General features: G+C 43.9%; 2 protein-coding genes across 2 annotated transcripts; one reads left to right on the top strand and one right to left on the bottom strand.

Moving 5' to 3' along the window:
• Window positions 1–13,731: 13,731 nt before the first annotated feature.
• Window positions 13,732–18,099, top strand: LOC136545667 (uncharacterized). Its single transcript, XM_066537663.1, has 3 exons — window positions 13,732–14,038; window positions 14,148–14,375; window positions 17,606–18,099. The coding sequence occupies exons 2-3, from the start codon at window positions 14,214–14,216 to the stop codon at window positions 17,795–17,797; spliced, it is 354 nt and encodes a 117-aa protein (XP_066393760.1). The 5' UTR covers window positions 13,732–14,038; window positions 14,148–14,213; the 3' UTR covers window positions 17,798–18,099.
• A 1,990-nt stretch (window positions 18,100–20,089) lies between these two features.
• Window positions 20,090–21,072, bottom strand: LOC136545668 (NDR1/HIN1-like protein 10). The gene has a single exon (XM_066537664.1). The coding sequence runs from the start codon at window positions 20,890–20,892 to the stop codon at window positions 20,254–20,256; it is 639 nt and encodes a 212-aa protein (XP_066393761.1). The 5' UTR covers window positions 20,893–21,072; the 3' UTR covers window positions 20,090–20,253.
• Between the last annotated feature and the right edge of the window lie 51,017 nt (window positions 21,073–72,089).

A 72,089-nucleotide genomic window follows, 5' to 3' on the forward strand; every position in this document is an offset into this window, starting at 1 on the left:
TATGGAGATGCTCGTCTTCCACCAGACACTAAGCACCCCAAAAGCAAGCTACAGCGGGCGGTATCCGTCAGGCACACCCCAAGGGAGAACCCGAAAGATCCACATTTTTCCCAAGGATCCAATAATGAGAACGAGTTACAATACTGGTCCATTTAATACATCAGAGTTTCTTAAAAATTACATTATTACATTACCAAATGTCAGAGTGCGGAATAATAAACAGCGGAATTTAAAATAAACATCTAGCGATAAGAACGAGGATCCGTCTATGCCCACCAGAAGAATCCTCCACACAAATGGTACTTCTCATGTATTACCTGCAACAGGGGTAAATAAACCCTTAGTACACAATATACTCGCAAGACTTATCCAACTAGTGGGAATAATTTCCTGAGTCCAAGGAATATGATAAGCTTTATGGTTTGCTGGTTTCTTTTGGCAGAAAGTAATACTAATAGTGAGTCCTTATTTATGTTATTATTATCAGCCGTATTAAGTTATTATCTATCCAGTCTATGTAAGCACATGTTCTACTTTCAAGCAAGAGTTGAGCAATCAGTTCCATTTCATCACCTTCCATCTTTAGTTCTTACTACAATGCTAGAGTTAAGACAAGCCGTACCGACTCGACGGTGATTCACGAATCAATGTCCCTAGCTGGGTGCCCCAAAAACACACGCCCCGCTTGCACCCCAGGCACAAGCAGGACTAACCCATCACCCTCATGTCCTGGGTGTCCAGGTCCTCGTCCAAACTTGGACACCAAGCCCCCACTCCTGAGTCCCGGACCCAGTGCGGTGCAAGGACCTCCACCACCCCCACCTCCAATCAGTCAGTCCGAAAAGAGCTAGATCCACGACAAGAGAGCAACAAGTCTTCTCTGCGCCCATACCCAAGTATGTGCTCAGGACAATATATCTATGACTTGCCTAGCATCCGTTACAATGATCGGTCCTTAATTAACACAGACAGGGAAAAAGTATAACCGAGCAATGCCCTGTTGGCCACAGGACACAACCCTTTACACCCACCAGTACCCAAACCATATCCCTGCCCGGTCACCATTTTCTTTTCCACCCTTTTTTTATCATGAGTGCTCATATTTATGACCTACTTGCGAGTAACGGCAGGTTACTCATGCTACCGATATCCTGAGCATAGCAACTACTCAACCTATACAAGTAGGACTCATGGATAGATATATTTATGCATGTAGTTTCCATAAAATGCCTGTAACTTAAATGCACATCATATATATATATATATATATTCAGTGATCATAAAATAGGGGTTATGCACCGGGGCTTGCCTTGGGCAGACGATGGGTCAGTAAGGTCAGCACCAAAAGGCTTTGGGGCTCCCTCCTGCACGAGGATCTCCTCCTCGTACTCCTTAATGACTTCCTCATACTCCTGTTTGTCGACGAGCACGAACTCTACCAACTCGTGATCTACATGCATGAAATGATGATGCAATACTTAGTAATATAGCAACAACAACTCTTAAAATAAAAGTACATCCGTCTAACTACTAAGCTAGTGCTACTGACCAAGGTACTAAGTTATCTATTGTTACCAATAACAAGTATGAAGTATGGCATACATTATTATAGCAACTACAGGTATTCTTACTCCTAATGCTGATTTCTGTTATATATGATAAAGCATGGATAATAGCTACTCTATTTACCAACCTACTCTATGGCTACAAAATTTACAGCAAGTACATAATAATCTAGTGAGCCTACTGTAAAATTTTCATAGCTATAGTTATCACCAATTTACAACAAAAATTCCTACAATTATTAATCTACATAATACTAAGCTCTCTAGTTTGAATTTATGAACCTACCATTGTCATAACTAACTGTAATCTAACTATACCAACAGGTGGATGGTATTTTTTGTGAACCTAACAAAATTGGTTTTACTATTTTTGGACAACTACACAATTTACTATAATTTATCAAAGTTCAGCTAGAAATTATATTGAATAAACGTTTGTAACTCACTTGAGAATTGAAAAATGAATTCTACCGCGTGGCCCAGCTCGCGACGGGGCTCGGCCCACCACAGCGATTCGCGTGCACGCCCAGTGTGGCCGACGTGGCGTCCCGTGCCCGCGATAGTGGCCCAGTGTGGGAAGACCCACGCGCGGCTGGCATTTTTGCAAATGAGTCCCCATTCTTTCTCCTATTCATGAAGTTAACCCGAGCATTATTTGAATGAGTCACTGGCTTCGCATCTAGGACCCTACTTCTATTCGAATTCACGCTTTACAAAGTCCCTGGCCAGACGAACAGGGGCCGTGGCCTCGCCGGCCAAATGCTGGCGAGCACAGACCTCTCCGGCACCCACTAGCACCCCCATGAGCCTCTACGTGCCACGCGCAACAAATTGAGGTAACAAACGCCAAGAATGGCGCATCACGCAGGCATGGCCACGCACCGTGGTGGGGTCTAGCAGCGGCAACCCGACGTCGGTGAACTCACCTAACAACCACGCCTCTACTGCTACCCGGTAACCATCTATAGGCCAAGAACCACCTTAAAGCCCTAATTGAATCACTACCGCGCCCAACCGAGCTGGCCACAGGAACGACATCTAAGCCAGCTCGCTGGCAGCTGCCAACGCGTTCCGGGCGACCTAGCCACTAATTGGCTCAACCACCTATCCTAGGAGCAAGAGGGCCTCACCAGAGATGTGACGGATGGGCCGGGCAAAGTCGCGAGGAATGGCAACGGGCTGGCCATGTGTGCGAGGTTGCTCTGGTTCACACTAGCCACGATGAAGGCATTCCCGGTGCCCTGCTGCTCCGTCGGTGGAGCCACTAAATGGGCGAGGCAAACGTGTCAAGGAGAGGCAACAGCCCTGCTCAAATGAGACACAAGAGCAAGGAGCATCGCCCTAGCCGAGCGCTCGCCTTACCGGGCATGGTGGACCGCCGAGGGGAAAATTTCTCCCCATTACCTCACCGTAGGACAGAAGCCTGTCAAGATGACTCCAATCAGAAGCTAACTACTCTAGCTATTTGGGAGCATGGTGAATTGGAAAAGGATGGAATTCACACGGCCAATTTGAGGGGCGACGACGTTTGGCTTAATGGTGTCGACGGCGACGGCGAAAGCTTAAATTGGCGCCCGACATCATACTACCACCCAGGGCAAGTTAGGCACGACGCTATACCCCCACTCATCCTCCAAACGTGGGCAAATGCAAGAGGGAACCAGCTCAGTGAGTTAGGCCTTAGCATGGAGCGGCTGGCCGGAGACCCTCCAGACGATGCGACGGGAAAACGTGGTGTGTCCACGCGCACAACCATGAAGACGAGGGCCGACGGGGCCAACCCATGCGTGTGCAGCCGCAACGTCAACGGGAGCAGTAGCTGTGTAAGCGGTGCACGTGAGCGCGCTTGGGCGAGTGGCAACACTGGTTCGGATGAGCCAAACATGTAGGCAGACGCGACAATGGGCAATGACGCAGGCGGACATGATGGAGGAGGCAGAGCATCCAGGCCCGCTGGACCCCAGTGCGCGCGTGTGTACATGAGTCACGAGCTAGGCGCGCAATAGCGGTGTGGACCAGGTGGCCGTGATGGCCGAACGGCCAGTGCACGGCGACGATGGGCGGGCAGCGTGACTGGGCGCGTGCAGCGTGCGCGAGCTGCGCCAGAGCGTGGCAACAGGAAGCCATGGCCAGCAACGCAGGGGCCATGCGCGTGGGCGTGCTTGCACAGGCGTGGTAGTGGTGACATGGCTGGCGTGGCAGTGCACTAGGTAGGCTAGCGCTGCAGTGCTAGGCCGAACAGAGGTGGTGACCGCGCCCGGAGGTGGAAAACGTGCCATGCACGCTTTTTAAAGCTGCTACAACAACCAATTCGATGATCCAAAAGCCAAACCAGTCATTCCGTCCTCAAGCGGGTACATGGGGCTATCGAACTAAGCCAAGACACCTCACCACTTCTTGACCCGATCGTTCTACAAAAATTGTCGAACATGGCATCATCGACCCATTTTCAAACTTACGCGAAACGACTAAGCTTCAAATGGTTTCGCGTCGAATTCCTTTTCCAAGCTACTTGATACACTAGCTAACGAACCCTGTCCTCGACTGCACGTATTTTATCGTCACCTACGAAGTTCGTACTATGAACTTTATCAAAGTTTCGCATAAGCGTTCTATAGCATTTTTGTTCGATAAAAATTCACTTAGAATACTAAACAATATAAAGCGACATGAAATGTAACATTTGTTTCTTGTTTTAGATGAACGTTTCAAGTGTCGTACATTGATTTATACTCTATATTACACACATTTACACACAAGTATGATGCTCATGCAGTGTTTTAGCAAAAACTGTACAATGTAACACCGAGGGTGTTACATTTTTGTAAGCGAATTGGGTTAAGTAAGGGTAGGGTTTCATGGCGGGTTTTGGTAGCCTAACATGCCTTCTTGAGTATGGAATTGGTGGTTTAGCAATTGAAGCACCGAGGTGAATTTTTAGAGCGCTTTAAAAATCATGCATAGCACGATCCCAGATGGCTTCAGTGTTTGGATGCTGTCACCGTTGCCTCAGCTCGGCGCGCTGCGCTGGTTTGTCGATGCGCACGTGCACGCACACCCGCACGTGTGCCACTACATTGGCGATGCTGCTGGCCACTACCACCTGCTGCCGCGCCCAAGCATGCACTCACGTGTGCCAACACACTAGTGCCGGCGGACCCAGCCACTCTGCTCCACCACGGTCGTCTGCCTCGCTGGGCCACTCGTGTGCGCTCTCACCATCGCCACCACGTCCGCCTGAGCCACCCTTCCACCTCATGCTCGCCTACATGGGACCGTGCACACATGGCCAGTTCGGGCTACTATCGCGCGGTGCCGCTGACGCTCACCGTCACATCGTGTTGCGCCCCCGGTCATGCCGTGCTCCGACCGCCACTGTCACATGACCACTGCTACCGTTGACCCTTCACGGTTGCACGCACGTGGGCTTGCCCCATCTGCCTTGCCATCATGTCCGCGATCATTGTGACGCTGTGCTGCTGCCTCCCCTGACCGACTCCATGCCACTACGGCATGCAGAGCCGAGCCATCGTCGTCGATTTGCAATTTATGGTCGTGCGGCCCACTATCCTGAGTGCGTTGGTCGTTTCCTCATCGCCCTGCAGCCCATACATGATTGTGCTTCGAGTTGATAGCCACATCTTGCCACAGCAACACCGAGCCAAGCCTTGCCTGCCTTCCCCTATTCCTCTATCACCATGGTCGTCGGACCCGCACCTTCAATTCACCATAGTGGAGCCACCTCAGTCCAATTAACCCCGTCCATGGCTCTGTCGTATAATCAGCCAACCAGCTAACCCTAGCTTGCAGTGAGCCTCACCGTGCCATGCTCCAATTTGGAGTTTCCTTCCCGCCGGATCAATAAGACCGTGTTGGTATGCGTCGACGGCAAGCACCCAATTCAGTGCTGCTCATGTCAATTCGTTGCACCGCCAGCTTTACGTCCACCTACTCATCACCCTGCACACCTTTGCCTAATCGCTACCACCTCCTAGCCACCCTTGACGCAGCCTTGCCACTTTTGTGCACCGTCGCACCGTTGACACACACGCGGCTAGCTCGGCTTGGGCTGCCTCCGATCGAACCACTGCTTCGTCTGTGTCTGTGGTGAGTTACTTGAGCTCACTAGCTACCCCAATTTCTTCGGCGTTGTTGTAACTCACCAGAATGCCATCGCCATGGACCAGCCTTGCTATGGCGTCCCGACGCGCGCTTTCTTCACCCAGTACTTTGAGTTCACGCATAGGGAGGTATCGGCTCAGTAGATAGGGCGGGGAAGGGCTGGTCTGGTCGGCGTAACCGCCTTATGCCGGCACTGCCACGCCGGTGCACGCGCCGGTGCCCGAGGGTATCGTCGTTGCGAAGACAGGTTGTTCTCAGGGCTTATCTGCAAAGTAGATGACTGTAGGAATAGTGCCGTGGATCTCAGAGTGATTCGCCGTTAGGTCAGGGCCATTTTCGCAAAATAGCCGAAGCACACGGGCCTCCCCTTCGTGGGCCATCGTCGCCCGGCTGGGCTACGCCCCCCATGGGCCACGCCGTGCGTCGAGTGGGCACACGCGTTGCGCCGAGCTGGGCCAGACCGCTCGCGTTTTGGGCCGCACGGTAGAATTAGGTTTTCCAATTTCCAGTAAGGTAATAAGTGTTTATTCAATTTGGTTTTGAGCTGAACTTTGATAATTTGTAGTAAATCTTATAGATGTTCAAAAATAGTGAAACAAAATTTGTTAGGTTCACAAAAATGCTATCTATCTGTTGGTGTAGTTAGTTTATAGTTAGCTGTGATCATGATAGGTTCATAAATTCAATTTAGAGATGCTTAGTATTATTTAGCTTAATAATTGTAGGATTTTTTGTGTCAAATGGATGATAGATTTAGTCATGAAATTTTTACAGTAGGCTCCTTAGATTATTATGCACTCACTGTAATTTTTGTAGCCCTATAGTAGGTTGATAAATAGAGTAGCTAGTACTCCTCATTTTATCATATATAGAGTAAATTGGTATTAAGAGTAAGAATACCTTTAGTACTAAAATAATATATGTCATGCTTCATACTGGTTAGTGGTAACAGTAGGTAACTTAGCACCTTAGTCGGTAGAACTAGCTTAGTAGCTTGATAGATGTATTTTATTTTAAGAGTTGCTGCTGCTGTATTACTAAGTGTTGCATCATCATTTCATGCATGTAGATCACGAGTTGGTAGAGTTCGTGCCTGTGGATGAACAGGATTACAAGGAGGTTATTGAGGAGTACAAGGAGGAGATCCTCGTGCAGGAGGGAGCCCTAGAGCCGTTCGGTCCTCACTTTGTTGACCCCACCGTCTGCCTAAGGCAAACCTCGGTGCATAACCCCTATTTTGAATGCTCACTGAATATATATATGATGTGCATTTATGTTACAGGCATTTTATGAAAACTACATGCATAAATATATCTACCTATGAGTCCTACTAGTATAGGTCGAGTAGCTGCTATGCTCAAGATTTCAGTAGCGTGAGTAACCTGCCGTTACTCACAATAGGTGATAATTATGATCACTCATGATAAAATGGTGGAAAGGAAAAATGGTGACCAGGTGAAAGCTCTAGTTTGGTTTTGGTGAATTGATGAAACCCTTAGTGCTAACCTAGTTTATCAAAGTGATCATGAGATAGGTAGCACATTCCAAGTGGTGAAACAAATGAAGATCATGACATGATGATGATGGTGATGATCAAGTGCTTGGAATTGAAAATAAGAAAGAGAAAAACAAAAGGCTCAAGGCAAAGGTATAAGTGGTAGGAGCCATTTTGTTTCGGTGATCAAGACACAGCGAGTGTGATCACATTTATGTTCGATAGCCGTACTATTAAGAGAAGTGAAACTCATATCGAAATGCGGTTATCAAAGTGCCACTAGATGCTCTAACTCATTACATATGCATTTAGGATCTAGTGGAGTGCTAACACCCTTGAAAATGTTTGTGAAAATATGCTAACGCATGTGCACAAGGTGATACACTTGGTGGTTGGCACATTTGACCAAGGGTTAGGAACTTCATCGGCGCCCTATACAAAAAAGATGGAGGTCATTGTAAGTGACCGGACGCTGGTCTTGGTTGGACTGGCGCGTCCGGTCAGTAGCAGCAGAGGGCACGCTATTTTAGTCTCATGACCGGACGCTGGCGTGAAAACTGACCAGACGCTCAGGGGCTAAGTCCGGTCAGTCTGACGTATAATGATGTTGTGTTGACGTTGGGTGTGTCCGGTCATGATTTCTTGCTTCTGGATGCTTACTGGAAACGATCAGACGCTGAGGTCCAGCGTCCGATCACTTCACAACAATGTGTCCAGTCATCACTTATCCATTGGAATCGGGCGCTCAGTATTTGAAGAGAGGGGACACATGGCGTGCATCGCGCGATCAGACGTTGAGGTCTAGCGTCCGATCAATCTGACCGGAGCGTCTGGTCAGTCCGTGTTCGGTGCAGTGAGGAGCCCAACGGCTCTATTTCATGGGGGCTTCTATTTAAGCCCCATGGTCGGCTCAAGCTCACTCTCTTGACCATTTGCATTGACATAGCAACCTTGTGAGCTTAGCCAAAGCCCTCCCACTCATCTCCATTATTGATTCATCATCTTTGTGAGATTGGGAGAGAATCCAAGTGCATTGCTTGAGTGATTGCATCTAGAGGCACTTGGTGTGTGTGTTTTGTCGTGTGATTCGCTTGTTGCTCTTGGTGGTTGCTACCACCTAGATGGCTTGGAGCAGCGAAGGAGGATTGGCACGAGTTGGTGATTGTTCATGGCCATCTCCGGTGATTGTGAGGGGATTTGTACCTTCCCTGGTGGACCGCCGAAAGGTAACTCTAGTGGATTGCTCATGTCATTGAGTTACCTCACTTGTGGGTAGGTTCTTGCGGTGTCCAATTGTATGGATGAGGTTTGTGCAACACCTCTTAGCCGCCGAACCACCAAGTGTTGGTCGACACAATGGGAACATAGCGTGTTGGCAAGCACGTGAACCTCGGGAGAAAATTGGTTGTCTCTTGTCCTTTGGTATTCTCCCAGTGATTGATAAAGTATTCATCTTGTGATTGGTTCACTCTACACGGCGATATAATCACCTCACTTACTCATTTACATTTCCACAAACTAGCTATAACAAGCTCTTTAGTGTAGTTAGAATTGAGAGCTTGCTTTGTGGATTAAGTTCATCTAGTGGAGCTCTTTAGCGTAGCAATTGTGAGAGCTCTTAGTGAGTAGTGACATAGTAAATTATGTGCCTAGTGATCATAACAACTAGAATTGTTGGATAGGTGGCTTGCAACCCTTGTAGAGCTAGAGCTAGTTTGCATTTCACTATTTGTTATACTAATTAAATTGCTTTAGTCGGTTTGTAGATTTTTAAATAGGCTATTCAGCCCCCCTCTAGCCATATTAGGACCTTTCACCGGGCAAGGATATGGTTTGGGTACTGGTGGGTGTAAGAGGTTGTGTCCTGCGGCCAACGGGGCATAGCTTAGTTACACTTTTTCTCTGTCTGTGTCGGTTAAGGACCGATTGTTGCAATGGATGCTAGGCAAGTCATAGATTTATTATCCCGAGCACATACTTGGGTATGGGCGCAGGGAAGACTTGTTGCTCTCTTGTCATGGGTTCTGGCTCTTTCTGGACCAACTGATTAGAGGTGGGGATGATGGAGGTCCTTGCACCGCACTAAGTCTGGGACTTAGGAGCGAGGGTTTGGAGTCCAAGTTTGGACGGGGACCTGGACCCTAGGACAGGAGGGTGATGGGTTGGTCCTGCTTGTGCCTGGGGTACAAGCGGGTCATGTGTTTTTAGGGTACCCAGCTAGGCACATTGATACGTGAATCGCCGCCATGTCGGTACGACTTGTCTTAACTCTTGCATCGTAGTAAGAACTGAAAGATGAAATGTGATGAAATAGAACTGATTGCTCAACTCTTGCTTGAAAGTAGAACATGTGCTTACATAGAATGGCTAGATAATAAATTAATCTTGGCTGCTAATAATAACGTAAATAAGGACTCACTATTAGTATTACTTTCTGCAAAAAGAAACCCAGCAAACTAATAAGCTTATCATATTCCTTGGAGTCGAAAAATTATTCCCACTAGTCAGATAAGTCTTGCGAGTACATTGTGTACTCAAGGTTTATTTACCCCTGTTGCAGGTAATGCTTGAGGAGTACCATTGTGTGGAGGATTCTTCTGGTAAGCACAGACGGATCCTTGTTCTTTATCGCTAGATGTTTATTTTTATTCCGCTGTTTAATATTCCGCACTCTAACTTTGGAAATATAATAATGTAATTTTTAAGAACTCTGGATGTATGAAATGGATTAAGTATTGTAACTCATTCTCATTATTAGGTCCTTGGGGAAAAATGTGGATCTTTCGGGCTCTCCCTTGGGGTGTGCCCAATGGATACCGTTCGCTGTAGTTTGCTTTCGGGGTGCTTAGTGTCTGGTGGAAGACGAGCGCCTCCGTAAGTGTGTTATTTCGGATGGTTCCGCCACATATATATTTAATAGGTATAGCCTTCCTAAATCTATCTTTAAGTGCATGTATCGGGACTTGAAGTTCTAGCCGCGTCCTCTCCGACCGAGTTAACTTTCTCTACATTGCACGAATTGCAAGCAAGCTTATAGTTTTGCATTTTGTTGTTATCTATTATGTTGGATTGAATACCAACATTTCACATTACACATGAATGTGTATCACTATGTTGTGCTCTCGTTGAGCTGCAACTTCTCCACTCCTGCATGAGAATTAGCATAGAAGCTATATTCGTAGCTTGTAGCTACTACCTTTTCCCCTCATAATTAAATTGGCTAGCTAGCATGCTAGTTCTCGTTGAACTAAGAAATATTTTGCTTTCAATGTGTAGCATGCATAAGCAATACATTGGTCTATGGCCAAGTAGCCTAAGATTACGGGGAGTCGGTTAATCTGAAATTAGCTAAATGGAGAAGTACCCCAAGTGATGGGATGAATAATTGTGGAATTAAGATGGTGGATAACACACTTAGACAATTTGGGATTTTTGAAGAAAAGACATTTCAGGAATTTTGCATTAATGGCAATTAGAAATTTCTAGTAGAAATTCCATGTGATTTTGAATGTTGCGTATTTTATACATTGGAAGTATATGGTCCATTTTCTATGTATGAGTAATTAGATCATTTTTTGCTAAACAATAAAGAAGTTAGACAATGAAATAGTTTTCTAAACCATGATATGTGCAAATCAGGGGGAGAACATCCCTGAGTTTACAGGAATACTGAATATTCTTAAGTGCACTTTATGTATTCTAGCTCGCTGCATTTAGGGAATAATAAACCCGTGTTAGAATATGTGCGTGAATATTTTCCATAAAACTACATCATAGCATACATGAATAGCCCTCCACTTGTAGCTGGAGATACATGGATTTGAATTATTTTAAGCCCATGATAGGGGATATCTTTTGAAGTATGCTATTAAAGATCTAATATTGGCATTAGGGGGAGAGAAAGCCTATGTTGAATGCTAAATATTATTTCCATAGAAGGAAAATTGTCTGAAGAGAAAATTATTCTTTGAAGCTTGAAGCAGGAATAGTATCACGCACTAAATCAAACAATAGTTTGACTAATGCTCTTGTGAAGCATGAAGCGGAGCATATGCTAGATATTTTTTAAAATGAGAGGAGTAACTTAAAGTTATAAACCAGAAGTTGTGTTTACTAGTAGTAAACTAAATGTTGTATACTATCAAGCTAAAATCTACAGGACGCCTATGAATTCTAGTTTAGTGTATACTTGTTAAATAGAAATAAAATAAAAATCCTCCATTCTCATGAAGAGAACACCTCATGAAGAAGGTTAAGCACCTCATGAAGAGGATCATCATGAAGATGAAATCCAACACATTAAGCGCGTGTATCATAGTGTTGGGTACGTAGAACAATAAATTATCTCTTGTTTGGAAAATGATAATGAGATAGAATAATCTCACATTATGAGAGTGTTAGAAGAAAATAATAGTTGTCGATAACGCTACCTCTACAATTGCAAATGTTTCTCTTATGAGAACCCGGATCCGGAAAATAAAGTCCATGGCAAAATCTCCTGTAGCGATTATATCGGGCCAATGAAGAAAGCAATTGAGGTTGAATCTCCTACTAAGAAGAAATAAATGTTCTGCTATATCTCTGGCAAATGAAATGAATGAATATGAAATATGCAGTTAATAAGTGGATTATGAAGATCCATATAGTTTCTAAAGAATATAAATCACAACATATGGAAATTAAATGTAATACCAAGTATTAAGAAGTCTAAGGTAGAATATATATTCCTATATGAATATTGAAGTCTCAAGAAAAGTATGTCCTACAAGGAAAAGAGTCATTGAACGACTTTATAGTGAATAACACTATTTTATTATATATATCACATAAATATCTCTCATGCAGTAGAGAATATATCTCATAGAAGAGAAATGTTATTCGCTAAGAATGAGAACATCCTTTATGAAATTAATCCATGAAGGATTTACTAGTCAATTCTTAAATAAACACCATCAATCCCTGAAGTGAATATAGATCCGAGAAAAAGAAAATGAGGAATCCTAAATACCATAGAAGGTATAAGAATAATGGTGATTTTGGCAATTGAATTATACCCTAAATACCAAATGCAAGACTGAATTTATTATTTAGTGGTACAATCAAAGTCCTAAAAATTTATAGAACATATAATTTGAAAATCCACTAAGAAAGAATTACAAGTATTCAAACTCTAGTATAAGTTTGTTGCACTATCTAGAAGATATTGAATATTGTAAACTATTTAACCCTATAATCATCTGAAAGGATTTATTATCTTGAAGAATAAATTTTATTTGCTTTACACACCTAATAAGTGGTCATTTATGCATGAAGCATATGGCTCTTGTTTACTCATATTATAATTCATAGAAGAATTGTGAGCCAATATTTTAAAAGATATAGTATTGTAGTACTGCATACTATTATTAAGCACACATTTATAAAAAAGTGTGATTTGAACAACGATGTTCATAGGATGGCTTTACGAGGGGGAGCAATTTGATTGAATCTACCATGAAGGTAATTAAAACCACTAGAATTACACAGATCAAGTAGATTATATTTGCTAAAACATTGAAGTTTATGCATTTATCATGAAGATAAATTTCTATTAATGAAGAATAGAATATTCTGAAGAATATATGACCAAAAAGATTAAATGTTGTACTCTTTTTCCCTATATGAGTTTTTACTTGAAGGTTTCTCACACAAGGTTTTTAATGAGACAAAATGTGCAATGCAATTAACGAATGCGATGTACTTTTTTATTCAAGAACCGTTTTTCCCCGCTAAATTTTTGGATAGAGTTTTTAATGAGGTATGTACATATCGTGGTAATAGCCCAAGATGAAGTGTTGTAAAATATACTGATTGTTTCTAGAAGGAGAGGAGAATGAGAAATCTTATTTCTAAACCGTTTGTATATGAACTCTTACCAAACTCTTAGACGTTGGCAAGACTATATATATATATACACGTGGGAGCTCTATGTTGTAATTATCAATAATTAAAGAAATAAAGAATAATTCATCTATTTTGTGTTTATTTATTCTTTTACTTTCATCCATGACATGTTTTATAATACTCTCGACACTCAGCCTATTCGTTTGGTTATGACTTATTGTAAACGATCATAAATTTTCAACCAAAACAGTATTTTTCTTTCGTACGAATCAACCCGCAGACTAAATGAACCATCCAACCGAATATCTATGGAACGAGCGACTAAACCAACCATCCAACCGAGCCCTTGTTTAGTTCGTGAAATTTGGAATTTGGAGTACTGTAGCATCTTCGTTTTTATTTGGTAAATAGTATCCAAACATTAACTAATTAGGCTTAAAACGTTCGTTTCGTAATTTCCCACCAAACTGTGCAATTAGTTTTTCTTTTCATCTACATTTAATGCTCCATGCACGGACCACAAATATTCGATGTGACAGATACTGTAGCAACTTTTTAGACTTTGGGTCCAACTAAACAAGGGCCGAATATCTATGGTTCATGTCATCGTAGGCTCGTTGCAGGCTCGGGAGTGTACTTTTGTGCTGAGTGCTGACTGACTGCCGTGAAGGTGAGCTGCTCTCAGCTGACTTTCTTCCACCCGCTGCCAGCTCGTCCGTTCCGTTCACCAGCATCCCTTCCTCACCAAGAACTCGTCTCGGTCTCCTCTCCTGTACTGCGATTCCACGCGCTTCCTCCCCTCCCCTCCGTCTCCCTTCTCCCTCCACGGTGCTCCTCCACCGGAGCCCCAGCCGCCGTCTCCCACCACCCCTGGGCAGCTCTGCCAGCAGCACCTGCAGCCGTCCGTCGCCTCTCCTCGCGCGGTCCGCCCCAGAGCCCTGACCTGACCGCCGGAGATCCGGGGGTTCTCTTGGTAATTAACCCTTCCTGGTTCTCCCCGACAAGTCTAGCTCGTCTCCCCGACCCCGTCCGCCTCCCTCCAGTTGTTGACTCCTTGCCGCGCTCTTTCTGTGGGTGGCTAGGTTCTTCACGCGGAGGTGAGGCGGAGGTTGGTTTTTCTGATTTGGGGATCGGTTGGTGGTGCGGGGATGAATACGAGGCCCGTGGTGCTCGTCCTCCTCCTGCTCGTGCTCGTCATCACGTCGCAGTTCGAGTGGAAGCAGCAGATCGGGGAGGCCGCGGAGGCCGACCCGGCCACCGCCCGCCGCCGGCAGCAGCTGCTCGCCAGGGAGGACGCCGTCAAGGAAAAGGTTCTTGCCAAATCTGCTTCACTTTCTTTTTAGTTGTTCCGTGCATTCGTGATTTAAATGAAAGCTGCTGTTATGCTTGTTGTGATGTTGTCCCTTTTCCTCTACCGAAGAAATCTTGTGGCAGTGACATCTGAACTAAATTTAGGTACATGTTGAAATTGGAATCACCATTAATTGGGAACTAGATAAATTGTGCTGTTTCTTTAATTGATTTTGGTCTTTCAAGGTGGTTGTTAAGGATATTGAAAACCTGTCTATAGATAGTTATGTTTAATTAACAATAAGTTGATTTCTGTTTTCAGTAAGCTAGAAGGTGGATATTAGTTAAGAAGCTTTTTTTTTGACTGGGGAGTGCATTGCTGAGCCTGTATATCTATTTACATGCATAAATGAATACATAGAATGTGCAAATCTTCACCAAACCTCTTTCTTGCTAGCAACTGTCAAAATTATTGCTTAAAGGAAATCCGGGATGCTTGCTTACATCATATATCATGAGTCTTGTATGTAATGCACACATTTGCATACCTATTTCTAGAACAGTTATGTATGGCAAGCATTTGCACACCTATTTCTGGAATGGTTTGGGAGCATAGTTTCTAGTTGCTAGCAGACCTTGTGGTTACAGCCACTGACAACATGAGTGACAATTCGGTATTTTAATTGGCAACTGCATTGATTAATTATCTAAATTAGCAATAGCTGACCAAGTATGGAACTTTGGCCAGTTTTCAGATTCAGCTATCTGGTAAAGAACCCTAGGAGTTAGTAAGGCAAGACTTAAGCATGTTGGTGAGTTCATAAAAGATAACAGAGATAAAGGAATAAACATGCACTTTTTATCACCAAAATGGAATTGTTGGTGTGTTCAAAGCATCACAAGGACTAAGCTTGTAATGTAATGCATTTTCATTAATAACGGTGGAGCTAAACGAAGATAACGGTTGTATAGCAATCAATTATTGCATCTTTTGACTTCAATTTTAGGCCAAAGATAACCTTTTGAACAAATGGGAATATTTTTGGAAAATCAAGTAGGTTTAGTTGTTTCCAGTTACTGGTTTAATTAGGCAGTTCCACCTCTATTACACACCATCTACTATGTAATACTGATTTCCTTCAGCATATAATGTCCACTTGTCACAGTTTGTGCATGGCCACATGGGCATCCTTCCAAACATATGAATTGGTAAAAATTATTGATGCAGAACATATTCGTGCATGTGCCATGTGGCATTGACAAAATAATTTGCATAAACATGTCAATATGTACTCTATGGAAAAGACAAGTGCATATTTATATTGCAAAAGTATGTGTGCGAACTTATCTTGTGTTATGTAATGGGTAATGGACATGTTTTTTTTGTTTGCTTTTCTGCCCCTTTTATTTTCAATTTTTGCAAAAGTGCATTTGCTCTAACATGGCTTCGATAAATGAACTTTGAGTACTTTTCCAAAGTTCACAACTGTGCATTTGAGAAAATAGATGTAGTGGTAATTTGTGCAGATCTGTTTTTTATTCTGTGGGTAATGCACATTATGTAATACCTAGATGATTGTCAATATACTTTTGCAAACTGCAGATGCCAGTGCCACTATGGAGTTTGTCCTGTATACTATATGTCTAGAGGGGAATAAGTTGTTTTAACTTGTAATCATGCCATAGAGTATAATAGTTTTAGAAATCCAAATATTAGGTTCAGATAAATAAAATGCCTTATATCCTGATTTTTGCCAAAAAAAAAAGTTTGACAGTTGTGAGGTTTTTGAGTTGATTGCCTTTGGCTTTCTTGCTAGGCATATTAAATTCATTTAGGTCCCAGGTGGTGAGATTTAAGGGTGCACTGTAATTAAACATGATTCTTGTGTTACGTTGGAGCATCACCTTGCCAAATATAGTGTTTGTGTACTCCATATTTCTTTGCAAGCAACAAATGAAATCCATGCATGTTAATGGTCCTAATTGTGGAAGGCATGTTACAGGAACTCATGCCTAGTAATCATATACATATAATTAGTTGGTCACTTAATTGCTGCTAACAGATGATCCTTCTTGGGAACAATGAACTGTTTATGTTGAATATGTTTCATTAAGATCCACAAGAGCTGTTCTTCAATCTGATTTATAACTTTGGAGTTGTAGTGCTTCAAACAATTTCCATGAAAAGTCATGTATATAATGTACATAAAGCTAAGTAATCTGTCAAAAAATTGATTTCACTCATCTTTGATATTATGATTGGAAAAACACAAATGGTCATTTAGAACATCATGTAAAAACCAGATTGAAAGCTTGTCAGTTTTGTTTCTTAACATCTAGGATGATTTTTGCATTTTTTATTAATGCAGCATCATGGAAAGGAGGTGTGCTGGTGTGTTGTATGTTTCTCTTATCCTATTAATACAATGATACACAGTTCTCCTACCTGTTCAAGAGAAAAAAATACATTGGCCTTTATGCAGGTTTACTGAACTTTGTATGTACAACATACATGATTTTGTTTTGTCGAACTTTGTATGTACAACATAAATCGGTATTAATGCAAATGATACTCAGCATTTTGAAATGTTCCATCACAGTATGAGGTACTGATGGTCAAAGATTAGACACTTTGATTGCACACAGCAAATTGTCACTTATTTGTGACTTGGGAGTATCATCTATTTCATCGATAATGTATTTATTAGAAAAATAAATAAAAAAATGCTTCTTCAACTTCTGTTTTCTTCAAAAAATATATTTTAAAGTAAATATGATTGGATGGAACATGAACAAATGAAAAGTCAAGTATCACATTAGTTTGACATATGCAAGTTACTTTTCATAAAAAATCACCAGATCTGTTAAGAATTGGATAGCATCATATGAAAAATTTGTTCCTGCTCCTACCAAATATTTGGATTCTACCAAACTGAGACCCTACCTTCGAGTCAGATCAGTGCAATCAATCTTCGGCTTTAAAGTCATAAAATCATATGACAGAATTTGTGCTTGACAACTTGATTCTTGTAGTAGAATAACTGATTACTGATGAAGCACTTCCATTTTGTTTGCAAAAATATGATATGCAACACTTAAACCATGTGAAGCCCTGTAATTGGGAAACCAGTCCTTTATCTGCCTTTTGGTCCACGTTTATTTATTTGTTTCTGGAGGGCATGACTTTGCTAAGCTATTCATGCCTAGATATCCAGTTCTTTTCCTCAGAAAATTTGCTTGCCATGTGCAGATTATATTATCTCAGGAGAAAAATATTCAACAGCTTAACCAGCTTATCGAGAGCCTTCAGCGCCAGCTACTGCACTGCCGTGGTAGCAATAACACTGTTCATGCTGCTACTGCTGCTGCTGCTGCTGCTGCTGCCACAGAAGTAAGTGAAGTCGAGGGGCATGAGATCATTGAAGATGAGAATAGACGATGATCCTTGGCATACATGGTTCTACGATGCTAGTACAGCTGCCAATGAGCAAAACAGTCCTCTGAATACTTGAATTCACTGTATTGTACATCTGATACTCGCCGACTAGTGGATTTCCCCCCGGGTAAGCCTGTAGAGAATTGTAATTTGTAATGTGCTTTTAGGTCGCGGCTACTAATTCACCTGGAAAGTTACCTTACCATTCTTTCGTCCCTCAATGGCTAAATTATATGCAGTTTCTGATTTTTGTATTTGACCTGTGAATGCATTCATCAGATTAAAAGTTGACTGATGAACTGTTCAGTTTAGGCATGTCGCCTCATTGTGCTCCTTCTCAACTTGTGTCCCCGAGAATATTTATAGTTAAATATTATATAGTACTCAATCCATTTTAAACTATTTTGCACAAATTTTTGAATAAGACGAGTGGTCAAACTTGGTGTTAAAAAAGTTAAACGTCTTATAATTTGAGATGGAGGGAGTAATAAGTATGGACCTTCAGAAGAGAGTCTCTGACCATACATGACCACAGTGACAAGACAGAACAACAAATTAAGATATAAGAAACGGAGGGAGTATGTAGCATATGTTATTGCTTGACACAAGTCACACAGATTGGGAAGAGGTAGATATATATTTTCTGAAGAAAAGATGGTTCTCATGGAGCTTTGGGTGGACTGGCCTGCAATAAACATAACAACACGTGTTGTCAAAAAAAAACATAACAACACGGGCTTGAGAATGTTGTTCTGTCTGACGGCCTTTCTTCCTTGCTAGTATCATTTAGGCCAGCTTTGATGGATGGGGATATGGACCAGCAGCCCATTGGACATATCATCCCTCGGTTTTTTTTTTTGGGGGAGTGGAACATCATCCCTCGGTTGATGTACCTCGAGAAAGTTCCCATGGAATGATGGATATGGGCCAGTAACTGGTTGGACATCATGGGCTGACCAGTACACATGTCAACAAACCTCCATGCAGTGAGCAGTGAGGGAACTACGAACAGTGTTTGAAAAGTATATTGACTAGTCATTGTTAACTAATTTTTGTTACAACCAAACAAAAAAAAATCTACACAAGTACCGTGCCAAAATATAAACAATTGAGAGAGAGAGAGAGAGAGAGAGAGAGAGAGAGAGTAAATCCATGCAATTTGGATTAGCTAAGCCCTAATAACCCGTAAGTTCACCCATGAATTTGTAACACTTCCATTTAAATTACTAAACCATGCTCCATGCATGAACATGAGTTGATGGACTAGTGCAACCAAATATCCTTTGTAACATCTCCAAGAGTTTTCTTAAACTTCTTACTCTTTAAATCATCATTTGTAGAGCCATTTGAATAAAAGCCGCTCTCTATATCTCTCCACCCTTCGACAGATCTTCTATATTTTGTGCGCACTCTAGAGAGTCAATTCCACTCTCCATCTTTGGCTAGCGAAAATCTGAAATAAAGAATGCCAATATTTGAAGATCTAATTAAGCAACTACCAGCGTAAAATATTTCACTAAGATTTTAATCCGTATCGATAAAGAATGATATATAGAGGCTCTTGGAGTTGCTCTAGAGATAAATAAGAGGAGTATATTTCAACTTTTTTTGTGTGTTTTGTCTTTATTGCCTTTCCAAAGAGGCGGTCATTATTACCATCCTAGCAAGAATGTGCAAGTGGGTTGTCTCGTGTTTTACCAACCATTTTTTTTAGGACGAGATGAATGAACACAAATTTAAAGGTTGAGACATGAGGACAAGCAAACCTCTAATTGCTGATGGCCGGATTCTATTCCAAACTAGAGGTAATTTTCTTCTTCAAATCGTCACTCGGATTGGCCAATCGAAAGGGCTAGCTGACAAAGCATCCTCCTCTGAAACATAAAGCGCGTCATGTGCCTACTAGCCGTTGTTTTCTCGGACAAGCGTGTCGTGTCGCGTGCCTTCCTCCTACCTGCCTGATGCAACTGGCTTGTGTCCTTTCCGATGCTTTTATTCGCAGTTTCTCTCGTCTTTTTTATTTATTCTTCGTATTCTGATTCTGAAAGAGTGTTTTGCGATCCCTGTCCCCGCTTGAAAGCAAACAGACCTTACGTGACACGAACAAGGCGCCCTTGTGCGCAAGAAAAGAACTTTCAGCCGGTCATGGACTCCCGGCTCGCCGGCGCGGCGCCGCCGACGAGCACGTACTGCGACGACTCTGGCTCTGTTCTCCAATTTCCAGTGCAAGATCAATGTGCCTCCGTTCTCCAATTCTACGTGCAAGAACAAACATAAAAAGAAGACGAAGAAATGAACAATAGGTTTATAGAAATTTTATAGAAGAAAAACTGGGCCAAAACAAATCAGATTCAGCGTAAGTTGCAACACACACACACACAATCAAAAGAAATCCTGACTAACGCAGCAATCAGAACAAATCTAGTCCAATCATCGCCACCATCATACTGTACGTGCTAGCACTAGCAGTTCTTCTCCGGCTTGGTGAGCTTGCACTTGACCTTCTGGAACACGACGGCGGCGGTGCCCGGCGGCGCGAGCTGCAGCTTGAGCGGGCACGATGCCTCGACCTTGCACTTGGTGTAGCGCGCCGTGTACCGGACCTCCCCGGCGACCGCCACCTCCACCTCGAACACCCCCGTGGCGTTCTCCTTCCGGAACTCGGCCTCGCCGGCGTTGCCCAGCATGACGGCCCTCGTGGTGCCCGCGGGGGACAGGTGGTAAACGCGGGTCTTCCCCGCGGGGTGCTTGCCGCCCTTGTCGGCGAGCTGGAACCGGTCGAACGCCTGGTCGTCGAACTTGTACTGCGCCTCCAGCGGCTTGGTGTTCTTGAGACTCATCGCCCAGTTCGGGTTGCGGATCACCAGGGTGAGGGACAGGTTGTACGACAGCGACGTCAGCGCCGGCGGCGAGGTCGACAGCTCGAACCGCGTCAGCGAGGCGTCGTCGACGGAGACGTCGAGGTGGCGGACGAAGCCGTAGGCGGCGAGGAGCACGGCGAAGAGCACGACGGCGACCACGATGCCGGCGCAGAGCAGGCAGTACTTCCACTCGTTCCACTTGTCGCAGCAGTCGTCCCAGCACTCGCCCAGCTTCCCCATGTTTCGCCGGCGTCGGCTTTCGGTGCTGAATTGCTGATGAGTGACGAGCGAGGGAGACGGGGCAGGGCCAGGGGCGCAGGGTAGCTCCCGGGTTGCTCTCCTCGCCTATTGTTGGGTCTTCGATGCAGGACAAGAAAGGTTGACTTGACTAAGGAGAAGAAGCCGTGGGCTGGGCAGGGGACGGACGGAGCACACGTAGAGTAGTGACTGATTACTGAATGCCAATGCCATTTTTAACAAACACACAGTATCTCAGGGTACCAAACCAGCCATGTTTTCTCAAGGACAGGGCAAAGCGTAAGCCGTAAGAGGTCCCATTAACCAATGACAACGAGGGCAAGGGCAAGGGCAACGCAGGCTGACAGTTCTGTGTGGCCTCACCTTAAATGCACTTCCACGTACATGAAGCACTACTCTATTCTAGCATTTAAAGTCACAACGCGAGTACTGCCAGGCTGATGGCTTTGCTCTACTGCCCCGCCTGCTTCCTTGTCAGTTTTGCTCAGATGAAAACGCTTGCTTTTCTGCCCCAACTCGCGTTTGAGCAGTGGCTTGGGTTTGTTGCTCCTGCAGGATTCTATGACAGGATGCGAGGCTAACGTTTCGGTTGATGTAGACTATTTGTGCTAACGAGGCAGCTGGGGTTGTACGCCTGGGTGTTTGTAACGCCCTAAAATTTGACCTAGTTTAAAAAACACTAAAAATTAAAACTTTTAAAACATTGCATAGGAGCTAGCATATATAACCAACATAGGTAATTTTTACAAATAAATTAACATAGGGAAGTAAAACTTGATGTGAGAATGTTGCTTGGTTTGTGAACTTATGGTGGTACACTTTTGCATACTCATGCATTCAAATTTGAATTTAAAATCATTTAAACATATGCATACTTAAGTTGGGAAAAAGAAAAAGAAATGGATAAAGCCCCAAGGGCTCATTTCCTCCCCCTCTCCCCTTTCGGCCCGCAGCAGCCCACTCCACTCCTCCCCTTCTCCTTCTCTCCCCGCTTGGGCCGGCCCAACAGGCGCAGCAGTAGCCGCAGCCCAGCGCTCGGCCCAGCTCGCCCGCGCCCTTCCCTTCTCCCCCCTCTCACACCGACGCCCAAGCCCCGCTCGTCAGCTCCTTCGTCCTCCTCGCGGCTGACAGCCGTACGCGCGCGCAGCCGCGTGTCAACACCCGCCCCATTCCTCCTTGGTGCCAACGAGGGTCAGCGGCGACACGACGAGACCTTAGGACCCCACTGCGCCCTCCTTTCTTCTCCTCTCCCCTCTCCTCCCTCACTGTGAGCTTGTCAACACCGACGCCATGGTCGCCTCAGCGCTGAGCCGCCGGAGTAGCCGCCAAGGCACTTCGACATGAGCGTGGGCAAGCTCCAGCTATGGCGACATGACCCGACGAGGTCAACCACGAGCGCATGTGGTTGATAAGCACGATAGGGACAATATCTCACCTCTAGGACACCGACCTAGCCGGCCTATAAATAGGCCTGGCCGACGACGCTCTTGCCCCGCCCTCTCCACCATCCGCTCCGTCGAGGGCAGGAACACACCATCTCCCCCTCCGTTTCCCCTTTCCCCTCCTGCTTTCCACTTTCTTCCATTTTCCCCCAAATCGGGAGTTTGCCGGCGCCATAGGTGCCTCCTCCTCTCTTCTCCTCCCCAGCTGCAACATTGGCCGATTGGAGTGACCGGTGAGTTCCAGAGCCCTTCCTCTATCTCCTTTGCTAGTTAGTTGGTCGTTTCTCTCTCTGTGTTGCACTGCCACCGTGTGCCCGGCACCACCGAGCCGCCATGGCCGTCGGCCATCACCGGCAAGGCCACCCCGGGACACACCACCACCACCACCACTACACCCCTCACTCACTCGCACACACATACAAATAGTTAGTTGTTTAGGGTAGGGCCTCTAGGGCCGAGTTCACAGCACGGCGCCGCCGTGACCTCTCCTCGAGCCGCCACCACCGCCACGGGCACCCATTGCCGACGACAACCCCGCCATCGGTCGCAGTGTGACCCCACGAGCATCGTGCACCTATTACACGCCACCACCGAGGACCGTCATCGCCTGCGTGGCAAACTCCAGCGAGCTAGGCCTCTCCTTCCCCAGTTCCGACGACGCGACGGTCACCCCCACCCGCTACCATTCCCTCTCTCCCCTTCCCGGTCTCTGATGTGTGGGCCGGGCACGGAACGACGTTGCCGTTGCCGTCAGCCCCGTCCGTCTCTCTCTCTCCCTCTTTCACTAACACGTGGGCCCATGGCCATAACACCGATGCCACCGTTGTAGCTGACGTAGGCATGGTAGCCCACCTGTCATCCACATGCACACACACCACACACATAGCGTGGGGTACGCTTTACAAAATGCTGGGTACACCCGGCTAATGTACATAGAGAGTTAAAAATACATCTTCCTAGTTTAGAAAAATTCCTAGAAAATTTATAAATAAACTAGATGCATCAGGGAATTTAATCATGTAGTTTGCACATATTTTCATGCACCAGAAAATGCATATAAAATTCCACCTAGTTAAATAACTATAGGATAACCTTCTAAAATATGTAACTTTTAAACCCTAACTCCTTTTTACATAAAACCACCTCTAAAATTCATCTAAAATCCAACCCTATCATTTGCACCTAGTGCCACCATATAGTTCTATGTTTGATTTTTCCCTTTCTTTTGTGGTTAGCGGTAGTCTTATTTCGATCGATATGCCCGACAGATGACGGTAATCATTAGGAGGACGAGGACCCAAATTCCGTGGACGTGCCGGAAGGTGACAACGACAAAGGCAAGTCCTAGCTCCCTCCCTACCATCTTGCTTTAAACCAGTGAAATGCTAAAACATGACTATAAGATTATTACCCTAGAATATGAGCTCGGTCATTATGATTATTGTTAAATTAAGATAAAGGATTATCTTGCTACTTCATGAGCTCCACACTATGACTAGATTTAGGGATAATAATGGAACTTAGAATTGTTAAACCTAAAACTAAACCCCAACATGGGACGAGTAGTGGTAAACTATGGAGGTAGTTTTTCATGGCAGTGATGCCTAGAGAGGATTCCTGCGGGAGATACTCGCCTCGGTCACTTAAGGACCGGTTCGTAGTCCCTCTCGCCTAGTGAGTTATTAGGTACATCTACATGTCTATATGGGTAGTCTTGATCTCACACCCCATTAGATAGAAGTATAATTTCTACTAGGAGGCTGGTGTAGGCAACGGAATATCAGGAGCCGACACGGGGGATAGGTTTTCTTTCGTGGTCCGGTTGGCGTGGATGCTATGTGATCTTCCACGTTAAGCTTTTGGTTTTTGGCTACATTCGAGCCCTTGATTTTCTTGGCCGTGTTCGAGCCATGTTTTTTTTCTTTTGTGATGATTTAGTATCATCATGTTGGGGGGATTTGGTTTCTTCCCGGTTTTTGTGTTCCAATCCCTGAGAAGCCATAGTAGAGTTATATGGGCATCTAAGGTCGCGTACATTCAAGTACGAGGTCTCATTAGGTCTATTTCGTCCACTAATCATGGATGAGGTTGCACCTATCGTGTGGGAAAATTTATACACCTCTGCAGAGTTACTTAAACATATTCAAATAGCCACGTCCTTAGAATGGGCAAATGCTAGGATTGGATACTATGATTAGATTTACTTTTATGTGTTATGAAACTGGTAATGGAATTAATGCTAATCCGGGTACTAGTGGAAATGGCAATACTCTGCTAGGACCCAACCTCTAATTATAATCACCACTACACTTCTATTTCCACCCTATGGTTAGGGCTTGCTGAGTACGTATGTACTCACCCGTTGTTGACACACAGACCTTGGCATGGAAGAAGACTATGACTTTGACGAGGAAGGGTACCACGAGGACTAGGATTCCTGTAAGGAGATACGTTCGTAGGAGTATAACATTGAGGCTAGGGTTTCGGCCACGCTCAAGTTGCCTATGGAATAGGACACCGCTTCGCTGTATATTAATCCTGCTCTAGAGACCATCAATAATGCCGTTTTAAGACCATAGTCTTCCGCTAGATATGTAGCCTATGACCATGCCCCTTGGGCCACTGTTGTAAGACCTTATTTCTAGATATCAATAAAAGCTCAGAACCTTTTATTATATATCTGCGTACCATTCTTATAATTTTGTGCGTATTTGTGTGTGATCCTGGTGCAAATACGGATGCACTTAGGACACTCAAATTGAGGGGCCAATAGAGTGGTATCAGAGCCGAGCTTGACTGTAGGACGAAGCCCTAGGAATGGAACACGTTAGAAAGGTTTATAGCAATAGCAATAACTGAAAACCTAATAATAGTAAAAGTCAACGAACTTTCCCCAGTGTCGTTTCTCATTTGCAAAAATATTTCTAACCCTTGTGGTGAATTTTAGCAGCAATGGATGACATATGGGAGCGTTTGGACTATTTGAACGTTGGAGGATTCCCACCGCTCCTTTGGGAGACACTTCAGCGCTTGGGTTACACTGAGCCTCCCATGCACAACTATTGCGAGTTTGATGTGGAGGGTGTACTCAAGTGCGAGATGCACCTGCATATTACCGAGCATCCAACAAACACTGAGTTTAGGGTCAGATGCATCCTAGCAATCGGAAGAGAACTAAACAACACCTGTTAGATTGCAGCACGCCTGGCTCTCATGAACATTTGTCAGGAATATGAAGCAAAGGTCAACAACACCCATGCAAAGTTCTTCCCAGTGATGGATCAGACTTCTCTTGTTTGGCGTAAGAAGATTAAGGCAACGGAAAAGGCAAAACCACAAGCGCTAGAGTACACTCTCATGACTACAGCCAAGTACCTACATGCCCTCGACACTCTCTACGAGAATAAGGAAATAGAGTTGAAGATAAGGAATACTAAGCTTAAGGAAGCGAAAGCTAAGGTACAGGCACTAAGGACGAAGCTACTCATGCTGAACTCATAGCTGTCAACCATGAGGGAAGAAAAGGAACAATGCAAGCAAGAGCTACAGAAGGCCCTTGAGCGCCCAAAGGCAAGGAAAAGGAGAGCCTACTGAAGGATTCAACCACCCACAACAGCAAGAAGACTGTTGGGGATGTAAATACCATTAGACCCTCTCAAGTTCTTTTAGGACTGGATGCTAAGGGACATGCATGTGGACCTCATGATGGGACCTTCACGTGATACAGTTCATGTAGAATAAATAATGGGAACTGTAGTAGCTAGTAGTAGTGTCTAGTATCCCTAGTAGTAGTAGTACACCTAGTGTCGCTTCGATGTCATTAGAAGTACGAGTAGTCACGCGGTAATCACTCTAGCAGTTGTTGTATGATGCACCTTTGTATCATATATGTATGACTGTTCATGTGATATGTATTGTGTGTTTGTTTATGCTTGAGTGTCTTTGCTTGCTTGTTATTTTATTTTTGCACCCAAATCCTAGAGGATGTCTTCTCATCCTTTCCGCACCAGGGCAGCAGATGGAAAGAAGGTCCGATAGGATTCGGGATTAGCGTGAAAGGGCTGCCGAAAGGCAGGTTAGTGAGGAAGAAGAGCTAGTTGCACCACAACCTAGAGGCAGGCAGAACAGAGGCAATCGTGAAAATCGTAATCATAGGCATGGGCATGAGCAACCACCAGAGGATAATAACCCAATTATAGAAGAAGTACATGAAGAAGGTGAAGAAGAAGTTGAGAAAAATGTTGGAAATGACCCAGTGCATGGGGAGGAACCCCTGCCACCCCGCCAACTTTGGCAGAAGTGATGGATCGATAGACCCGACTATTGGAAAATCTTGTAAGAAGACAGGATAATGGTAATGGACAAGGGAAAATGGTAGCATTCATGAGGCTTCACCCACCAACATTCGATAGTGCAGAAGATGACCCATTATCAGCAGATGATTGATTACGTACCATCACCAAGAAATTAAATGTAGTATGTGTCATCGACGAAGAAAAGGTTATACTAGCCACCCACCAACTGGTAGGAGCCACTAGTGAATGGTGGGAAAACTATGAAGATGCAGCTAATGAGCCAGAGCTATCACTTGGCAAGAATTTGTGGAGAAATTCCGTGAATATCACATCCCCGAAGGAATCATGGACATAAAAGCAGAAGAATTTTGCTCCCTAATACAAGGTCCAATGACAGTAAATCAGTACATCAGGAGGTTTATGAAGCTAGCACACTATGCACCAGAAGATATTAATTCTAACAAGAAGAAGCAGAAGTGTTTTAGAAGAGGACTCAACGCATCCCTAAGAGAACAAATGGTCACTCACATCTACCCTGATTTCAACATGCTAATGAATCACACAATCCTGTTAGAGAAAGAACGTGTCATAGGTGAAGGAGAACGGAAGCACAAATTCCTAATACAACGTGCTCGCCAACAAGAAAGAACACAACGAGTCCAGACCAACAACACTACGCCCACAAGGTATCAGCCGACCATGCAGTATAGGACATCTGGACCCAACACTTCGCAGACCACATCCAACTACAAGAACCACAATAACAGCAACAACCACAACAACAACTAGCCCAAGAGTACTAATAATACAACAATGGAGACCTATTTTGGATGCCGACATCTAGGACACCACATAGCCCAATGCCCTCTTAAAGCCACAAACTCTACCCCTGCTCAGTATATAGCCAGCAATAAGACAGCCGCCTCAGGAACTGGACGCACAGCACCTCAGAACTCAGGACCACCAAGAAGGAATGCCCTAAATTTTGGGCAAGGCCGTGTGAACCACGTTAATGTAGAGGAAGTATAGGCAACACCTGATGTCGTGTACGATGAGTTTCTAGTAAACTCCACTCTTGCAACTGTGTTGTTTGATTTTGGCGCTTTGCATTCATTTGTTTTTGCTTGTTTCGTGCTTAGAAATAGTTTAAGAATAGTGTTACTCCCCACCCCTCTCTTGATTCAAACCCCTGGAGCTGTCCTCAAATGCACCCTTAAATGCCCTTGAGTGAAGATAATGATAGATGGAGTAGAATTTCAAGCAGACTTAGTAGTACTAAAGACAGAAGGGTTGGACATAATACTAGGAATGGATTGGTTAAAGAGACACCATGGCACTATATCCTACAGCGATAGAGTAGTAACCCTGATAAATCACAAAGGATTAAAGGTAGAATGTCACCCTTAAGCCCCAAAGCAAAACCAATGGTTTGTAGTATACAGGCAACAAACAATGAAGAAGTACCAGTCGTATGTGAATACCTCGATGTGTTCCTTGAAGAGTTACCTGAAATGCCACTTGATAGAGACTTGGAGTTTATAATTGACCTAATCCCCAGAACCACACCCATTGCAAAGAGACCCTACCGAATGGCAGCCAATGAGTTGGAAGAATTGAAGAAACAATTGCGAGTTACAAGAGAAAGGATACATCAGACCAAGCTCATCACCTTGGGGATCATCAGTTTTGTTTGTGAAGAAGAAAGATGGCAGTCTCAGAATGTGTATTGATTATCGGTCCCTAAATGAAGTCACCATCAAGAACAAGTACCCTCTACCAAGGATTGATGACCTATTCGATCAACTAAAAGATGCCAAGTATTTTTCCAAGGTAGATCTGAGATCAGGCTACTATCAACTAAAGATCCGGCTCAACGATATACCAAAGACCGCATTCATGACCCGCTAGAAACAATATGAGTTCACCGTAATGCCGTTTGGACTAACCAATGCCCCAGCATATTTCATGAATTTGATGAACAAAGTATTTATGGAAGAATTGGATAAGTTCATAGTATTCATCGACGACATCCTCATCTATTCGAGAAGTGCTGAAGAACATGAGCAACATTTGAGAGTAATATTGAACAAATTATGGGTGAAGGGGACCGTTATGCCTAAGAGGGGGGGGGTGAATTAGGCAACTTAAAATTCTACCTCTAAACTATGGCCACCTTTTTTTATAACCTTAGCAAAACCTATGCAAAAGATAAACTATCTAAATGTGCAACTACGGTTTGCTAATGTGTTGCTATCTCTACCGCAAAAGAAGTAATACAATCAATGTAAATGCGGAAGCTAAAGAGCAAGGTAGAGATATGCAAACTCCCATCGACGACTCTGGTATTTTTACCGAGGTATCGAGAAGCGCGCAAGCTTCCCCATAGTCCTCGTTCGAGCCCCTCACAAGGAATCCCTCACAAGGGCCAAGCTCCTAGTCGGGTAACTCTGTGGATAGCCTCAGGCCTTCCCCACGCGCAAGTGGGTCTCTGATGTGCCTTCCGGCAAGCCTCTCCTGGATGCTCCCCGCCTTCTTCACTATCAAGCTTCCGGCCGAAACGCCGCGGGCCTTGTTCCCTCCGGTACACGGTGGCGGCCACACCACAAACGTGGTTGGTGTGATCTCGCAAGACTACAAGCCCCTCTAATGTACAACAATGGTGCGCGCAAACATCGAGTGGTAAGAGGTATGCAAACCTCACTAAATGCTAGGCCTAAACCTAGAGCAAGCATATAAGCGGTGGTCTAATCAACCTAAGCACTTCGCAAAGCACCTACGCTAATCACCTTATGAAACACCAAGCACTATGCAAGTGGAGATCACTAAAATGGTGTATCAACACCCTTGGTATGTTTCCTCAGCTCTACTCCCATCATTTTGCCGGTTGGGGGTTGTATTTATAAGCCCCACTAAGAAAGTAGCTGTTGGGGACGAAGTCCTGCTTTTCTGCTACTGACCGGATGCTGAAGTCATCCTGATCGGACGCGTCTGGTCATCCCGACCGTTAGAGCCATGATCCACTGATCGGACGCTGCCAGCATCCGATCACATGCCACTGGACGCGTCCGGTCGCATTTTCGCCGCTCTAAAACCTCTCTGTACTCGACTGGACTCTGCTGTCCTGCATCCGGTTGATTTTGCCACCAGCGTCCGGTCTAACGTCCGGTCACGCCTGTTGCCGAGCCTCTTGATCAGAGCGTCCGGTCACTTTCCTCCAGCGTTCGGTCCAGCGTCCGGTCACCTCTGTGAGCTCGTTTCTTCGTGATCTTGCATACGGCTTGGTTCCTATCTTCGTGCTTGGACTTTGCTTGGTATCTTGGGTCTTCTCTTGTGCTCCTAGGGTCTTGCTTATGGTGTTGATCCTCGGATCATCATGTCGCCTTCGTCCAAGTCACATCTTGCATCCTATTGAACTACAAAACAATCACTTGCAAGTTCATTAGTCCAATTTGGTTGTGTTGGTCATCAACCACCAAAATCCAAAGTAAATGGGCGAAGGGTCTATTTTCCTTACAACGGGCACATGAGTTATACGCCAAGTTCAACAAATGTGAATTTTGGCTACAAGAAGTCCTGGTTTAGGGCACATTATCACCGCAGAAGGAGTAAAGGTAGAACCGGAGAAGGTTAAGGCCGTATTGGCATAGAAGCAACCAATGAATGTAATAGAAGTTTGCAGTTTTCTAGGATTAGCAGGCTACTACCGTAGATTTATTGAAAGATTTTCGAAGATCGCAAGACACATGACCGCTCTAACACAGAAAGGAAAGGAATTCAAGTGGACGGAAGCATGCGAGAAGAGTTTTCAAGAGTTGAAGACCTGGTTAACCACAGCCCCAACACTCACGCTACCAGACATACACAGAAATTTTATAGTATACTGTGATGCCTCATGACAAGGATTAGGGTGTGTTCTAATGCAAGATGACAAAGTAGTTGCCTACGCCTCCCGACAACTGAAGAAACATGAGGAAAATTATCCAACACATGATTTCGAACTAGCAACCATAGTGCACGCATTGAAGATATGGAGACAATATCTCATTGGAAACAAATGTGAGATATTCACAGACCACAAGAGTTTGAAGTATATTTTCACTCAGCCTGATTTGAACCTATGACAAAGAAGATGGTTGGAGTTGATCAAGGATTACGATCTAAGTGTACAGTACCACCCGGGAAAAGCCAATGTAGTTACAGACGCCTTAAGCAGAAAAGCATATTGTTACCACATGATGACTTTAAACCGAAGACCAGAGTTAGCACAAGAAGTTCACCAACTAAATCTGCAAATTGTACCGCAAGGTATCCTAAATGTCCTACATATACGACCGACCTTGGAAGATCGGATAAAGCAAGCCCAAGATAAGGATGAAGAAATACAACAATTCAAGAAGAAAAGTAGTAAGAAGGAACTTCTAGGATTCAAAGTTGACGAACAAGGGAAGTTATGGTATGAAGACCGGATATGCGTGCCAAAGGATGAAGCAGTCTGAAGATTAATATTAGACAAAGCACACCATTCAATCTACTCTATCCACCCAGGATCAACCAAGATGTATATGGACCTCAGACAAAGATACTAGTGGACCGAAATGAAAGGAGATATCATAGAATATGTCGCCCAATGTGATACATGTAGATGAGTCAAGGCAGAACAACAATGACCCACAGGACTACTTCAGCCATTGCACATCCCAATATGGAAATGGGATGAAATCAACATGGATTTCATAGTAGGAGTGCCCAAGACACCAAATGGACATGACTCCATATGGGTTATAGTAGACCGATTGATGAAAGTGGCACACTTTATTCTAGTAAGGACTGATTACAAGGGTAACAAGTTAGCACAACTATACATTGACAACATCCTTAGATTACATGGAGTACCAAGCCGAATAGTCTCAGATAGAGGAACTCAATTCACCGCCTGATTCTTGAAAATTATACATAAAGCTTTGGGAACACGCCTAGACTATAGCTCCGCTTATCATCCCTAGACCGATGGGCAGACGGAAAGGGTAAACCATATATTAGAGGACATGTTACGAGCTTGTGTATTGACCTATGGAAAAGACTAGGAAAAGAGCCTATCATTCATAGAATTTTCCTACAACAACAGTTGCCAAGCAAGTCTGAAGATGGCACCATTCGAAGCCTTGTACGGAAGGAAATGCCAAACCCCATTAATGTGGTCCAAAGTCAGAGAACGAAGCTTGTTTAGCCCAGATATGATCAAAGAAGCTGAGGAACAGGTAGCCAAAGTTTGAGAGAATTTGAAGGCAGCACAAAGTAGGCAGAAGAGCTATGCAGATACCCGGAGAAGACCATTAGAACTCTAACCCGGAGATTTTGTCTACTTAAGGGTATCACCCATCAGGGGTACTCAGAGATTTCAAGTCAAAGGAAAGTTAGCCCCATGATATATTGGACCATATTAGATCATTAAAAAGATTGGAACCGTGACCTACCGCTTGGAGTTACCTCTAGAGATGTCAGACATACATGATGTGTTTAACGTATCTCCACTAAAGAAATGTCGGAGGGTACCGGAAGAACAAGCACCTATGGAAGCCATGGAATACAACTAGATTTATAGTATCAGGAAAGACCGATCAAGATATTGGATATGGTCACCCGACAAACTAGGAGGACATCAGTAAGATTTTGTTGGGTACAATGGAGTAATCATACAGAGGCAGAAGCCACATGGGAAAGAGAAGATAATCTTAAAAAGGAATTTCCCTATCTATTCGAGGATCAGCTCGAATCTCGAGGACGAGATTCTTTTTAAGGGGGATAGGTTTGTAACACCCTAAAATTTGACCTAGTTTAAAAATCACTAAAAATGAACTTTTAAAACATTGCATAGGAGCTAGCATATATAACCAACATAGGCAATTTTTACAAATAAATTAACATGGGGAAATAAAACTTGACGTGAGAATGTTGCTTGGTTTGTTGAACTTATGGTGGTACACTTTTGCATACTCATACATTCAAATTTGAATTTAAAATTGTTTAAACATATGCATACTTAAGTGGGGAAAAAGAAAAAGGAAATAGAAATGGATAAAGCCCCACGGGCTCATTTCCTCCCCCTCTACCCTTTCGGCCCGCATCAGCCCACTCCACTCCTCCCCATTGTCCTTCTCTCCACGCGTGGGCCGGCCCAACCGGCACAGTAGCAGCCACAGCCCAGTGCTCGGCCCGGCTTGCCTGCGCCCTTCCCATCTCTCCCTCTCTCTCTCACCGACACCTAGGCCTCGCTCGTCAGCTCCTTCGTCCTTCTTGTGGCCAGTAGCCGTACGCGGCATAGCCGAGCGTCAACGCTCACCCTATTCCACCTTGGTGCCAACGAGGGTCTGCGGCAACACGACGAGACCTCATGACCCCATGGCACCCTCCTTTCTTCTCCTCTCCCCACTCCTCAGTCACTGTGAGCTCGTCAACGCCGACACCATGGTCGCCTCTGTGCCGAGCCACCGAAGTAGCCACCAAGGCACTTCGACATGCACATGGGCTAGCTCCAGCTATGGCAACATGACCCAATGAGGTCAACCACGAGCGCACATGGTTGATAAGCATGGCTAGGACAATATATCATCGCTGGGACACCGACCTAGCTGGTCGATAAATAGGCCTTGCCGACGACGCTCTTGCCCTGCCCTTTCCACCATCCGCTCCGTCGAGGGCAGGAACACACCATCTCCCCCTCGGTTTCCCCTTTCCCCTCCTGCTTTCCATTTTCTTCCATTTTCCCCCAAATTGGGAGTTCGCCGGCGCCATAGGTGCTGCCTCCTCTGCTCTCCTCCCCAGCTATGACATTGGCTGATTGGAGTGACTGGTGAGTTCTAGATCCCTTCCTCTATCTCCTTTGCTAGTTAGTTGGTTGTTTCTCTCTCTGTGTTGCGCTACCACCATGTGCCTAGCTCTGCCGAGCCGCCATGGCCGTCGTCCATCATTGGCAAGGCCACATCGGGGCACGCCACCACCACCACTACACCCCTCACTCACATGCACACATGTACACGTTGTTAGTTGTTTAGGATAGGGCCTTAGGGCCGAGTTCACCGCACGGCGCCCCCATGACCTCTCCGACGAGCCGCCACCGCCGCCACGAGCATCCGTTGTCGACAACAACCCTGCCATCGGCCATGTTGTGACCCCGTAAGCACCGTGCACCTATTACACGCCATAACCGAGGACAAACACCGCCGACGTGGCCAACTTCAGCGAGCCAGGCCTCTCCCTCCCCTATTTCGATGATGCGGCGGTCACCCCCGCCCGCCACCGTTCCCTCTCTCCCCTTCCCGGTCTATGACGTGTGGGCCGGGCACGGAACGACGTTGCTGTTACTGTCAGCCCCGTCCGTCTCTCTCTCTCCCCCTCTTTCACTGACACGTGGGCCCATGGCCATAACGCCGATGCCACCGTAGCTACTGACGTAGGCATGGTGGCCCACCTATCATCCACACACACACACACCACACAGCGTGGGGTACGCTTTAGAAAATGCTGGGTACACCCGGCTAATGTACACAGAGAGTTAAAAATACATCTTCCTAGTTTAGAAAATTTCCCAGAAAATTTGTAAGTAAACTAGATGCATTAGGGAACTTAATCATGTAGTTTTCACATATTTTCATGCACCAGAAAATGCATATAAAATTCCACCTAGTTAAATAACTATAGGATAAACTTCTAAAATATGTAACTTTTAAACCCTAACTCCTTTTTACATGAAACCACCTCTAAAATTCATCTAAAATCCAACCCTATCATTTGCACCTAGTGCCACCATATAGATCTATGTTTGATTTTGCCCTTTCTTTTGTGGTTAGCGGTAGTGTTATTTCTATCGATACGCCCAACAGACGATGGTAATCGTCAGGAGGACGAGGACCCAAATTTCGTAGACGTGCCGGAAGGTGACAACGACGAAGGCAATTCCTAGCTCCCTCCCTACCATCTTGCTTTAAACCACTGAAATGCTAAAACATGACTATAAGATTATTACCCTAGAATATGAGCTCGGTCATTTTGATTATTGTTAAATTAAGATAAAGGATTATCTTGCTACTTCATGAGCTCCACACTATGACTAGATTTAGGGATAATAATGGAACTTAGAATTGTTAAACCGGAAACTAAACCCCAACATGGGACGAGTAGTGGTAAACTATGGAGGTAGTATTTCATGGCAGTGATGCCTAGAGAGGATTCCTGTAGGAGATACTCGCCTCGGTCATTTAAGGACTGGTTCGTAGTCCCTCTCGCCTAGTGAGTTATTACATACAGCTACATATCTATATGGGTAGGCTTGATGTCACACCCCATTAGATAGAAGTATAATTTCTACTAGGAGGCCGGTGTAGGCAGCGGAATATCAAGAGCCGACACGGGGCATAGGTTTTCTTCCATGGTCCGGTTGGCGTGGATGCTATGTGATCTTCCATGTTAAGCTTTTGCTTTTTGGCTACGTTCGAGCCCTTGATTTTCTTGGTCGTGTTCGAGCCATATTTTTTTTTCTTTTATGATGATTTTGGTATCATCATGTTGGGGGATTTGATATCTTTCCAATTTTTGGGTTCCAACCCCTGAGAAACTGTAGTAGAGTTATATGGACATCTAAGGTCACGTGCATTCGGGTATGAGGTCTCGTTAGGTCTATTTCGTCCACTGATCATGGATGAGGTTGCACCTATCTTGTGGGGAAATTTGTACACCTCTGTAGAGTTACTTAAACCTATTTGAATAGCCACGTCCTTGAAATAGGCAAATGCTAGGATGGGATACTATGATTAGATTTACTTTTATGTGTAATGAAACTTGTAATGGAATTTATGCTAATCCAGGTACTAGTGGGAATGATAATACTCCACTAGGACCCAACCTCCAATTATAATCACCACTACACTTCTATTTTCACCCTATGGTTAAGGCTTGCTGAGTACGTATGTACTCACCCGTTGTTGACACACAGACCTCGGCAAGGAAGAAGACTATGACTTCGACGAGGAAGCGTACCACGAGGACTAAGATTCCTGTAAGGAGATACGTTCGTAGGAGTATGACATCGAGGCTAGGGTTTTGGCCGCGCTCAAGTTGCCTATGGAATAGGACACCGCTTCGCTGTATAATAATCCCGCTCTAGAGACCATCAGTAATGCCGTTTTATGGCCGTAGTCTTCCGCTAGATATGTAGCCTATGACCATGCCCCTTGGGCCACTGTTGTAAAACCTTATTTCTAGATATAAATAAAAGCTCGAAACCTTTTATTATATATCTGAGTACCATTCTTGTTATTTTATGCGTATTTGTGCGTGATCCTGGTACAAATACGGATACACTTAAGACTCTTAAATTGAGAGGCCGACAATGGTGGCATGAGAGTTTCCATCATGGAAGAGGTCCCAGAATAATTTTTTTTATCTCCCCACTTCCCCAGTACTAGTACGATAGTTCTACGAGAATTGGAAAAGGTACAAGTACTGAAGAAATGCTGGAGATGCTCTAACAAGAATTCGCCGGGTACTTTTCAAGCAGTCATATTTTACTATACAACACCCTCAATGGCTGAGTTTAGCCCACGATTTGGTATACTAAGGTGTGACCGAAATGGAAATGCGTTACGTCCCACAACGAACGCACATTTTTACATGTTTGTTCAAAAATGCCATGCACGCTCTAACCACTAGGATGAATGCTTAGTCACGGTGAGTTTATCAGCGTATATTTGGTTTAGAGACGACTAGAGTCAGGATGGGTCGATCTCATTTTTTCTACTATTGTTGGATGTGGGACACCTGAAGATGAATCCTCAAAGAACATCTTCATCAGACCCTCTTTACCTACAACTAGTTATAACGGGATTAAAAGAAACTGCAGTACATCTTCTTTTCAATCTTTTTTCCTATTTTTTCTCAATTAAAAATTAAAAAAAAAATCAACCGCTCAATCCCATGAAGAAAGAGGAACAACCAATAAATTGTCCCAATCCCTTTTTGTTACTTCCCCTCTCACAGACATCTCGAGCCCCACACGCATGCTATCGTCGTCGTGCGGCATGGCATCACGCCGGGTGAGTAGCTGCCACCGTGCCTTGCCACACACCAAGCGGGCAGCTACTCCAATTCCATTCAGCTACGGCAATTTCCTCTTCTTCTTCTTCATCATCGACTAAATATGGATTATATTCTTCAGCGATTGCAGCATTCTTCTAGAATCAGTTATCTCTGAGCATATTCTGGAATTAGCTATTAAGTGCTGCCACCCGTTGAGCCAATTAACCTAAATTGTCAAATTCTTGCCCAAGCAACTTTTCTCTCCATATTGGCAACATACCTTGAACGGCCAACGTAGCTAGCTGATCATCAGTCAAATTCAACGATAAGTATAAGTTTCTTGTTTCTCGGAACCTCTAAAGGAACTCAGCACCTGATTCATTATCTCTTTGCTTTATAGTTATCAAATCTATGATCTTTCTTTCCCCTATCCCAGTGTAGAAATATGTATGAAATTTCTTTTTAAGATCACTCCAATTAGCAATAGAATTAACCGCTAGTGATTAAAACCAAGTGAAAGCTAATCCTGGCAGGGACAAAGAGAAAAAACGAACTCGATGCGCTTTCTCAATAGAGGCTTCACCCAACTGAGTAAGATATCGACTGACATGTTCGATTGTACTTGTGAACTTAGCAAATTTTGGAAGCCTGTAATTCGTAGGAAGGGCCACTAAATCATATCACTTTGGATATGGACGCTTGTACGAAAAGGTATGCCCTTTTGGTTTTAAACCAAACTGATTTCTCATCATTTCGGTTATTCTAAGCAACAATTCATCAGCATTTGAGTTTGAATTTCTTGGCAATTGCTGACCCATCTGCAGATTGAAATTCTAAGTACCTTGATATCCTGGATTTGGAATCATATTAAGGGTATTATAATCTGAACCATAATGATATCCTTGGGGAATATCTATTGGTCGAGCCCCTTGCTGATTAACTGTTTGGAATCTCTAATTGAAAACATTAGGATCTATATCTCTATGAATTCTTTGAACCGATGGTGATATTTTTTGAGCCGACGATGGTATTTGGCCTGATGTTCCAAAATTAACCATCTGATTATGAACTTGCCCTGTCGGCTATTGCACATGCTGCACTGATGATGCAGGATTTTATTGCATTTGATTAGTAGTAGCACCCTGAATTTGCTCAGGCGAATTCTAAATTGCTTGGACATCATCACTCTTAGCTAGTGCTGCTTCTTGATGGCTAGTACCGGCTTGATTAGTCCCCTAAGTCGACGGATGTGGAATATTGTAATAAGCCAGTCCAACCTGATCAAGTGGAAATCCATGAAACACCTCCTTCATGGTATTGTGGAATATATTCAAGAAAGCTGTATTATGATTCAGCATTGCATCATGAACAGATTTGTTGACAGCTTCTACAAAGAAATGACTATCATCAGCTTCGTCTGTATCTGACTATCCATGCACCAAAACCCTCGGCAGTGGATACTTTTGTACAACTTTATTGTCACATATTTTAGTGTATGACAACAAACACTTGTTCTGAAACTCCTCTATAGCTTTACCAATGGCATCTTTATTCTCATCAGGTAAGTCTTCATATGGTACCATAAGAATGTCCTTGTTATTGTGAACCGCCATGATGAATGTGGTCCCACTAGGTGTGCCAAAAAGTGTGTTGACACAAAAATATGTCGATGTGATCAACACACAGCAAGCCGGAAGATCTGAGTGGAACGAGTCTAGAGATCTGCTTGACTTCAACACGGAACCAGCCGATTCTGAAAACCCAACGACGTGCCAGTCAATTTGACCTGCAATTGATAATGAGAGAAAATCTTATCAGTAATTTAAGATGGAACATATCGGTGTTGCACCAAACCGTTGCAAATATATGGCTAGATAGCCGATTCAATGAGGCTATCGACTAAACAGTCGATATCCAGTGTATCCATGAAATGAAGATCTTTAAATCAAGGATTATCGGCTAATATTAAATGATAATGATAAGAATCAAAATAACCGATGCTCATGGAACATCAGAAAGCATCATCGGCTAAATGAAACATGATCGATATAAGGCGTTGTCGACATAATATCGTCGGCAGTCCTCCGAGGGGTATCTCAGAAGGTAGATTGATCAGCAGAGAAACATGAGATCAAGAACAAGAAGGCAATAGAGACACACGAGTTAGACAGGTTCAGACCGTCAGTATGACGTAATACCCTACTCCTATGGTCTATTGGTTTGTATTAGCTATCATATGATATTGTGTGAGTTTGGAGGAGGTCCCTGCCCGCCTTATCTACTCCGGGGAGCAGGGTTACAAGTCGGTTAGATCTGAGAGATAACCGGAAAGTAATAACTTATTACAAGAATCTTGGGTTCATACATATCCTAACAGATCTCGTGGTATCTTCAGGATATCTTCTAGATGTCTTGCAGGAGGCGCCGAGCAGAGTCGTGCCCCGCAAGGCTTCGTCTTGTGGGCTGGGCCGCCCCTGAGGGCGCAGCCCATGTGATCTGCCATGGGTATCTAGGGTCGTACCCCCCACAGCTTGTCCTCGAGCGCCTTATACCCGTTGTGCAATGCCGCCTTAAGCTTATCCGAGCAGGTGCGAACATAGCCGAGCAGTCAAACTCATAGTCTGACCATCGTGATAAGTTGCCGAGCAATCGCGAGCAGTTGCCAAGCAACGTGAATTGTCGCCGAGCAGTGTGAACCAAATACGGCTTGCCATATGGGTGTAAGGAGCTCAAGTTCAGAATCGAAAATTTCTTCACAGTGGACCAAGTGTCCACTTAGAGTCCGACCACGAGAAAAGGAGATAACCTTCTTCAGCTTCAAGAGGCGCGAAATCTTCCAGAATAAAGCAAGCACATCACCGCTAGGTGAAGTGTGCCAACTTAGTCCCCGAGCCTAACAATAGATGACGTAGTCATGTGGTGCCAGGGTCCAAAGTAGAAGAAGAAAAATAAAAGACCAGCCGAACAGGCAGCCAGTCCCCGTGCGTAGCCTCGAAAAGCACATTCACTTTAAGTTGAAGTGTGCCCACTTAGTCCCCGAGCCTGACAGTCGGTGATGTGGTCATGTCGTGCCAGGGTCAGAAAAAGCAGTCAACTTGGAGAAAATAGAATCACGGAGAAGACACCGGACTAAATGTTGTACAGTAGTAATTACTGAGCCATAACGGTTGGTGGAGATATCAGCGAGCATTCGGCGAGCCACAACAAATTATAGAGATAAATCTACAATACAGGCTGGGGATGCGCAAAGGCCTAGGTAACGGCCCACCTTACTATTGTGGAGAAGTCGGGGTGGCATAAATTGTGGGAACGGTTCCCCAAAAACCCTCGAATGCGAAAGGGTGGGGAAAGTGCTTTATAACTGCGCCGCCACATCCCACATTCCCACCTTTGCCACTTTGCCATTTCATCTTCCTCCTCAGCCCTCACATTTCCAAATTCACATCCACACTTGCTTCCACCGCCAAACCCTAATCAGTTCTGAGAGATGGCGCCAAAGAAGGGAGCTGCCAAATCGAAGAAGACGAGCCCCCAGAAGGCGAGCGCTGAAGTTCGGCGTGATGAAGAGTGGGCGCTGTCACGAATGGGAGCGGCAGAGCTCAACAAATTGGTGGAGGCGGGTATTCTGCCTGACCGCATCACCATCGGATGGCGGCCGGCCCTCGGTGAGCCCTTCCCCATGCCTCATACCGACGATGTGGTGGTATTTGAGGACTATTTCTGGCATGGGTTGGGGTTTCCTGTTCATCCGTTCCTGAGGGATCTGTTGGACCTCTGGGTGGTTAGTCTATGCAACCTCCACCCAAATACCATATTGCATATATCCATCTTCATCTATTTCTATGAGGCGTATCTTGGAATCCTTCCACACTTCAATCTCTTCCGTCACCTGTTCTGGCTAAAGAAGAGGGGCGGCGATGGTTCCAAGGTGGTCGGCGGGGTATATCTTCAGTTGCGCGATGGAATGGCAGGGGAATACCTTACTGTTCTGCTAAACACATCGCTGAAAGGGTGGAACACCAGGTGGTTCTACATGAAGCAGAGCCACCCTGTAGTCCGCTGCAACGCCAACCACATACCAGAGAGCTAGAGGAGCTGGTTGGAGATGCTAAACAGCGCGGACATGGAGCAAGTGAAGGAGCTCCTTGGCTTGATAAAGGGCATGAAGACCAACTGTGGATTAGTGGCGGCAAGCTTTATAGTGCGCTGTATCCAGCCTTGCAAGGAGAGGGCCCATCCTGCCTTTGAGTTCAACGGGGAGATCGACGGTACTCGGGAGAGGTCGGAGATGCTATCGAGGGATGTCGTGCAGGAGCCGGCCGTAGAGCTGTTCGCTCCACTTGCCTCGTTTAACTTGCTAGGGCAGACAAAACCCTTTCACTACAGAAATCTACCTCCTCAGGTAAATATCTCAGTTGTATGTTCCTGATGTTTTTTTAAAATTTTATCATTTCCGAGCATTGTACTGATTCACTTATGCGAAGATCCACTCGCAGGATAGGGCGGGGTACTTCTCGGGTGTGCCGAGGAGTGAATGGTCGAAAGGAGTAGACGGCCGGCCACCGCCGCAGCCTGAGGAGGCAGTCAGCATCTCGTCGGAGAGTCCGTCCCCGGTATTGGAGAAAATCCAAGGGAAGAGGGCAGCGGTAGATGAGCTGGCCTGAAAAAAGAGAAAGACGACGGGCGCCGCTCCCCTCAAGCTAGGCGACATCTTGCTTGGTGGTGACCAGACCACTCGAACACGAAGGACCGTGATGTTCGAGTGGTCAAATGACGATGGAGTTCTGGCTACTCCTCCACCGAGCACGAAGGCGCCCCCACACAGTGCGCGCATGGAGGAATAGTCGATAGGAGGGGAGGCGGTTCCCCAACAACATGCGATGGGAGTCCTTGAGCAATAGGCGGGGGGAGCCCCAGAGGGCAGGCGGAGGAAGTCCCCGAGCATTAGGCGAGGGGAGCTCTGGAGCGGCGGGCGGAGGAAAAGCCAATGGCAGAGACTGCAGGACCCCACCCCAAGACGCGGGCATGGACCCCAAGGCGATGGCTGGAGGCTCTGGTAGGCCACGCCGGTTCAAGAAATTGTACCAGCAGACCAAACCGTAAGTATCTTCACCTTGGAGCTACCTTATTGTCATTCTTTAGCTTTTTTGTTGACTGACGAGCCGATCTGATGCAGAGCGAAGCGTTTAGAGGATCTGGCCCTGCCCATCTAGACTAACGAGAAGCCGAAGTCTTGCCTCGGGGAGGATGAGATGCCAGTGGACCCCATCCTAGAGTCCTCGGGTGCTCAACAGCCTGTGGAGGAATCAATCGCCCCTTCTGCTGGACTTGGCGACAACGAACAGTTGGCGTTGACGGCGGATGGGTCGGCGGCAGTGCCTGAGGCAATGGCAGGAACCGTCGGGTTCTCAAGAGCAAAGGCTAGAGTTGCTGGCGTCATGCCGGATCCTAGAGCACAGAAGCCTTCGGTGCCGAAGGAGCAGATGGCCGTCCCTAGGGCGCCGGAGGGCGTGGTCAGGCATGCTATTTGGCCACCGAGCCCCCAAGTGGTGCCTCTAGCTGTGGCGGAAGAGGATGAGGTGGAGGAGATCGAGCATGAGGAACCTTGACCCCAATCTATCTGAATCCTCTGCAAGCATGGCGACAAGGTGGTAGTTGCTGAGGAGGAGGACACTACGAGGGAGGTGAGGAGACTAAAATCCACCCTTGCCGAAGTGGTGAAACAAATCGAGGTCAGTGCTGCATCAGGAGTGCTTGTCTTTGTCATTAGAGATCAGAATTCATTCAATATCATTGTGTATTTGTAGGGAATAACTCAGACTGCCGAGCAGTGGCACCAGCTAATAAAGAGGATGGAACCCCTCACTGAGGAGAACAAAAAACTCAAGGCAGCGATGATCCTTATGGAGAAAAACATCCAGAAGGCCCAGCGTGAGCGAGACCTTGCTGAGTCCAATGCTCAAGACCTAGAATACCAAAAAGGGGTCCTATCTGAGCAGCTAGCGACTGCGTCAGAGTAGCTGCGTGGCAAGTCCGGGCAGCTGGCAAGTACTTCCACGCAGCTAGAGCAAAAATCCGAGCAGCTGGTGAGTGCTTCCACGCAACTGGAGCAGAAGTCCGAGCAGCTGAGAAGCATATCCGAGCAGAGAGCAGGTATGGTATATCGGCGAATGTGCTTTGTTCAGTTAGTTAACCATATTTGTGGTGATGACTGCTGTGCTCTGTAGAGCAAGATGCAGAGCTCGGCCAGCTACGCCAAACCATCAAGCAACTCTAGGAGGAGAAGGCGAAGGAATCAGGACGGGCTGACAAACTGGCCAAGGAACTGAAAGGTGAATACCTCCTGGTCAGAGTTACTGTTGAAGTAGTTTCCTTGTATGATGGAACATTATAATACTTGCAGGTTATCATCATAAAGCCAAGGCATAGTTTGATGTGCTGGTGGAGGAAGCCAAGACCCAAAGGGATAACTTCGACGCTGTAGTCGCCGCCGTTAAACTGGTGCTCGACTGCGTCGACCTGGAGCCGGCCCCCAACCCGACGGCAGGCGACAACGTTTGGATACCATCATCCAGAGATGCAAGGTGGAGTGGGAGAACTTCAAGAGCTTCAACTGCGATGCCATTGCTACCGCCACTACTCATGTCCTTGCAGTGGTTCGGTCCCACTATCCATCCGTTGACCTTGAGGCGATAAGGGCCGGATTCATCGAAGGACTAAGCGAGGTGGAGACCCAGCAGCTGGAGGATGAGGTGGAGGACGCGGCGACATCGACCTATTTGGTGAGACAGACGGCGATGGCGAAGCTCGGTGATTTGCTCGGAAATTATCATCTATAACATCTAGACGGTGTAGTTAGAACGCGCGAAAGTGCAAAAAACATTCATGTATATGTATAAATGTTATAAGGTGCAAGTGTATGTAGTTTGCTGGTATTTCGGTGAAAAAGTCTTCATAGTTTTAACCATGACGCAATTATATGTAGTATAAGTAGTGCCCGAGCAGTTAGCTCGCTACTGAGCCCTATGGCCTCGGCTAGCCCACAATCCATAACATCGAGCGCTGAGCCTGTGCACGTGTAGGAGTTGCAGGCGTGACCAAGGAACCACAGCCAACCACCCATAACGCAGAGCGCGGAGCCCGTGGCACGTGTAGCGAGAGATCGGAGACTTGGTCTTCTCTATAGAGCACAGAGTGGAACGTGTGCTGCTCGATGGTTAGCGAAATAACTTGGAGATAAACATAGCATAAGTGGCGTCCGAGCAGTTAGTTCTTTACTATGCTCTCGGTCTTAGCTAGCCCATAGTCCATAACATCGAGCGCGGAGCCCATGCACGTGCAGGAGGAACAGGCATGACCAAGGAACCGCAGCCGACCACCCATAACGTAGAGTGCGGAGCCCGTAGCACGTGTAGGGAGAGATCAGAGACTGGGTCTTCTCCAAAGAGAACAAAATAGAATGTATGCTGCTTGCTGATCGGTGAAATATCCTGGAATTTGGAGAAAAATCTTCGGTGATTTGGAGAAACATGTGGAGCAATACGTTGGCGAGTTGGAGAAAACATGTTTGGTGATTTTGGAGAAAACATATTTGGCGATTTGGAGAAAATGTGTTTGGCAATTTGGAGAAAATGTGATCGGCGATTTTGGAGAAAACGTGATCGGCGATTTGGAGAAAACGTGTTTGGTGATTTGGAGAAAACGTGATTGGCGATTTTGGAGAAAACGTGATTGGCGATTTGGAGAAAACATGATTGGCGATTTGGAGAAAACGTGGTCGGTGCAGTTATGGTGATTTCGTATTGGAGTCCGTTATGGAGTAGCTTAGAGCTTGGTGACCGTAAATGGAGATTAAACCGTAATGGAGAGAAAGTGGAGACAAATTGTGGAGACCAAGACTTTATTCATCATGAAGTGGAGAGTACATATCTGGAGCATTTCAAGGATAGAAACGTATAAGGTGCTCGATGTGCCATGAATTGGGGATATCGATTCCGTCAAAGTCATATAGGCGATAAGACCCTGGTCGAGTAACCTCTTTGACGACGTAAGGTCCTTCCCATGGGGAGGAGAGCTTGTGCATCCCTTCGGTTTTTTGTTTTCTTTAGAGAACGAGGTCGTCGATAGCAAATGAACGACCTTTGATGTTGCAGTTGTAATACCTCCACGGGCCCTCTAGATATTTGGCTGTGCGGATGCAGGTGATTAGGCATTCTTCCTTGGCCCTGTCGACGTCCTCTATCCGAATAGCTATGGCTTGCTCTTCATCATAATTTTCCACCCTAGGTGCTCAGAAGGCAATATCCGCTGGTAGTATGGCTTCTAAGCCATAGACCAAGAAATATGGAGACACACCGGTGCTATGACTGGCTTGAGTCCGCAGTCCCTAGACTACAGCTGGTAGCTCCTTGAGCCATCTGCCTAGATGCTTTTCTTCTTTCTGATACAACCTCTTTTTGAGGGCATCAAGGATCATGCCGTTCGCCCGTTTGACCTAGCCATTGGCTCTAGGATGGGCAATGGAGACGTATTTACCGGAGATGCACCGGTCTTCACAGAATTCCCAAAAGTGATGGCCAGTAAACGTAGTTTCGAGATCGGTGATAATGCTATTTAGGAGTCTAAATCTGTGGATGATATCTTAGAAGAGCTCGACTGCTTTCTTTGCAGTGGCCGAGACAAGTGGTTTATACTCGATCCACTTGGAAAACTTGTCGATGGCGACATACATGTACCGGAAACCACCTAGCACTGGCTTGAAAGGCCCAATCATATCCAGTCCCTAGCATGCGAAGGGCCAGGAAGCTGGGATGGTCTACAGCTCTTGTGTCGGCACATGTATTTGCTTGGCAAAAAATTGACATCTTCGCAATGTCAGACGAGGTCTTCTGCATCGGAGATGGCCATGGGCCAGTAAAAACCAACTTGGAAAGCTTTGCCGACCAGTGTTCTCGAGGCCGTGTGGTTGCCGCAGGAACCAGAGTGAATTTCGAGAAGTAACTTCACTCCGTCTTCTTGGGTGATGCATTTTTGCAGTATCCCTTCCTTGACACTTTTCCTCATCAAGTTACCATCCATCAGCACGTAATGCTTGCTTCGACGGATTAGGTGTTTGGTTTCAGTCTTATCGGTAGGTACTTCGACACTGAAGAGGTACTTGATGAATTGTTCCCTCCAATCGGCGGCCGGCGAAGGTACCGTAAGTATCAGCTGCTCGGCGGGGGAACTTCCTAAATTTCCTTATCTTCCTTAATAGATGGCGCCAGAAGATCTTGAACGAAGACCCCTGGTGGAATCACGGCGTGAGAGGAGCCTAACTTGGATAAGTGGTCGGCGAGCTGATTTTGATCGCGTACCACGTGGTGGTACTCGATACCGTAGAACTTCCCTTCAAGCTTTCTGATTTTGGCGCAATATGCATCTATCTTCTCACTGGAGCAAGACCAGTCTTTATTGAGCTAGTTGATGACCAGCACAGAGTCTCCATATACCATGACGTATTTAACGCCAAGCTCAACTGCTATACGGAGTCCATGGAGACATGCTTCATATTCGGCGACGTTGTTGGAGCAAGACCAGTCTTTATTGAGCTGGTTGCTCATCGTAGTTGCGCTTGGCCTGAGGTTCATTGGCGGCGGCGACAATGTGGTCTGGCCAGTGGCGGTGATTTTGGCTAGACTTGGGTCCTTCTGGCCAATCACGACCGCTGTCATGATGGTAACTGCGGTCGTCAAAGCGGCGGTCGTTGTGGCATCGGTTGTTGGGGCATGTTGGGCGATGAGTGCCCGCATCCTCATTGAAGCGCACCTCGGCTTCCTCAGCGTCAGCGTACTAGTTGGCAGTCGTGATCATCTCGCCAATCCCTGTTGGTGGCTTGCGGTTGAACTTGGAGCGAAGCTTGCGGTGGTGGAGTCCTCGGATGAAGGCAGTGATGACCTCGGCTTCTGTGATGTTGGGAATAGAATTCCGCATCTCGGAAAAGCATTGGATGTAGCTACGGAGGAGCTCGGACAGCTTCTGGTTGATGCGGTTCAGATCATGCTTGGTGCCTGGCCGAGTACACATAGCCATGTAATTGTCAGTGAAGACTTTTTTCAGCTCTTCCTAGAATCCGATGGAGTCCAGGGCAAGGCTAGTAAACCAGCTCATGGCGGCTGGCGTGAGCATGACGGGAAGATAATTTGCCATGACACTGGTGTCTCCTCCGATGGTGCGGACAGCAGTGGCATAAGCCTGTAGACACTATGTCAGGTTCATCCTTCCTTCGTAGGGTTTGACCCCAGTGATTTTGAAACCATGAGGCCACTGAAGTGTTCGGAGCGCCCTTGTAAATGTTGGGGGCCCCTCGAGGTTGTCAGTGCTGTCGTCTGTAGCGTTGCCATCAGTGAGCGGCTCAAGAGCTAAGTCCGGGTTACCGTACTCTTGCTCGTACTCTTGGTGGTGGCGTACTTCATCTGCATGGCGACCGAAGCGGCGTTCGTCGATGCGTCGTCGTGCATCTTGTAGATTGTTGAGGTGCACTCGGACATCCTGGTCGACCTCCTGGTTGTGTTGGCGGTGATGTTCAATGCGGTTGCCCCTAGCTCCGCCCTGGAGGGGTTGCCTGTTGTTGCAGTGCTGATTGGTGAAGTGACTTGGGCAGCGATCGGATCTTGTGGCGACTGATCGGCGAATCAAAGTGGGGGAGTAAGAGGGTCTCTGATCCTGGCAGATCTCGTTGACCTGGCGATGCGTCACTTTAAGCATTGCGATGACCTTGGCGACCTCCGGTGTCTACGGGAGCTAGGCGAGCTCGTTGGTGGCCATTGCCAGATTGGCGCTTGGGGTCTTGTAGACGTCGTGGCCATCAACGCGAACAAACTCATCATCGAGGTTGCATTGGAGTGGCCTTCCATGCGAATCAAATTGTTGCTCGGCCATCGTGAGAGCAATCTCGTTTGCTCGGCACTACGCACAGTTGATGTTCCAGTTCTCACGGGTGGTGCGTTCTTCCTCAGTTTTGCCATTCCGAGGGGGGCTATCGACGCTGACATTGAAGATTGCGTCGCCACGGAACAAAGGTGGAGGAAGTGGAGCGGTGGTGGTTTTGGGACAGTCTCCATAGATCCCTAGGACTCAGAGTCCGGATTCTTCTCTGGGATGGTTTGGAGAGATGCTTCAGGACGTCGACCGACGTGCAGCATGTTGGCAGCCGACGGGAGCTGGTCGGTGATCTGGTCGGTGAGAGGATGGATATCTCCAACCTGGTCATCAAATTTGCCCCTTAGGGCATCTTGGTAAGCGGTGGCGGCGTTGGTGAACCTGAAGGGTAGGGCCGGAGCCCCTAGAGTTTCCCGTGCAGCCTCCGATAGATCTAGATCGGAGGGTGGTCAACGCTGAATGTGAGTGTCTAGAGCCGATTCGGTGATGTAGAGGCAATTAGCGAGCTTCAGACCAACCCGATCGATAGATGCGATGAGATCGTCATTGCTGATCTACCTCCTCTGGTAGCGAGGAAGCGGGCGACGAGTCATCGATGAAAGTGACCTCGGAGGTGGTTCCGGGATCGAATCTGCAGTCACAGGTGCGGGGGTGACTGGCGCAGAATTGATCTACATTGGCTCAAGGAGCTCTCCGACCCCGTCAGCGTTGATGATCCACGAGATGGATCCGACCGTGAAGATCTGGCCGGGCTACGGGAGGGACGAAGAGCCTGCGGAAAAAACCATCTTGTTCGATAGGGAAACATCATGCAAGCCCCAACCTGGTGCGCCAACTGTCGATAGAATATTGTCGATAGTCCTCCGAGGGGTATCCCATGAAGGTAGATTGATCGACAGAGAAGCATGAGATCAAGAACAAGAAGGCAATAGAGACACATGAGTTAGACAGGTTCAGGTCGTCAGTATGACATAATACCCTACTCCTGTGGTCTGTTGGTTTGTATTAGCTATTGTATGATATTGCGTGAGTTTGGAGGGGGTCCCTGCCCGCCTTATATACTTTGGGGAGCTAGGTTACAAGTCGATTAGATTTGAGAGATAACCAGAAAGTAATAACTGATTACAGGAATCTTGGGTTCATACAAATCCTAACAGATCTTATAGTATCTTCAGGATATCTTCTAGATGTCTGCAGGAGGCACCGAGCAGAGTCGTGCCCCGTAAGGCTTCGTCTTGTGGGCTGGGCCGCTCCTGAGGGCACAGCCCATGTGGTCTGCCGTGGGTATCTGGGGTCGTACCCCCCACAAACGTTGAGCCGATAAGTTTGATGAAAAGAGTATAACATGCGAACAAATCGATTATCTAATATAAATAAATCTACAAACATTTTTAAGTCTAATCTATTATCATCAACAGTGAGGTTCGATCGGATCGATGTAGCTATGATAATAATGATAAACTAAAGCCAAAGAATTTATAAAACCATCTATATATTGATAGATTCATAAAAACATGCTATATGCGTGAGAGTATAGACAAATCGGCTCAAATAGTCAATGCAGTCATAGCAAACAAACAAAATACATATCTTGATCATGAACAAGACCACTAATCGATAGTTTCTAATCTAAAGTCTTACCAGTGAGGTTCGATCGAATCAATGCAGCTATGGTAGTGTTATTAGATTAGATCTCATAACTAGTGAGTTTATTAAAGATTAAAATATGTCTTTGGATGCATACTATGTTTAACTGGAATAGAGATAAAACAGCCGATATAGCGAAATTAATCCATCAATTATAAGATTTAAAACGTGACCAGATCAAAAGATGACCAATTGAGATGATATGATGCCAATCTATGTCTATCTCAATCGGGTGATTTATTATAATTAATAAAACATTAATTATAGCAAGACCGATAACTGGTGAATCAACCAAAAATAGCAAGGAAAATCTTACTAACCTTAGCAGATTCGATAACCGTTGATATTGTATTGAAAAAGGTTATTTAACACAAGATCGATAACTTTGATCTGTATTATGATTCGTAAGAGATCAATCAACTGATGCAGCCTTACAAACTATAATACAGATAGATAACTAACTTATATTATGGCTCATAAAAGATCAATCAACTGATACAGCTTTACAAGCACAATACAAGTCGTGACAGTACTCACAAGCAAGCTGGAGGTCGATCAGTCGATACAGCCCTGTTTATTGAAGAACGCATCGAGATCTACAGTACTCCTACTCCTAACATGATGGCGAAAGCCGGAAAGATTGTATTGATTGAGTGTTCATCCTTTTTTTACAATAACCAAGGTCTAATATTTATACCCGGAACCTAAACATGAATCCTACTCAAATACAACACATTATAATTCTTGGAATAAAAGAAAACTTCCTAACTTAATAATAACTTGGACCCTAATTTTCCTTATTTATAGACTCCGACACATCTTCCTGGCGCCACTCAAGTATAGCCCATTAACATCGTCTGCTGATGTCATCCATAAAATAGTCGATTCTGACATCATATCTAAATCAGCTGATATCGATTCATATCTAATCGATTCCTTGATGACACAATCCTGGAAGCTTTGAGTTCCCGTGTTCTTCTTCCCAAATTTTGGTGTAAACACATGCCCCTCAAATTTGGGATAAAAATGATTTTATTCTAAAATTCCTATTCATCTGTTCACCGTGTTGCAACCGCTCATTCCAAAATAAACACATGGCTCCTGATCTCTCGGGCCAAAGTCTATTTAATATCCTAATAGTATGATTTCTAGCTTGCTCGACCTACTTACTTTCCCCTTCTTTCTCGAGCAAACTTCAATAGTCAAAGCCGCCACCGCCAAAACCTTAACCCTAGCAAATCCTCTGTTCTAGCAAACTACCGTTCAAGTAACCTTCCTCAGATTTAGATCCATTTTGGCTACAATGGCAACCAGCGACCACTTTCCTGAGATATGCGTTCAAACTTCGGCCTTTCAAGTGTTAGCCGCTACTCTGTATTTTTCTTTTTCTTAAATTCATCCCAACTGGTTCCTAGGAAATGAGGAATGAAATTCTGATTCTATCAGCCATTGTTCCCAATGCCTATTACCTTAGACCCATGGGTGACCCTGATCCATCCAATTTCATCAATTAAGAAACCAACTGAATCCCCCGCAAACAATCTGTTGTAGATTTGTCTTCTTGGAACACCAAAACTCCCTTCAGAAACTGGCCCAAAATGCCTATGGAGTGGAGGGATAGGTTCCGTAGGGTATCAGAGAAAAAGGCTAGAGATTGAAAAATTTATGACTTGAATAAATGCCTGACACTTTCACTATCTGGAATGGAGAGGAATGATTTACTTCTGATTTCACTGTCTAGTCCAACACTCTGAATGCTTTTGTTTTTGGTCACGGTCCAATGACCATCACGTTGGCCGATATTTACATGTTGACCGACCTTAGAATAACAGGATCAATGCAACCCTATGATTTCTTAAGTGCTAGGTCCAAGAAATTAGCTAAAATATCAGACTGCATAGGATGGGCAAGTTATATTCTGAACCATATTGGGGATGGATCGGTTGTTGATGAAAGAGAGCATGTAGCTTTCCTAAACATGTGGCTGGAAAATTCATCTTTTGTGGGTCGTCTTGCGGACCAACATATAATCATAATTACATGGTAGAATGTCAAGGAGCTGGCAATGAAACCCCCTCAGAAAATATTTGCTGGGGTGTGCTTATCACCTGATGCACCAAGTATCTGTTCAATTACTGAAAAATGAACCAGTGCATACCATCAGTTGCCTTTGGTGGTTAATACAATTGTGGTTGAATCTGTACATGCACAAAATTGTAAGACCCAATCTTAGGAATCTGAGCTTCCCTTCTTCCAACTTTGCTGAAGATTATAAAAGAAAAGAAGGAAAAACTCGACAGTGTATGAATTATGGTGAAGCTGCATCAGTCATAACAATTGCTGCTGATATAGGCCACCTTTTCAAAAAAAATCAAAGGGTTCGATGCAAATATCCTGACTTCACTGCCTTATGATGAGGATGAACACAATGAACTAGTTCTGCCAATCAAATTTTGGTTTGAATCAGGTTGCTCAGATGAAATAGCTGCTGCAATTTTTAGTTGTATTATCAAGCCCTGTGTACTGCCAGCCGAATTTCACCATGACCATGGCAAAATGGCTACCGGTTCTTTTCTCCCAGATAACCTCCCAACTTATGAATTCTATAATCCTTCTTTTGTGGCCCGTCAATTCAGCCTTGGGCAACTACCTCATCAGCTATTCTTTAGGAACACTCTGAAGCCAAGGGAAGGTATCAGTGAAATGATGGAAGCTTCTAGAGTTTTTCAACTAGGATCAGACCTTCCTTCTTTTTGCCTGCCTGAATGAACAAGAGCTACCTTCTCCTCAAATTTGTTTGATTCCTGGTGGCAAGAATGGCACTCTCACTTCTTCGGCAGTCCAATTCATCCTAACTATTTAGCCCTAGATGAAGAATTTGCTTCAGATAATGAGGTAATTTACTATTTTTTCTTTTAGAAGGATTATCTAACAAGTTCTCCTATCAATTCATCTAACAAACTCTTTTGTAGGATACCAAATTTGATCCGCTAAGTGTGGACAGTAAAGGGCATCCCATAGAATATTATCCACCATGTTCAGCCTTAAGAATGGGATCAACTGCACCCACTCTGAAAAAATTGATGAAAACCCCAGCTACCCCAACAATACTCACATATCAGTCTTCAAAATGCAAGGCAACCCAAGGTGTAACTCGGAAAACCACCACTGGAAAGAGACTTCGCAGAACAAAATCATCAATTATTCAGGTAACTTAACTTATCTTCCCTCTTAAGATGATATCCAACTTCTAATTTAATCCCTTCCTTGCAGACATCGACTATTGCAACTTAATCGGCCTTCGGTGCCGAATTGTTGTCCTAGGCATTCAAATCAGCGTCTACCAACCTCTCATCGGCTAATCCCCCTAAGGAGTCGATTACAATTGAAATAACCGATGCTTCTAATAGACCCAAAACAATAGAAGATGAGAACCTCTCTACTTCACCTCCTGATGCTACCAAGATATCTCCTCAAGCCTTTTAATCTTATGTAATCCTCACTCTTCTCTGATTAGTCTCCTTTATCAGATACCACATGAGAAAACATCTACACAAGAGCAAAGGTCTAACAACCCAACAGTTGAAGATGATCTTGCTGATGCTGATACCCAACCCGTTGACTCTCCAACGCAGCAAACAATCGATGGTAAGAAATTCATATGCTTATTCTTGTCCTTCTATAATAAATATAAACCGAAAACCTTCTTGATGCCTGTAGACACTAGGATCGAAAGTCCAGAGCTAATTCAACCACATGTTGAAAAAATGTTGGCACATCATTGGCTGTTCCTTCTCCTCAGCCAGAGTTTCTTCCAGAAAAGCTACTATGTTCTCCTCACCATCCATCTCATTGTCAACCCATCTACCATTTCTAATAAAACTCCTTTTGTACACATGTAGGCACTTAATTCTCCAGCTCTGAGCTACTCCTTCAACTTTAAAGAATACATAGATGAAAGTGAGATTAGCTCATCAGCCATTTCTTCTCAAGAGACTTTATTAGATGAGACCAAAAATTGGCTAAAAGACATGCTGCCAATGCTTGAGATGAATATAGCCGATTTGATCCAGGATGCAAACCCAATGAGAAGAATCTTCTTGGCCATCAAGGATAATTTGACCCCAAATCTTGCTGAGGCCTTGATACCTATTTCCAATATTAAAGACCAAGCTCCCAAGGTGAAAAAGGCTCAAAAAATCTGATTGACCATGAAGCTTTGATGGCCAAAAAGAATTCTAACAAACAGGAAGCCAAAGAATTAACACAACTGATCGTCAATTTGTAGAATAATTCTTCCAAAATTGAACCAGAACTAAATCAGCTGAGAGTTAGGCGTGCTAAGCTTGAAAAAGAACTGGAAAGTATGAAAGCCACCATCGAATGTCATGAGTCCAACTTGACTTAGATCCCCAATGCTATCAAATAGAAGAAACAAGAAATGCTGACCAAGGTCAAAGAAGGCAAAGCTATTCGCAACAGTCTTGAGAGCATTCCCGGATCAGCCAAAGAAGATAAACAATAAATTGCAGAAGTTGATGCTATTTGGCTAAAAGCACTATGAGCAATTCATGATGCTCTTAACTTGTAATTTACATTCCAATATCTATAGCACATAAACCTGATGATATCTGTACTTTTTGGTTTGGCTAGAAGAGCCGATTTAAATTAGCCGATTTCCGATTTCTAACTTTACCCTAACTTAATCGAATCTAAAAATAGATTTTATGGCAAAACCCTTCGAATTCCATCTTAGTTATCAATGCCACGTTCTCCTCGGTATTAGTGAAGCGGCGCTTTCCCTTCCATGAATTGGGGTTGCTTTCACATGCCCCAAGATATCTACCATCTTGTATTTGTGGCTATAAATACCAGCCAAGGGCTTCGGCCTCAAACACATCTACATTTGCAACTGCTCTCATTCTCTTGCGTCCTTCCATCTTCACAGACCCTGTAGCAGTTTTCTCTTCTCCTCCCAAGATCTAACCACACCCATGGTAGGCGAGGACAACCATGGTAAGCGCACGGCAGAAGATCTCCCGGAGGAGATGCCGGTGAGCGAGCGACTCCGCCGCATGAGGTAGGACCAAACAACTCCTGCTCCTATCAATAGATCACCTTCAGACATGTCTGTAGGTTTGTCTTGAACAACAGTGTCACACCTGATTTTAAGGATAAAATGGGATGCATAACCTTATGTGCGCCCAGAGATCAGTCACACACATAAGCCGACAAATTATAAATAGTATCATCACAAGTGTTTATTACATCACGAATAATAAGACAGAGTCTTCACATAAATTTAGCGGAAGTATAAAGAAAAGATCTCTTGTGGAAGCTCCATATCATAGGGACGTCAACTGGTTGACCACAAGTCTAGTAATCCTCAGGAAAATCGTCATTACCATAGCCATCTGTTACCCATCCATGATTTTTATCCAAATAATGAAAATAAACTAGCATAAGTACATGTCATACTCAACAAGTGTAACATGGGGTTTATGAGGCTCAAGAGGCTTGACACAGGTTTAATAGCAAACAACTTTTAATTGTCAGAATTTTAGCATAAGAGTAGCAACAAGGTGTTTCAACCCCAAAGCAAAACACATGATCAATGTAAACATGAATAATGAATAACATAAACCAATGAGTTCTTAGTGATCATCTATTCCATAAGGGTTCCAAGGCCACTTGTGACCGTGAGCACGACTGATATACTAGTTTTACACTCTACAGAGGTTGTACACTTTTCAGTGTGATTCATCATACCCATATGCCTAGGTTTATAACTCCCAAAACACTTCCAAGGTGAGCAGGCAGGGTTCACTATGAAGTCTTTCAAAGGTTCGTCTAACAAGTTAGGGCCGCTAGGTTTCTGTGACCTACGAATGTAGGGCTCCCCTTCCGACAGGCACAATGACGTGTAGCCTATACACTGACGGATAGAGGCCGCACTATATCCAACCCGGAACACACCCCTCTTGCACCATAAAGGTAACCTCTAATGAGCTAGAAGAGGTCCTCATACTAAGCTAAAGCCAGAGCCATGTAGCCCTCAGAGCTGTACTATAAGTCCTAGATGATCACTTACAGATAAGTCCTTAGGGAGAGAAATTTGAAGCATTTAGAAAGTAGCTAAATACTCTAGCCCCCTATTTCCAAGTTGCTAAAAAGTCATATTTTAATATTTATTGCATATACCATTGGTCAAGTTACAAGATCATGGTTTAGTTGAGCACTAGCAAAGCTACCCAATGCATATCCCATAGGAGTCAACGTATAAGTTCAATTCTAGGGAATCCCTATCAAGGTGACACATGCAACATGAATTAAATGCATTAAAGTTGATAGGAAACAAGGATGATCCCATGCTATACTTGCCTTAAACAAAGTACTCCTACTGTTCCTGCTCGTCAAAGTAGTACTCTTGGTCACCCACGAATTGCTCACCGTCTATACTCGATAACCACAGCAACATACAAGCATCCAGAAGAAATCATGCATAGCAAACAAAAGCTATAGATTAGAACAGTACACCAATCAACATAAAATCAAGATAAAAAGTTTGTAAAATGAATCTACGTCTCACTACGAACACACAGACACGAAGATCACAAAAATCGGAGCTAAAACGAAGAAGTTATGAATTAAACTAGATTTCCTTTAGTAAAATAATAGATTAAATCTAACCTTGAATTTTAAAAGTTGAAAACATATTTAACAGTAGTATGAACATGTAGATTATGGGATTACGAACCTAATGCAAGTTGAACGGATCAAATCGGAGTTAAAACGGATATTTTATGGCTAAAACAACATTAGTGGCAAAATTGTAAATAGGTGAAAACGTATTTTGGATCTAAACCGAAGAAACTACGCTTTCTAAAGAAGAAAACGTATTCTGGGAAGGTGCTATGGACTGCGGGTTAGGTTATTCAAAAACCGAGGATCTCTTTAGAAAAAAACATAGGGACGGCGGGTTAAGACTCAAATAATTGTAATGGCCTTTTTGCAAAAATGCCAACGATGGGGTATGTTCTAATCCTGGCCCTTGATCTTAGATTGAATTGATAGGAAGGGCTGGCGTGGCTGGCCAGCCGGAACAGGACCGAGCGCGGCGGTCCTCCATGGACGGCGATGAGAAGCTCGCCGGCGTGCATAGTTTAGGGCCTACGGACCACCACTTGGCGAACGAAGAGCATGAGTAGAGAGAGGAGATGAAGGAGAACTCACCGAGACCAAAAACAAGGGTGGGGAACCGACGATGGCACGTGGCGGCTGCTCGAACCCAACGGCGGCAGCGGCGCTAGGGCTACAGCGACTATGAGCTCTAGGTGAGGCTACAGCTGTTCAGAAGGTTACACGGGGTAGCGGCGCGGTGCGGGGCTCAACTTTTATGAGGTGAGGCGGCGTGGCATGCAAGACAACAGACGGGGCATGGCCGGAGCAGAGTCGGGAGGTGGCGGTGGTGTTTCACTCGGACACGAGCGCGGGGAAGACGATGACAAGTGGGGCTAGGTTGTCAGCGACAGGCGAGAGGGGAAAGGCACGGCGCACTACTGGCTGCGGGCCGAGCAAAACTGGGCCATGGGCGCTTGCTGGGCCACGGGCGTGGGAGTGACGCGGGAGAAAAACAGGCCATGCGGAACTAGGCCGGCGAGCCGGAAGCAAGGAAGGGGAAATGAAATCTTTTTCTATTTTCCAAACTAATTTCCAAACAACTTTTGAATACAAATTCAAATCAATTTGAAATATGATTTCAAACCACACAATACAAAAATAATATGCAGCAGCATGTACGCACATACATGTATGTAGACCTATATTTGATTTTAATTAGAACAAAATTATTATTTTCCTAAATTCAAATGCTCACAAAAATACATAATTAAATCATTTTCTCCTAATTTAAAATTATGAAATTTTAGGGTGTTACAAACAGGCTTCCTCCTTCTCTCGAGGCCGACGAGCCCTCTAATGCTGCATCCGTCGCCATCCCCGCGCCAAATTCATCATCGGACTCCTCCGACTCCTACACCGGTGATGATGCTTGGTGCTTCCTCCAAGAATGGAGGGCGGCCAAGGACCGTTACTCCGAGGCAACTCACAAGAACGGTCAGCTTGAGATTCGCCTTGAGTCTCTCAAGCCACACTCCTCGCCGTTGAGGAAGAAACCAACGCCGCCCAGGCGTGGTTGGTTGAGTCCGATGCCATGGTGGCGGGTAAGATGGATTCCAAGAAAACCTCTGTTCTTATTTTTTCTACCTATCTCTTAATAGTTTCTTTATTTATATGATTGCCAGCCCTGATGGCGCAGTTGGAGAACCTCCAACTGGCGGCGAACGCGGCTATGGTGGCCGTCAACGCCCGCGGCCCCTTACTCATCTACCGCCTGCACGACGTCCCGACGAGCACCCAGGAGATTGCCCTCCACGACATCCGTCGTGGTGCAGGAGTGGTCCTAACTGCGGCGTAGGTCCAGACCGGGCATGAGCTCCGCACCATGGAGCCAGGCTTCCCGATGGCTGAAGACCCTGACATGCACGAGGAGTTGATTGAGGACTTTGATGATGCTGCTACGGCCATCGCGGACATTACATCCACCTAGGATGTGATTAATAAAGTTTTTTATTAGTTTGTACTAGGAACAAACTGTCAATGAATAAAATTTCTACTTCTCTTTATGAATTCATTTCTGAATCTGCTGAAATATAAATTTGATTGTCTTTGTCTATGTTTTTGCTCTATAGACAATACATATCGTATCGGCTTTTCCCCTTAGGGCTGATTTTCGAACTAAAGGCGATACCCTCCTGGTACCGGCTATTAGAGCCGACGACTAAACAAATGGCTATCAAGTATTAATCCAAACGCTAGGATAATACTTCTTTAGGAGTTTTCCATTTATTGCTCTATCAAACTCCTCTTCCCCTCCTAGCGATTTCAAAATATAAGCATTGCCAGGCGCACAACGTCTAATCCAATAAGGACCTTCCTAATTAGGCGACCATTTGTTAAATCTACTGTCTTTAGACCCAATCGGCAATCTTACTTTCCAAACTAACTCGTCTTCGCATAACTGTTTGTTCTTGACCTTTTTATTATAATGCCTTGCAACCCTTAATTTATTGGCCTCAATATTCTCAACAGCGCGCAACCGATAATAACTTAAGTCCTCCAAATGATCTATCATAAGGTTTTTATAGACTTCGGCTGTCAAATCATTTTTGCAATGTAACACGTCTTGACCTAGTCTGAATCTCCCAAGGAAGAACTGCATTATGCCCATATACTAACTCATAAGTTAATGATTTAATCGATCCATGACAAGCCATCCTATATGCCCACAATGCTTCATTAAGTGCCAAGTACCACTTCCTTGGTTGCTCTTCAATTTTCTTCTTAGTCAACTTGATCAAAATTTGATTGGATGCCTCTGCCTGGCCATTAGCTTGAGCATAATAAGGAGAAGAATTTAGTAATTTAATTCCCACAATAGCAGCAAAATCTCTGAATTCCTCTGATGTGAACATTGTCCCTTGATCAGTAGTAATGGTTTGAGGAATTGCAAAACGATAAACAATATGCTCCCTGACAAAATCAACCATATTCTTTGAAGTTACTATTTTCAAAGGAATCGCCTCGACCCACTTAGTAAAATAATCTATTGCTACCAATACAAATTTGTGCCCTCTACTTGAACGTGGAAAAATCTAGCCAATCAAATCAACTCCCCGGCCTCAGAATGGCCATGGCTTAATTATTGGGTTCATAGATGATGCAGGCGATTTCTGGACATTACTAAAACACTAACAATCCTGACACCCCTTGTAATATTCAAAACAATCTACTAATATTGTTGGCCAAAAATATCCAGACCTACGAATAACCCATTTCATTTTATAAGTTGATTGATGAGCTCCGCATATTCCTTCATGTACTTCTCCCATCAATATTTTTGCTTCTTCTTGACTTAAACATTTAAGCAAAACTCCATCGATTGTTTTATAATACAACTGATCATCCAACAAATCATACTTTGTCGATTTATATCTCAATTTTCTGGTAACCTTCTGTGATGGATTCTTGATGTAATCAGCTATTTTAACTCTCCAATCATTAGCCAAGGTCTCACTACTTAAGATTTCTTGGAACACTCAATAGCCTGATGCATTCTAAGCTAACCGATTGGCCTCTTGATTCTGTACTCTTGAAATATGCTGAAGAGAAGTAAGAGGAAACCCCTCAAGCAACTTTCGACATTCATCATGATACCCCTTCAGAATATTATCTTTACATTCATACAGACCAATCAATTGATTAATAACTAACTATGAATCTCCAAATATTTTAATTGACTCAGCCTTTACTTCCTGAAGAAGTTGAAGTCCCTTAAGAACAGCTTCATACTCTGCTTGATTATTGGTGGTCATTGGTTTAATTTGAAAGGAAAACTCAAAACTTGCCCCCCGAGGCGAAATAATAACAATACCAATGCCACCCCCTTGCTTATACGATGATCCATCAAAGAATAATGTCCAAGGCATAGGTTCCATATAGCCGATGCTTGGTTTATGATGTTGAGTAATAAAATCAGCCATCACTTTCCCTTTGACTGCTTTAGCAGATTCATACCTCAAATCAAATTGTGATAATGCAAGAATGCACTTTCCCATTCTCCCATTTAATATTGGCATTGACAACATGTGTTTGATCACATTAGCTTTAAACACAACTGTACACTCAGCAAATAATAAATAATGTTGTAATTTAGTGCAGGAGAAATACAAGCATAAGCATAACTTTTCAATAGGAGAATATCTTATTTCTGGATCTAAAAGTCTTCTACTTAAATAGAAAACAACCCATTCCTTTTCTTCAAACTCTTGCATCAAGGCCGATCCAATCGTTTGGCTATCGACTAACACGTAAACTTAAAAGGCTTACCTTGCTGAGGAGGAACCAGCACAGGTGGAGATTTCATATACTCTTGTATCTCCTCAAACATTTTTTGTCATACGTCACCCCATTTAAATTCTTGATCATTTTCAACTTCAACAAAGGAGAAAACGGTAGAATCCTTTCTGACATATTTGAAATAAATCTTCTGATGAGATTAATCTTACCAAGCAGAGATTGTAATTCTATTTTATTAGTTGGAGGTACTGCCGCATCAATTGCTTTCATACTTTTCTGACCAATCTCAATTCCTCTCTCGTGGACCATAAAACCCAAAAATTGTCCAGCTGGCACACTTATTAGGATTTATCTTTAAACTATGTTTTCTTGTGCACTCCAAAGTCTCCCGTAGATCAGTCAGATGTTCTTTGTACCCTTTGGATTTCACCACCACATCATCAATATAGATTTCAACAATCTTGCCAATCAACTTATGGAAAATGTAATTCATTGCCCTCTGATAAGTTGCACTAGCATTCTTCAATCCAAAAGTTATCAAAACCTATTCAAATAAGCCGATTGCACCGGGGCACCTAAAGACTATTTTTGCTATGTCTTCTTCAGCCATAAAAATTTAATTATAACCTGCATTACCATCTATAAAACTAATTACCTTGTGCCCGACCGCTGCATCTACCAACGTATCGGCTATTGGCATCGGATACCCATCCATCGGTGTGGCCCTGTTCAAATCTCTAAAATCAATATAGACTCTCAACTTCCTATTTTTCTTATACACAGGAACTACGCTCGATATCCACTCTGCATATCGGCAAGGTCGGATAATTTTTGCTTCTAGTAGTCTTTCAGTCTCCTTCTTAATGTCATCAAGAACATTTGGATTAAATCTTCTTGGAGCTTGGGCCGATATCCAGGTTTGATTGACAACCGATGTTCAACAATTGACCGATCTAAACCAGGCATGTCATAATATTCCCAAGCAAAACAATCTTTAAATTCCTTTAACAAATCTATCAATTCTTGCTTATACTCAGTATCCAACTTAGCACTTACATACGTCGGCCTAGGCCTATCTCTAGGACCAATATCTATTTCTTCTAACTCATCGACCAACGTAAAGCCATGTCCTAGTTTACCATCTGTACCATCTATTGGACTATCCATTAAAACAAACTTTCAGAGTCGACTGCTCGGATTGGTTGTTGGCCTTCATCATTGATTTTAACGAAGCCTCCTTCCCATTGCTTGCTAGAAAAACACTCAAAATCTTCTTGTTCCCAATACATTGGATCAGTTGTTGCTATAGTCATAGAATCATCAGCATGAACTAGCTCAACATTATCTCCATGCCACTAAATCAAGCATTGATGCATAGTCGATGGTACACAACAATTGGCATGAATCCAATCACGACCAAGGAGTAAACTGTATGAACCCTTTCCATCAATGACAAAGAATGTGAACCCTTTCCATCAATGACAAAGAATGTAGTGAGCAAAGTCTTGCTTCCAATTATCAATTCAGCATTTATTGCCCCCTTGTCTTGGATGCATTACCCCCAAAATCCTTAAGCATCATGTTAGTCTCAATCAGATCTTCTAGCCCTTTACCAAGCTTGCGAAAAGTAGTATAAGGCATCAGATTAACAGAAGCACCTCCATTAACCAACATTTTACCCATCGGCTTTCCATCGATAAAACCTTTCACATATAAAGCCTTCAAATGCCGATGCTTAATTGGTTTATCAAATATAGCTTGTTGTATCAATGTCAACTGAGCTGCCATTTCTTCATACTCTGATTCATCAAAATCTGAATAAACTTCTTGATCTGCTAGAGCTTTAAATTTAGATAGTAAAAGAAAAGCCATTTGAATATTAGCAGATGATTGACCCTTATCGGATGTTTGTTTAGCACACCATACTTGCGGTATAGTAGATTTCTAAGCCTGTTCTAATTCTCTGCTCCTTAGGTGTTGTACTCTTCTCTTCTGACTTCTTGTTAAACCTGCTAGACACCATTGTCCTTCCTACCAAACATACTCTTCATCATCTTCTTCTTCTTCAAAATCGGCCCAGTTCTGATTAACAACTCGCTTTCTAAGCCAATCTTGAATGCTTCTATTTTTTAAGCGCCGATCCACATCATTACGTTGATATTCAATTTGATCATGGATAGATCGACGGTTGACTTAAGATTGCCTAAACTCTCAATATTGTTTGCAACATTCTGGGCAATTATTTCTAGTAGGCAATCTCAAACCTTCGTTCCAACAATGTCTGAAGAAAGGGCAATTCCAATGTGACTCAGCTTGTTCTCTTTCATATCTCTCTTCTTCTTGTTGGCGTTGATATTCCTTCTCTTCTAACCAGCATTGATAATGAAAGGATCAAGATGCCCAAGAGGGGAGGGTGAATTGGGCTAATTCTAAATTTCTTCGCAATAATTAAATCCTATGGTTAGCCCAATTAACCCCTTGTGCCTAGAAAGTGTTCCTAATTGTTCTACCACACAAAGGACTTGCAACCTAAGTTCCAACCCTACTCTAGCATGGCAATTCTAAGAATGTAAAGACATGAATTGAATTGCTCAAAGTAAATGCTCAAAGTAAATAGAGAGGAAGAAACGCGGCGATGTTTTGCTGAGGTATCGGAGAGTCACCACTCCCCACTAGTCCTCATTGGAGCACCCATGCAAGGGTGTACCTCCCCCTTGATCTGCGCAAGGATCAAGTGCTCTCTACGGGTTGATTCTTTGACACTTCATCGCGGTGAATCACCCACAACTGCTCATAACTTGGCTTGGGTCATCCATAAGCTCTCTGGATGATCACCAAGCTCCCAATCACCACCAAGCCGTCTAGGTGATAGCGATCACCAAGAGTAACAAGCACGAACTCTCACTTGACCACGACAAGCCTAATGAGAAGATGGATGCACACTTTGCTACTCTTGATCTTCACTAATGAGGGCTCTCTTTGGGATTCTCAAATCTCAATCACCTCACTAGGATCTTGCTCTTCTTGGCACTCTCTAAGGTGTTTCTTAGCTGTTGAAATGAGCAAAAGTACCCCCACACACGAGCGGAGGTGGTATTTATAACACTGGCTGAAAAATGAACCGTTATGTGCCTCTGGGGTGACCGGACGCTCCGGTCATGTTGACTGGACGCACCGGTCAGTATACCCCGAGCTCCAGTGGTTATGAGTTGACCGGATGCTGGCAGCGTTCGATCAACACTGACCGGACATGTCTGGTCACATTTTCCCTTCACTAGAACCTTACTGATGTCAACCGAACGCTGGACCTCTAGAGTCTGGTCACTTGCTGAGCAGCGTCCGATCAGTAACTGGAACCTGATCAGCGTTCGGTCAGCATTGACCGGGTGCGTCCGATCAGGATTCTCCCTCTTTGGGACCTTACTAGAGTCGATCGGACGCTGGCCCTCAGCGTCTGGTACCATAACCTCGCAGCATCCGGTCACTTCTAGACGATTTTACCTTGATCAAATGAACCGACCGAACTCTGAGCCAGCGTCCGGTCACACCGGAGCCAGCATCCGGTCAGTATTTGACCCTCCATTCACTTCCAACTCTTGAACATATGTGAATGAAGTTTGCTCCATTGGATCAAAGGGCTGTTATGGAGCTACCTAGTGCTAGTTTTAACAAGTGTGCACCACACCTAACTCACTAGTCTCACCTAGGTCAAGCTACCCGTTCATACCCCCCTTAATAGTATGGCCAAAGGAAAAACAAAGTCCTAAACTACTCTAAGTGTCTCTCCAACTCCAATCGACACTTAGAACTAGTTCATCCTTAACCTTGTCATCCATCCTTTGAAAACCAAAACGATTTCCATCGTAGGGGCATGACAACCATGATTGCCCAATCGATCTCCATTACCGTGACCTAACTCAATTGTTTCTACAAAACACACGTTAGTCACAGTAATCATGTATTGTCATTAATCACCGAAACCCAACTAGGGGCCTAGATGCTTTCAGATAATCTTTCTCCTTCTGTCGTTGCCATTTATTCAATAGAATTCGAGATGTAACACATGGTCTCATCGTACCATCTCTCGACGTTTCTCACTACTCATATCGACTCTTTTGTTGGTCACGACGTCTTTTGATTTCTCTATATTCATCAGCCAATATTTGCATCTCTGGATCAATTGTTCCAGTTTCTCTTTCTCTAGCTGATATTAAAACTTTAGCTTTCCCTTTGAACAACTTCGCATCAACCATATTCTAATCCTTTGGAAAAGGATTATCATCAACTTTCATTTTTCGAGCTGTATCAAATTTAAACTTCCCTTGTTGAATAGCCCTATGAATATGCTATCGAAAAATCCTACAATCATTAGTAGTATGAGAAGTAGTGTTATGGTACTTGCAGAACTTCTTATTCTTCAACTGATCGGAAGGTAATATAACATGATTGACAGGCAGTTTAATCTGTCCCTTCTCAAGCAAGAAATCAAAAAGTTTGTCTGCTTTTGTAACAACAAAATCATAACTCTCTTCAACTTCCTTTCACCAAGGATTTGGAACCATTATTATCTTTTTACTCCAATTCCATTCAGCTGTGGCAATTTCCTCTTCTTCTTCTTCATCATCGACTAAATATGGATTATATTCTTCAGCGATTGCAGCATTCTTCTAGAATCAGTTATCTCTGAGCATATTCTGGAATTAGCTATTAAGTGCTGCCACCCGTTGAGCCAATTAACCTAAATTGTCAAATTCTTGCCCAAGCAACTTTTCTCTCCATATTGGCAACATACCTTGAACGGCCAACGTAGCTAGCTGATCATCAGTCAAATTCAACGATAAGTATAAGTTTCTTGTTTCTCAGAACCTCTAAAGGAACTCAGCACCCGATTCATTAGCTCTTTGCTTTATAGTTATCAAATCTATGATCTTTCTTTCCCCTATCCTAGTGTAGAAATATGTATGAAATTTCTTTTTAAGATCACTCCAATTAGCAATAGAATTAACCGCTAGTGATTAAAACCAAGTGAAAGCTAGTCCTGGCAGGGACAAAGAGAAAAAATGAACTCAATGCGCTTTCTCAATAGAGGCTTCACCCAACTGAGTAAGATATCGACTGACATGTTCGATTGTACTTGTGAACTTAGCAAATTTTGGAAGCCTGTAATTCGTAGGAAGGGCCACTAAATCATATCACTCTGGATATGGATGCTTGTACGAAAAGGTATGCCCTTTTGGTTTTAAACCAAACTGATTTCTCATCATTTCGGTTATTCTGAGAAACAATTCATCAGCATTTGAGTTTGAATTTCTTGGCAATTGCTGACCCATCTGCAGATTGAAATTCTGAGTACCTTGATATCCTGGATTTGGAATCATATTGAGGGTATTATAATCTGAACCATAATGATATCCTTGGGGAATATCTATTGGTTGAGCCCCTTGCTGATTAACTGTTTGGAATCTCTAATTGAAAACATTAGGATCTATATCTCTACGAATCCTTTGAATCGATGGTGCTATTTTTTGAGCCGACGATGATATTTGGCCTGATGTTCCAAAATTAACCATCTAATTATGAACTTGCCCTGTCGGCTATTGCACATGCTGCACTGATGATGCAGGATTCTATTGCATTTGATTAGTAGTAGCACCCTGAATTTGCTCAGACGAATTCTAAATTGCTTGGACATCATCACTCTTAGCTAGTGCTGCTTCTTGATGGCTAGTACCGGCTTGATTAGTCCCCTAAGTCGACGGATGTGGAATATTGTAATAAGCCAGTCCAACCTAATCAAGTGGAAATCCATGAAACACCTCCTTCATGGTATTGTGGAATATATTCAAGAAAGCTGTATTATGATTCAGCATTGCATCATGAACAGATTTGTTGACAGCTTCTACAAAGAAACGCCTATCATCAGCTTCGTCTGTATCTGACTATCCATGCACCAAAACCCTCGGCAGTGGATACTTCTGTACAACTTTATTGTCACATGTTTTAGTGTATGACAACAAACACTTGTTCTGAAACTCCTCTATAGCTTTACCAATGGCATCTTTATTCTCATTAGGTAAGTCTTCATATGGTACCATAAGAATGTCCTTGTTATTGTGAACCGCCATGATGAATGTGGTCCCACTAGGTGTGCCAAAAAGTGTGTTGACACAAAAATATGGCAATGTGATCAACACACAGCAAGCCGAAAGATCTGAGTGGAACGAGTCCAGAGATCTGCTTGGCTTCAACACAGAACCAGCCGATTCTGAAAACCCAACGACGTGCCAGTCAATTTGACCTACAATTGACAAGGAGAGAAAATCTTATCAGTAATTTAAGGTAGAACATATCGGTGTTGCGCCAAACAGTTGCAAATATATGGCTAGATAGCCAATTCAATGAGACTATCGACTAAATAGTCGATATCTAGCGTATCCATGAAATAAAGATCTTTAAATCAAGGATTATTAGCTAATATTAAACGATAATGATACGAATCAAAATAACCGATGCTCATGGAACATCAGAAAGCATCATCGGCTAAATAGAATATAATCGATATAAGGCATTGAGCCGATAAGTTTGATGAAACGAGTATAACATGCGAACAGATCGACTGTCTAATATAAATAAATCTACAAACTGTTTTGAGTCTAATATATTATCATCAACAGTAGGGTTCGATCGAATCGATGTAGCTATGATAATGATGATAAACTAAAGCCAAAGAATCTATAAAACCATCTATATGTTGACAGATTCATGAAAACATGCTATATGCGTGAGAGTATAGGTAAATTGGCTAAAATAGCCGATGCAGTCATAGCAAACAAACAAAGTACATATCTTGATCATGAATAAGACCACTAATCGATAGTTTCTAATCTAAAGTCTTACCAGTGAGGTTTGACCGGATCAATGCAGCTATGGTAGTGTCATTAGATTAGATCTCATTAACTAGTGAGTTTATTAAGATTGAAATATGTCTTTGGATGTATACTATATTTGACTAGAATAGAGATAAAACAGCCGATATAGCAGAATTAAGCCATCAATTATAAGATTTAAAGCGTGACCAGATCAAAATACGACCAATTGAGATGATATGATGCCGATCTATCTCTATCTCAATCGGGTGATTTTGTTATAATTAATAAAACATTAATTACAGTAAGATCGATAATTGGTGAATCAACCAAAAATAGCAATGAAAATCTTACTAATCTTAGCATATTCGATAAATGGTGATATTGTATTAAAAACATGTTATTTAACACAAGATCGATAACTTTGATCTATATTATGATTCATAGGAGATCAATCAGCTGATGCAGCTTTACAAGCATAATACAAGTCGTGACGGTACTTACAAGCAAGCTGGAGGTCGATCAGTCGATGCAGCCCTGTTTGCTGAAGAACTCACCGAGATCTATAATGCTCCTACTCCTAATGCGATGACGAAAGTCAGAAAGATTATATTGATTGAGTGTTTGTCCTTTTTTACAATAACCAGGGTCTAGTATTTATACCCAGAACCTAAACATGAATCCTATTCAAATATGACTCATTACAATTCTTGGAATAAAAGAAAACTTCCTAAGTTAATAATAACATGGACCTCAATTTTTCTTATTTGTAGAGTCCGACAGATCTTCCTGGCACCACTCAAGTATAACATATTAACGCCGTCTGCTGACGTCATCCATAAAATAGCTGATTCTGACATCACATCTAAATCAGCGGATACCGATACACATCTAATCGATTCCTTGATGACATAATCCTAGAAACTTCGAGTTTATGCGTTCTTCTCCCTAAATTTTGGTGTAAACAATTACGTTTAAGATGCTCTCATGGCCCACACATCAGGGACACAGTCCGCACCAGGGAAGGTCCGAATCCATTTTTTTCCCGTTTCCAAAGATGTCCGATGTGATGAGGACATGGCACCTTCGGATACAAACAATGATTATAAGGTGCGCTCGTTCCTACATTTGCATAGTGGCTTTGGTTATAATTCACTTGGTTCCACGTGTACATGTCACTATTTGATTATAGGTTCAAATGTGTTTCATAATGGAAGTTCATCAAAGTTGAACTTTCGATTCGTTGGCAGCTGGATAGTGCCTCATTGGGAAGGCCATAACTCATCCATCCGGAGTGTGATCGAGGTCAATGAGCACTTGATGGAAAGCTTGTTTGATAAGCTTTCAAATAGATCTGGTTCTATCTCAATATCACGTCGGCAAGGCCTCCAAATTACCAATATATTCTATCGCTATTTCTGGCGGGAGCTACACTGTCATCATGGGCTTGTTAGACATCCTTGGGACCCAGGCCTAAGTTGGAGCACGCCCCAAGAAGATGGAGAACGCCTAAGAGATGGCCTTGGACGTCCTCCTCCTTGGCCATCACCTTAGGAGGCCAGCAAGGACGTCCAAGCCAAGCCAGAGGCCCAGTCCAATCCAAGTTCGAGTCTGCCTCGGCTGTCAGGACCAGTCTACAATAAAACGGACGCCCAGGACGCATCTGAACTCCGTTTTTGATGATCCAGATATGGATGGAAAGATAATTTCATAAGGAAACCAATGGAAGTGGTCCCACATCAAAATTCCATCAGAATCAATGGGAATCATCGAAACAAGTTGACGTCCAGAATCTGTCACGGCGCTGCGTCGTCGTCTTTTGGGCCGTTGGGCCTTGTAACGTGTTGGGACACCTTTAGGACGTGAAGAGGGATCCTTGGACATCCCTTAGGCTATATAATCAGTAGCCACCACCTACATTAGGTTTTGGGTTTTGTTTTAGATCAATATGTCATTGAACAGTCGTCGTTATCGGTTTGCAAGACCCCAACTTCGAGTGCTTAATCATTCATCTGCAATTGTCACTTCAATTGAGTTGCATTTTATCTTGTTCTTGCTTGTGTTCTTCGATTCGCAGCAGGGATTAGCCTTCTTGGCGAGGTCAACCGGATTGTGACATGGTTGTTAACCAGAGGAGACGTGGTGCTAAGGTTGCAGGGTTTGGGTCTTTGTGATCTGAAGCCGGATCGGTGTGTCGCTCTCCGAACAAATCGTTGTTTATCTTGAACCTGACGGAAGATCAGGATCCCCGTCTACATTAAGTGGTATCGGAGCTTCAGGCATACCATCAAGTTCGCATCTTACCCTTAGTTCGAGTGTTTTTGCTTTTATCCCATAGTCCAATGCCATATTTGTTTCCTATCCTATAACCATCCGCTCCATAGCCTTTGCATGATTCAGTTTCAGAGTCCGCTTTATTGAGTTTGTGTCCTAGGTCAAAGTATTGTTGCTGGTTTAGATTGTGTTATTTTCTAGTTTGTGTTGATACCTCCACCCACCGCTATTCCGTATCACCATCGGTTTGCATCTTGTGTCTACTAAATCCCTGATTTGAGCAGCTTCCTTAAAACAGTCATAATTTTTGCATCCGAACTCGAAACGGGACAAATTTTATATCTACGGAGAACGTCAGAAAATTTTAGATCTATTTCATCCTAGCATAGCTGGGTTCACAAAAATTAGATTTGCGAAATTCGATTAGGAAAATTGAGTTTTTGGGCCCACAAGTTTTAGTATGCTTTTTAGAGCACAGTCCTAATTTTCTATAGGCCACATCTTTTATTCAATTGAGCTCAAATTTTTTGTGGTTTATTCTTGTGTGCTCCTTGCTGAGAAAAAAATATCAAAAGAGCAAAAGCAAGAAAAAAAAGGTTGGACAAAAAATAAAAGAAAAAAATAGTAAAAGAGAATAGAAGATATCGAAAAGGTGCACATAAGGAACACTCAATAGCTCTATTGTTTGTGATACCTTTTGCCTTGTTCACATCCGTTGCTACATTTGATACTTGTTTCCTTTTATCCTTGTTTCCTCTCTTGTTTATCACAACTGGTGATAGGAACACGTATAGGCCAGCAACTAGGACAAGTGCTCTGGACATTTATTCAATATTGCTGTCTGTCACTGACTTGTGTGCCACATATATATATATGTTCTTTTTCATGCCTCCCAAGCTCCACATATACTTCAGATCGGTACAAAAAAAGACCCTTGCAATCTTAGTGTCACACCCTCACAGGTATCACGAACCAGCCACCGGTTGTACCGTCCACTGCTTTGCGTTGGTAAGAACCTTGTAAGAACTTGGTAAGACGTGTGAGAGTGTGATTCCACTAACCAATAAATAGTTGATAGGGCATTTATTTTGATTGCTAACAATGCCATACAACGAGTTTCTTTTTAAGTGTGAAATACAGGACATCATGGACCGACTGACTACAAGGATGGATGAAATAATTGCAAAAGCGGTCACTAGAGCGTGCACACAACCTTCCTCCTCCGCTGCTACAACAATGTCATCACCGTCACCTCCCGCATGTACTATAGAGTTTGCACAGTGCGTGCTCAGTTCTCAAATGGAGAAGGCAGAGCAAAACCAGTTCAACAACTTGTTCCAAACATACTTTGTTGTGAAGGAACGACGTTGTCGTGTTATGATTGATGGTGAGACTTGCAACAACCTTGCAAGCTTAGAGATGGTTGAGAAGCTTGGTCTGACCACACAGCCACATCCACATCCATATTACATCCAATGGGTAAATTCTTGGGATAAGATAAAGGTAACTGAAATTGCTCGTATTGAGTTTTCAATTGGTCTTTATAAGGACAGCGCATAATTTGACATAGTACCTATGCAAGCATGTCAATTATTGCTAGGCAAGTCATGGATATCTGAAAATAATGTTTTGCACAACACAGCTACTAATAAATATTTGCTCAGATATAATTGTAGAAAAATTACTTTTATACCTATGACAGCTACTAAAATTTTAAGAGAAGATCTCATGAGAGCAGAGAGAAGAAAAAATGAGCCTTTTAGAAAAGAATGGGCTATTTCAGATGTTACAATACCGTCATCTAAATCTGAATTTTTACAAAATGGAGATAGTGCTTTGCCTCTTGTTGGAACTAATATTTTGCTGCATGTATCCCAAAAGGAGGACAAGGTGACTGAGAAAGAACAGGTAGATGTATCAGGTAAGAGCTCTCTTGATGTGCTGATTTTTTACACCAATGATGCTAATAATTCTATACTAAAATCTTCTGTTGATTTACCTTTGACACATGGCGAATGTTCTACTGATTTTTGTGATAGAGAAGAGTTGTGTGATAGTGATATGATTATTAATGTGCCGCAACCAGTGAATGAGAATGATTCTTTTGTTTTGGAACCAAATACTTGTGCTAAAAATAAACAATTGCTTCCAATTGCCACTGAACAGGATGAACTAAAATTGTTGTCTTCTCTAAATACTTTGGGGTATATTGAGTTTGAGACACTATGTGCTCTGAGTAGTTTGGAGGAGAAATTTAATTGTGCAGGATTGCCATGGTTATCTAGATGTACACGTCACTTTATTGGCAAATATAATTGTAAAGGAGAGTATATGGTGCATCGTGTCTATATTTGTTTAACTCTGAAACCTCCTTTCATTGTGCAAAAATATGATCAACTAGAGGGCACCAATAGCGATAATGTTGTCATGTTGAAATCCCTAAGTTTTGTAATGAGGCAACAGGTTAAATTTCAAGAAGGGGAGCAATGTTAGCTACTACCGACAACTTGTCCACCAGCTAAGCTCAAACCGAGGACGGTTTGTTGTCAAGAAGGGGAGGATGATGAGGACATGGCACCTTCGGATACGAACAATGATTATAAGGTGCGCTTGTTCCTACATTTGCATAGTGGCTTTGGTTATAATTCACTTGGTTCCACATGTACATGTCACTATTTGATTGTAGGTTCAAATGTGTTTCATAATGGAAGTTCATCAAAGTTGAACTTTCGGTTCGTCGGTAGCCC

The sequence above is a fragment of the Miscanthus floridulus genome, chromosome 3, assembly GCF_019320115.1.
Source record: "Miscanthus floridulus cultivar M001 chromosome 3, ASM1932011v1, whole genome shotgun sequence".
NCBI lineage: Eukaryota > Viridiplantae > Streptophyta > Magnoliopsida > Poales > Poaceae > Miscanthus > Miscanthus floridulus.

Excerpts from the sequence above, each read along its gene's own strand:
- LOC136545667 (XM_066537663.1), top strand. The coding sequence starts at position 14,214 with ATGAATACGAGGCCCGTGGTGCTCGTCCTCCTCCTGCTCGTGCTCGTC. Across the intron at positions 14,376-17,605 it reads AGGACGCCGTCAAGGAAAAG|ATTATATTATCTCAGGAGAA; the intron begins GTTCTTGCCAAA and ends TGCCATGTGCAG.
- LOC136545668 (XM_066537664.1), bottom strand. The coding sequence starts at position 20,892 with ATGGGGAAGCTGGGCGAGTGCTGGGACGACTGCTGCGACAAGTGGAAC.